Genomic DNA, 72089 nt, shown 5'->3' with positions numbered 1-72089 from the left:
GATCACTATTCCAAGGTTCGTCCACCTTAAGGGAAAAGTTGATCATCCACTAGGAAAAAAACGGTAACAATTCGTATTGTACAGTGGTACTAGGCACCAGTAAAATTGTAGTACCAGAATGCCGAGCGTTTCGAGGAGACTACAGTCTGTGATTAGCACTACAGTGCTAAGTGGAACTACCTGTCGATGTACTGTAAGTGGTAGTTCCGTGTTTGGTTCATGTATGTGGATAGGTTCGAGAATATGCTTTCTGGGGAGCAATAAGAGGAACTGTTGCAGAGAAGTTGTGCATGATGTTCCATAATAACGGGTGAAAAAATTCTCATATAGGTAAAGGAAATGCTGAGCTTAAGATACGGTAAGCTGTCGAAGATGGTTTCTTAAGGATCATTTATTAAGACAGAAAGAGTTTTGCCATGTCTTTCTTTGTTTGCAAGCGATTAGTAAAAGACAATTATTATTGATTGGTCGAGCATTATAATGCAGGTGCAAATTAGCAGTATCATCCACAATATAAGATATTGTGAAACACTAAAGAGCTGGTCACGGGGCCGTTGAGAGATCTGGGAGCTGTTAAACAACAGATGGAGAGATGCCGTGATGGAATGACTAAGTACAAAGAGACAATAGCAGTTGTTATGGTACTTTTAAAATGTTATGAGTTAGTTTCAGTCTGTTGAGAGCGAAAATGGAAAACGTAGTCTTTTAGTTGTAAACGTACACTTGGGATAATGGTGAAGTACAAAGGATGGCGTGCTGAAAAGCAGCATCGTAGAATTTTTCTTCTGTTCCCAAAGTCGATTGAGGTACTACATGTCACATTTATTACTCACTTTACTTTCCCGCTTCGCTAACGCATGTGCAACACTACGTGACCCGAATATCAGTGGGTAAGGTGGTGGTGTGTAACGTATGTTGGTGCATGAGAATTATCGTGCTGTAATCCATCAGAAAAGTGGAAGAGCGAATTCTGGAGCGCCCTGTCCTTCAGCATGACAATGTCAGGCCACCTACAAATACTTCGACTAATGCAATAATGCAACTGCTTTGGTTCACTATAAGTGATCCGGACTTGGCCCCATCCGAGTTTCGTCTTGCTCCGAAACTTACAGAACACCTTAGAGTAAATTTTCTGTCCGAACTGGACGCACACTGAGACCTGTACGGACAGAATTCCAACTAGAGGAAACTATTATGTTGAGGTCAAGCAGTGGTGAGGATGTGGCTGCGTCAACAAAGTCAAACATTCTACAAATGAGTTCCTAGCCACGATGACTATGTTGAGAAATAAATATGTAGACATGGAGACTGAAGATACAGAATGCTAATAAAGTTTGCTTCGTTTAAAAAGCTTTAAGAGATTTCACATGGAAAAAATTGGAGGTATGACTTTTCACCTTGCCCTCGTATAAACATGGAACCAAAGGCGTAAACCTACAGAAGAGGTCCACAGCCTCTGAAACTTCTCCTTCAAGCTACCTAGTCTTTAAGAACAAATACTTTTAAATATTCAGCCATGTTCTCCATGGATGCTGAATTCTGTTGCAGACCAGTCTATGGTAGAGATCCTGCGGCTTGGTCATGCAGAGAGGTGAGCCAATGTAGCGCCACAACCATTTTTGTTGTGATGCACAGAAACCAACAGTTCAGCCGCAGCTGTTGGAGACAGCTGGCGGATGCTAAAGTGACGCCTTGACACAGTATTGGGGCTGTTTAGACAGAACGATGTGGACTAGTTCAAGCACTGAAATAATGGAACAGAGCTCCTGCATGGTGAACCAACTCGCCCACAGCTTTGTTGTTCTGAGCATTTCTGGAAGCCGAGATTTGGAACAACAAAAGAGCTATGAACGAACATTTCAGCAGAGGTGTCAACAGTCCAGCAGCGGCTATCTAAATGGGAGGTTGATGCCGAACTACTGGATGATCTGGGCCAGCGTATAACCGCTACAACTTAAGGTTCGGGCGGTGCCAAATCCTTCTCCTTGGTACTTCTCTACCAGTGGAATGCCTCCTGGCCCACCCCAGCAGCGACCAGACTCCAGACCTGGATGGTAGCAAAACGATACCAGGACGGTACAGCATTCCAGTGCGACGCACTCTCACTTGCTAGGGCGAGTGTCACCACAGGAGGCTGGAGTTCCCTGCTAGCACCGTGGCAGTCAAGAGCTGTTTACCCTGCCGCTATATAAGCTCTGGAATCAGCATTCCGCGTCGCCAACGTAACTGCACCGTAGCCATCAGCTTAACTTCACCATCTACATCTACATCTGCATCCATACTCCGCAAGCCATCTGACGGTGTGTGACGGAGGGTACCTTGAGTACCTCTATCGGTTCTCCCTTCTATTCCAGTCTCGTATTGTTCGTGGAAAGAAAGATTGTCGGTATGCCTCTGTGTGGGCTCTAATCTCTCTGATTTTATCCTCACGGTCTCTTCGCGAGGTATACGTAGGAGGGAGCAATATACTTCTTGACCCCTCGGTGAAGGTATGTTCTCGAAACTTTGACAAAAGCCCGTTCCGAGCTACTGAGCGTCTCTCTTGCAGTGTCTTCCACTGGAGTTTATCTATCATCTCCGTAACGCTTTCGCGATTACTAAATTATCCTGTAATGAAGCGCGCTGCTCTCCGTTGGATCTTCTCTATCTCTTCTATCAACCCTATGTGGTACGAATCCCACACCAGCGAGCAGTATTCAAGCAGTGGGCGAACAAGTGTTCTGTAACCTACTTCCTTAGTTTTCGGACTGTATTTCCTTAGGATTCTTCCAATGAATCTGTCTGAGAGTCTGCTTTACCGACGATTAATTTTGTATGGTCATTCCATTTTAAATCATTCCTAATGCCTATTCCCAGATAATTTATGGAATTAACTGCTTCCAGCTGCTGATCTGCTATATTGTAGCTAAATGATAAAGTATCTTTCTTTCTATGTATTCGCCGCACATTACACTTGTCCACGTTGAGATTCAATTGCCATTCCCCACACCATGCGTCAATTTGTTGCAGATCCTCCTGCATTTAAGTACAATTTCCATTATTACAACCTCTCGATATACTACAGCAGCATCCGCAAAAAGCCTCAGCGAACTTCCGATGTTATCCACAAGGTCATTTATATATATTGTGAATAGCAACGGTCCTACGACACTCCCCTGCGGAGCACCTGAAATCATTCTTATTTCGAAAGACTTCTCTCCATTGAGAATGACATACTGGGTTCTGTTATCTAGGAACTCCTTAATCCAATCAAACAATTCGTCTGATAGTCCATATACCCTTACTTTGTTCATTAAGCGACTGTGAGGAATTGAATCAAACGCCTTGCGGAAGTCGGGAAACACGGCATCTACCTAGGAATCCGTGTATATGGCCCTCTGAGTCTCGTGGACGAATAGCGCGAGCAGGGTTTCACACGATCGTCTTTTTCGAAACCGATGTTGCTTCCTACAGAGTAGATTTCTAGTTTCCAGAAAAGTCATTATACTGGAACATAATACGTGTTCCAAAATTCTACAACTGATCGACGTTAGAAATATAGGTCTATAGTTCTGCACATCTGCTCGACGTCCCTTCTTGATAACGGGGATGACCTGTGCCCTTTCCCAATCATTTGGAACGCTACACTCTTCTAGAGACCTACGGTAAACCGCTGCAGGAAGGGGGGGCAAGTTCCTTCGTTTACTCTGCATAAAATCGAACTGGTATCCCATCAGATCCAGCGGACGTTCCTCTTTTGAGCGATTTTGATTGTTTTTGCATCCCTCTGTCATCTATTTCGGTATCTACCATTTTGTCATCTGTGCGACAATGTAGAGAAGGATAAGACCAAAATTTCTTAGGATTTTCTGTCAAGTCAGTACATAGAACTTTTACTTTCGAATTCGTTGAATGCCTCTCACATAGCCCTCCTCACACTACATTTCGCTTCGCGTAATTTCTGTTTGACTGCAAGGCTTTGGCTAAGTTTATGTTTGCTGTGAAATTCCTTTTGCTTCCGTAGCAGTTTTCTAACTCGGTTGTTGTACGACGGTGGCTCTTTTCCATCTCTTACGATCTTGCTTGGCACATACTCATCTAACGCATTATGTACGACGGTTTTGAACTTTGTCCACTGATCCTCAACACAATCTGTACTTGAGACCAAACTTTTGTGTTGAGCCAACAGGTACTCTGAAATCTGCTTTTTGTCACTTTTTCTAAACAGAAAAATCGTCCTACACTTTTTAATATTCCTATTTACGGCTGAAATCATCGATGCCGTAACCGCTTTATGATCGCTGATTCCCTGTCCAGCGTTAACTGTTTCAAATAGTTCGGGTCTGCTTGTCACCAGAAGGTCTAATATGTTATCGCCACGAGTAGGTTCTCTGTTTAACTGCTCAAGGTAGTTTTCAGATATTTCACTTAGAAAAATTTCACAGGATTCTTTGTCCCTAACACCCATTACAAACGTTTGAGTCTCCCAGTGTATATCTGGTAAATTAAAATCTCCACCCAGACGTAAAACATGGTCTGGAAATCTACTCGAAATATTTTCCAAATTTTCCTTCAGGTGAAACTTCCTGGCAGATTAAAACTGTGTGCCGGACCGAGACACGTACTCGGGACCTTTGCCTTTCGCGGGCAAGTGCTCCACCAACTGAGCTACCCAAGCACGACTCACGCCCCGTCCCCACAGCCTCACTTCTGCCAGTACCTCGTCTCCTACCTTCCAAACTTTACAGAAGGTGCTCTACCACAACAGCTGCTGAGCCAGGGGGCCTATAGAGACATCCAATTACCATGTTTGAGCCTGCTTTAACCGTGACCCAGATTATTTCACATTTCGGATCTCCGTCAGTTTCCTTCGATACTGGTTCAAATGGCTCTGAGCACTATGAGACTCAACTTCTGAGGTCATCAGTCCCCTGGAACTTAGAACCACTTAAACCTAACTAACATAAGGACATCACACACATCCATGCCCGATGCAGGATTCAAACCTGCGACTGTAGCGGTCTCGCGGTTGCAGACTGTAGTGCCTAGAAACGCACGGCCACTCCGGCCGTCCCTTCGATACTATTGCGCTTTTTATCGCTATAAACACGCCTCCCCCTTCACTGTCCAGCCTGTCTCTGCGGTATACATTCCAATCTGAGTTTACAGTTTCAGTGCTGTTTATATCTGGTTTCAGGCAACTTTCCGTCCCTAGTACTATGTGGGCATTGTGACCATTTATTAATGAGGGACGCTCCTGCAGTTTGCTATTAATATTGTCATTGCCTGTAGCTCTTTTTTCTACTACTACCTTGCCGCGTCTCAGGAGGCGTCTTGTCGGGCCTAGGGAGGCAATTCTCTAACCTAAAAAACCCACGTGTGCACTCCACACGTACTCCGCTACCCTTGCAGCCGCTTTCTGCGTGTAGTGCACGTCTGAACTACTCAGGGGGACCCTACATTTCTCCACGCGATAGCGGAGGTAGAGAAATTTGAACCCCAGATCCCCGCAGAATCGTCTGAGCCTCTGGTTTAAGCCTTCCCCTCGGCTCCAAACCAGAGGACCGCGATCCGTTCTCGGAACGACACTACAAATAGTTAGTTCAGATTCCACCCCGCGAGCGAGGCTTTCCGCCTTCACCAACTCCCCCAACCGCCTGTATGAACTGAGGACGAGCTCTGAACCCATACGGCAGGAGTCATTGGTGCTGACATGAGCAACAATTTGCAGTCGGGTGCACCCAGTGCTCTCTATCGCCGCCGGCAGGGCCTCCTCCACATCTCGGATGAGACCCCCCGGCAATAAGACAGAGTGAACACTGGCCTTCTTCCCCGACCTTTCCGCTATTTCCCTAAGGGGCCCCATCACCCGCCTAACGTTGGAGCTCCAAATCACTAATAAACCCCTCCCCCTGTGTGCCTGCTCGGACCTTGCTGAAGGAGCGGCCACATGTCCACTCACAGGCCGAGCGCGCGACGCCACACGGCCAGCCTCCATATTGCCCCTCCGCCTGGTGCGTCAAGAACGCCGTTGAACCCGCCGCTCCCCTTGGGGAAAGGGTGGCCCAACCGTGCCCGATGCCCGCGAAGATGTCTCGACAGCAGGGACAGTGGGTGAAGCATGTAACAGCTGGGGTGTACCATGCGACGCACCAGACTCCCCACTGCCGCTACACTCCAAGGCAGCAGCATGAAGACGGCTGACCAAGGCCATCACAACGCTCAGCTGTTCGCGAACAGTGGCCAGCTCCTCCTGTGTCCGTACACAGCAGTCACACATCCAATCCATCCTAAGAAGTCAACAATTTACTGTATAGAGTTAAGTAATCAACTTTTAACTTGACTGTTAATTCACTGATGGCGGCTGATAGATGACTAAACTGTGGTTACTAGACACTTCTTGTTGGAAACAATGAAAATAAGCACTAACTGTCTCTGGACTACATTCAAAACAAACACGAAATCTATGGAACACTATTACTAGTACTCGAAAATTAAAGCTTCCTAAAAGCAAAAACACACTTAAAACAGTGATAAGTAAGAAAAACACAGTTAACACTGAAATTTACGTAGCTTGCTGCACAGGAGATGTGAAGCAGACGGCCGTTACGACGACACATGCCAACCTCACCACTGCCGCAATGGGGTGTGGCTGCTGTCTCCATCATGACACTATCAGTGTAGTCGAATGTTTTCTAATACAATATTATGACTTTTGGTACTATGTACCTAACCTATCAACTGCCTACTCCCATGAGCTCACCAGACCACCATGACCGCTTCTGAACTTTCCTCACGGTCATTCTCAGCTTAACCTCTGGGTTAGATTGTTAGTAATTATATGTAAGCATGTGTATTTATTACTATTATAAAACTACTAAGTTACAGTAGTAGTGCCATATGTGCTTTGTGCTGTTACAGAAGATACGTTTACGTTTACGTTTACGTTGATAGATAACACAAACAAGTTAATGCACTACTTTATTTTGCTGCAAAGGTAGAATTTTCGTTCAGGAGCAGATATGTGTGAGGAACCACGTCCATCACTGTTCTTTGACATAAGCGTACCGCATTTGGAGCATTTCGAAGTTAACACTTGCCTATCACGAAAGTATGCAATTTAAATGACGTGCATTGTAGATCTCAGAAAAATGCGCACTTTTTAGCATGGTTAGTTGTGCCGTAGCGTCGGAAAATATGACATTGGTGGGTAAACATCTACATCTACATGATTACTCTGCAATTCACAGTTAAGTGCATGGCAGAGGGTTCATCGAACCACAATCATACTATCTCTCTACCATTCCACTCCCGAACAGCGCGCGGGAAAAACGAACACCTAAACATTTCTGTTCGAGCTCGTATTTCTCTTATTTTATTTTGATGATCATTCCTACCTACGTAGGTTGAGCTCAACAAAATATTTTCGCATTCGGAAGAGAAAGTTGGTGACTGAAATTTCGTAAATAGATCTCGCCGCGACGAAAAACGTCTTTGCTTTAATGACTTCCATCCCAACTCGCGTATCATATCTGCCACACTCTCTCCCCTATTACATGACAATACAAAACGATCTGCCCTCTTTTGCACCCTTTTGATGTCCTCCGTCAATTCCACCTGGTATGGATCCCACACCGCGCAGCAATATTATAACAGAGGACGAACGAGTGTAGTGTAAGCTGTCTCTTTGGTGGACTTGTTGCATCTTCTAAGTGTCCTGCCAAAGAAACGCAAACTTTGGCTCGCCTTCCCCACAATATTATCTATGTGGTCTTTCCAACTGAAGTTGTTCGTAATTTTAACACCCAGGTACTTAGTTGAATTGACAGCCTTGAGAGTTGTACTATTTATCGAGTAATCGAATTCCAATGGATTTCTTTTGGAACTCATGTGGATCACCTCACACTTTTCGTTATTTAGCGTCACCTGCCACTGCCACACCATTCAGCAATCTTTTCTAAATCGCTTTGCAACTGATACTGGTCTTCGGTCACCCAGGTCATTTATATAGATCAGGAACAGCAGAGGTCCCAGGACGCTTCCCTGGTGAACACCTGATATCACTTCAGTTTTACTCGATGATTTACTACGAACTGCGACCTTCCTGACAGGAAATCACAAATCCAGTCGCACAACTGAGACGATACCCCATAGGCCCGCTGCTTGATTAGAAGTCGCTTGTGAGGAACGGTGTCAAAAGCTTTCCGGAAATCTAGAAATACGGAATCAACTTGCGATCCCCTGTCGATAGCGGTCATTACTTCGTGCAACATAATCATTGGTAGGTGAAAAGTCAACATCAATAAAGAAAGCAATAGTGGACCGCCAGTAGCGTTAATTATGTTTGTCTTGTGTAAATCATGATGAATTCTCTTCTTTCTCCTGTTATAAAACAACAATGGACACAGTTCAGAAGTGGTAATTGCATTGTGCACTTAATTGCAGAGTGCACTCATTTCTTAGGTATGAGTTTGTCTTAATATGTAAGGTACCAAGTACCTGTTATTTTCTGATTGACACGGTACTTTAGTTAACATGTTTTGTGCAGTTAAGGAACTATAACACAAACAAATTGAGTGTGCAGATGTTTAGTTTGGGGCGCCATTGGGCCTTGCTTCAAGTGCGACACAAGGGTTGAAGTATGCTCGCTTTCCAGTGCAACTTAACGTGTAAGTCTGAAAAGCACTGCCACAGGTACTTTTCATAAATCATACAGTTGTTTTACACCTGGAAATACTGGAACAGCTGTATTGTCAATGCCTTGATCTATATTTGATAAATAATAAACGTCATTTGGATACTTGTAATCATGGCCAACATGGTGATGCGCTGTCTTCCTTACGGGGTTCTGGTCATTCAGATGGTTTTGAATATGTCTGCAGTTTTACACAGTTCAGGTCATTCATTTAGAAACTTTTGAACATGGGGCCATTATACACAGTTCAGGTGGTTCAGATAATTTTGAACATGACGCCAGTTATCTAGTTCATGTCGTTTGAATGCTTTTAAAAATGCTCTAGTTGGCCGCTGTAGGGTGACATACTGAATTACTGTTGTCTCGTTTTAATTTCGATTAAAATACTTTGATAGGTATATATATGTATGTATGTGTGTGTATGTGTGTGTGCACATGTGCATGTGTGTTGTGTGTGTTGTCTTAGAAGTTCTCTATCTAAGAAAGGGGTGTGATTTGGAGAAGTAAAAGACATGATAAAATCATCAAGTCGCTCCTACTCCTGTATGTAGGTAACCCAGACGTGTGACATCACGGATATGATACGTCCAAACAGCGCATTGCAGTCGCCATAGGTACACTATTATGATGAATAAGGTACATATGCATGAAGAACTGGTAACGGATAACAGTGGTTGTAATTCGCAGAATGTGTATTATTGGTAACGAGGTGTAAAAAATTGATTGTTGGTATGCTATGGTGACGAGGTGGCATATATTTGCAAGGAAACGGGACTCTCGGACTTCTCATTGAGAGGGCATCATCTGCCTCAGGAAATAGAGTATGAGATGAATTAAACTTGTAATTTAATCGAAATGAGTGTCAAGAAAATAGCTATCCACCAGTTTCATTCGCAGAAATGAGCAGTTTTATTCCATTTAGCTGAACTTCGGTTTAGTTTGCATAAACATCTGCCAGAGAGACCATGCTGTTGAATAAGAATTGCTATTGGCAGCGCGTTTATGGGATACTGAGACGGAAACGTCAGAAGCATAATGAGCTGCAGATATTTGTTAGTAGTAAAATGTGGTTATTTTTGTTCACTTAAAAGATGGTCAATTGTGGTTCAGAATAAGTGCAGCCAATCTGGTCATTTGGACTTTGTGTTTTTACCAGGGCGATTGTTAAAACTGCAAACTTGCGGGTATTTCACAGAAATGTAGGTGAATGCAGTTTTTATATGTAATACTAACACAATATGTGGGTCAGTTCTTAAGATCTATGATTGATTTCAGCTCTGAAAGAGTAAAATTGTGACCTTCCCGTAACACGTAATGAGACTTATGTGTTGGCTTCAAACCTCAATATTGCTGAGACAGGCAGGCACGATCTACATGTGTTTTTGGTATAAGCCTATAATGGTGCACTAAAACTAAATGTACCTCCGAGGAGCTTGCTTTGCAAACCATCCACTGTGTCATCAACTTCCATATGGAGTTATTTGCTTGTCATATAGAGGGACACACCATACGATGAAAACGCAAGAGGCAAGACTGCTGATCAGGTGTTTTACACTTGTGATTCACCATTATCTTACAGATGCATTTATATCTTCTTGCGTTTATTTTATAATAACTGCATGTGTTTTGCAATTATGTTTACTCCTCAGTGGTATTTCAAACTCTTATACGTACTTCAAAATTTTATACTTCTCTTTCTTACGGGATTTTGCTTCAGAGAGAGCCTCTGGTTGCATCTGCGTTTCCAGTAGGCACCTCCGTTTCCTTAGAGAATGATGAAAGGAGAATGGTATTACTTAAGTTTGTAAGAATATATACAGGTACATGCCCTTTACTGCTCTGTTATGTCATTGTGACAGAAATGCAATGTAATTTTCATTTTTTGGCCTTTTTCTAATGTAAAACTGTTTGTAATATTGTCTGTTTATTCCAGTGAGTAATATACCTGTAGGTAATTCATAACCCAATATTCCAGTTCTTATGTATTTCTTTATTTAACGATCAAACGTTAGTGCACTTTGTGAAATTTCAAACAGTTTACAGAATAGATCTTCTATCTACTTTAGATGGCCACAGTACACGTGTGGAGTCCGTAGGCAGTCACCAGACATTCGTTGAAGTTCCAGCCGTGTAGTCTACCAGCTTCGCCTGTTGTAATGTCTATGAGAGGTGTGAGCTAGTGTTTTTCCACGTTATTTTATATGTTACTTCAATTAATACCACTATAAGCGACGAAGAAAGTAGCTAAATAAAAAAATGAATATATTTTTCAATAACTGACTGTAAGAGAACTTACCTGTACTTGTGGCGAGTAATCACAAGTGTTTGTTATTCACAATCCCTAACGTCCGGGGTGTCCTTATGTCGTTCCTTACTCGGATTAATTCATAGTCCAGTAGCTCTGTTACTCTGCACTTCAATGACAAATTAAGAGTGTGGAAATGGGAGTGACAGACTGAATATTAAAATCTGTCTTCAGCATCTTGTTATGATGGCTTCGATGATACATTGCATCGGACTACCACTTCAGCTTGCACTTTTAATCTGTACCAAAGATTTGAAACATTTACATACTGTTCTGTGTGTGAAAAAAGAGTGCAAAATGTTGGTAACATCCTTTTGTTCAATACTATATTTGAAACACGAACGTCATCACTGTGGCCGATAACGCTCTCTATATTGGATATCATTCTCTCTAATTCTTCACAACAAAGTAATAAAGGAGTAAGCGTAGAAGTAAAGCTTACTAGCATAGTAGAAGAATCTATTCTTACGATATCATCACTGATTGATGTGAATCAATGCCCAGTCAATTTAAATGATGGATACACCGACCTTTAAAGTAGTACGTATGATTTAGTAACAGCATCCTTGCAGCTTGTATAGGTAGTAGATACAAAAGAGGTTTTACATGCTACCACAACTAAAGGTCTGCTCAGGTGAGGTCCAGGGAACGTGGAGGTCAAGGAATTTGTCCACCTCTTCTCATTAAACTGTCACGGAAACTTTTTTATACCTAGATCAAAACTACAATGTATAACTTATTGTTTGTTTTTACTTTTAGATGACATGTTTCGATCTTCTAAGAGATCGTCTTCAGATCTTACATTCCTTTATATGCACAGGGACCGTTGGTTTGGAGCCAATACTTCTTACAATTATCAAGGAATGTAAGCTCTGAGGACCATCCCTTAGAAGATCAACTTAAATAAGTCAAGACTGTGTGTATTGAAATAAGTTACAAGATTGTAAAGACCGTTGTTTTTCCTGGAAGAATGATCAAAAAGATTTTAAAATATCAAAATGATTGACAGTTAAGCATGGAAGGGGAGGGGACAAGTTGTTGTCAGTAGGCCGCTGCGTTGAAGTATAATATGCACCGTTTACAGCAGCTGTGATGTTAAGTACGCTCATACGTTTCTGTTAACTTTCATTGGTGAGTTCAGTTTGCACTATCCTAAAAGCCTTGCTACTTTCATACACCATTTCATAGCAAGCTTTTTAAATGCTGAAAAGAAACACACAGCTCAGCGCTACAAAGCGTAGAAGTACAATTCATAACAATTATGTTACACACCGTAATTTTACGCACCTGATAACCGCCACATACGGTACCAGAGTGATATGACAACTGTGCACAGGACATAAGGTGTGACCGAACTCCTGCTATGATTGTTTGATGCTATGGCAGTTGTCCTGTATAAAAATAGCTGATGGTCACTTTGTTCTTCTGATTGAGAGATAGAAACGGACGGACTTTAACACAGAATTGAAGCGTGTTTCTACACTACATGAGACACATGTTTCGATGCTCTGATTTACGCACATCTTCTACGAGATTAGGTATTCTCTAAGAAACCACTGCTCTGTTGAGGATATATGGAAGTACACGAGGACCGAAGAGTCTCCAAAAATGGTGGCCTAAAAATTGACATCAGTCTTTGTTGATAACTTTTTCCAACACTTGCATGATGAATCAGGCACAGGTTCCCTAATTAGTGTACTATTAAGAGTTATAGAAATTTCTGTTACTGCTGGTTCATGATACACGAGTCTGTGTTGCAGGGTGCCTACCAAACGGCTTCCAGGGGCAACAACAGAAAGATTTTCAATATTTGATATAATTGTTGAGTGACTTTAAGTATGTAAAATCGTGAAATTATCTACTCATTAAGGTGTACACTCAAATATTAGTGTTAGAAACTGTGCATACATGTCACGAGGGAGGGTCAAGTCATGGTGCGCAGATTTTATTCACCCAGTTTTTCTGAATGAGAGCCCTTAGTGACTCATAACAAACCTTATGATTTCAAACCGATTCCTAAGTTTTGCTCGCTTATATGCCTAATGTGAAATATATAACGCATTGACGGGTCTGTAAAGTAATTGACGTTTGAAGTTTCACTGATGTATTTGGGGTGGGACGTATTGTAATTCAGTTCTAACCAGAAAATAAATTGTTTCCAGACCCACGTCCAAATAAAATATTTTAGATTTCAGTGTGGGAGAAGTATTAGGCCAAAGTTTGAGCACGGTTCTCAGTTACATCCAGTATATAAACAAAAATACTAGAATGTACAAAAAGATTAGAGAGAAGAATGTGGAACGAATTGTGGTGAAATACGTGTGTGAATGAATAGTTGCATAAATGATGTAAATTATTTTCTGTCATGATAGTCGCAGCTTCATGGTCAGGAGATTACACTGCTGACACCTGACTCTTATTTCAGCTCAGCTCAGCTCAGCTAGCTCAGCTCAGCTCAGATATGTTTTATTTAAACAGATACGTTTTGCAGCGGTAGCAGGTCCCATTTTTTCATCCGGCGTCATCTCTGTCATTCCACTGCATCTGCACTTTCATTAAAGATTTTCTGTTTTAGGTGACATGACTGGAGATAAAACAGCAATTTATTGTAAATTATCACTTAATACAACAGTCAAGATCGCACATATATATTAAAAATTATAACCGGTTTCCGCCACTGTGCTAGCCATATTGAGATCACGGAACCATATGGCTGAAGTTTACCGCCGCTTCAGCAATATGGTGCCGTGAAGACGGCCAGCATAAAGGGCGAAACCGGTTATCATTTTTAAATAAATTATTATGAGCGATTTTTGACTGTTTCATTAAGTTATAAGTATATTAGAGCTAAAAAAACGATTGCGTAAATGTCTTTCTCTTATATTTTAGCTTATATCGCAAATATCACATACCTTGACTGGAGAGAGGCTCTGGTAAGGTTACCTCATCTATCATTCCGACGACTGAAACAAAGTTATAATGTATTGGAACCCTAATTAGACTGGGTCCTCTTCTGTTCAAGATGACCTTACGAATGCTATTCGAAATGTTGTGAACAAGTAGGAAAATAGTCTGAAAAGGCCAGAGGAAAACGTCATTCTGTAAATACAGTTTCATTTTTATTTCCAACTATACTTTTCACAGACGAAAACAGGATATTTACTTCTATTTCCATCGAGTGCTCATCACACATTCATATTACAGTAACGATTCGGGAATTTATTGTAGCAATAAATAAAATAAATGATTCATTTGACGAAAACACTGATTGAAATTATAGAAAACACCATATAAAGAGTTTATCTCTATTTTACACTAATATATACAAGTAACATTCTTTGGTTTTTTTGTAGGAGAAATCTGAGTGTAGGCAAGATGAATCGGCATTGACGAATAATCTCTTCGTGTTTCGTGAAAGACAGGAGGTATTACACACGAGGACCCAAAACTTGAATGCCTCAGTAGAAAGAGTTACGATAGCAAAATACGGGAAATCACGTTCATAGTATTGCTTATGATACATATAACTCGTTAATTTTACATGTACTTAAACGTCATTCTCATACGCTTTTAAGAATCACCCAGAATCCCACCCACGCCCCAGTATCCTGTTGGTCAGTTTACGTAATTAATCATCTAAGCAATACGTCCCGAAGGTTTTCTTCCATTCGAAAAGGACGCTCGTCGCTTTAAAATAATGCGTATTTCTAGTAGAAGAGAGACAGAGTTAGCTTACGACAGTTATGTCACAGGATGTGGGTCTGGAAGAGTACTCACAACACAACGGGAACACCTCAACTCATCGTTCATTTCACATCACTAAATACACGATTCCGTAGCTTTCATTGCAAAACAGTTACGGCTCTACCTTCTTCCGCTAATACAATATATGTGACGAATCGTACACATAATTCATCTTAAATATGCATGTAAATGGGTGAAACAGACGGGGCGAAAATTAAATTAAAGCTTTCGTGTTTAGCATCCACATTAATAATTCGCAATTACTCGTGTCTGTATTTTTCTTTAATTTTCTCCCTTCAGGAGAACAATTTACAATTCTCACTTATCCGTTTATCATGGTATGTCATCACTCTTGTTCCCAATCAAATTTGCATTTCTCACACCTAACACGAATAACTTTCGACGATAACTAAAAGCAGTAATAAATTATGTGTGACAAAAACGAAAAGAAACAGGTTTTTCATACGTTATTAAAATGCAGCACATGAAAACCGCTTTTTTGAAACTGAATATGTATTTACCTGGCTCGTACAACCAGACTGCAATAGTTCAGAACATTTAGAAGGTTCATTCCAAATAACAGTAATGTATCAGTCTTAGTTCGTCATTCCTTCACGAATCCTAGAGTATAGCTTTTTGCCGGAAAGAAAATATTTTAATGTGATTGATAACGTTACGATTATATAATTTCTTGGTACTTCGCAACGTTTTGATGTAAGGGAAGCTACACACGGAATGAAAATTAGCTACAGAAGAATTTGTTGTTGGCGTGACGTAAATAAGCTGCAGCCAAAGATGTGCGCTTCAGTGAGGTCCAGAAGTGTCAAGCACGTTTACGATTTCGTTGACACTGACGTCACAAAAGGACGAGCTACCCCGTCCACAGCGGTAGGTTAAGTACGCAGTACAGTTCGGAGACTTTTACAAAAAAATGTACTAAATAATTTTCGTTGATTGTCCTGCAATTTGCTTTCAGATTTATCTACTTCAGTGAGTAAACATGTAGGATTTATGGTTCAGGGATCACTTGTAGCTACAGCCTTCTACACACTTGCGGTGTTACGTCAGCCTAGAGAAAAATTATTGATATTTGAGTACAGGCAATATTTTCTTTTCTTTTCGCTTTACAGCTGTATCGAAAATGTTCTTTGGTAGTATCAGACACAATCTTTTCCTTCAGCTAAGGCATCGTCCATTATGAGACAAAATGTCCTTTGCATGAAATTTAGAGCTCTTCTTACAGAAACTAGATATTGGTGTACCATTTCCTTTTGGCTTATTGCTTAAGCTGTTCAAGAACTAATGACCCACTGTTTCTTCGAGCGATTACTTGCTGCCCCCCTCCTAACTAGAGACCTGCATCCCATGTTCCCTTCAACGTGCGTAGCTTCTCGCGACCTGATGGGAGCCTGCATTTCACGTAGTCTTCCGTAAACAGAAAAATGACGATTTATCTCGCGACTGTTCATGTACCAGAGCTCAGAAACTAACACTAACAGTAAGTGTAGGTACGACTTAGGAGAGTCGAGATGAACGATCAACCATAATTTTTGTAGTACTGGACGTTAAAACTGTAGACACACCACAAATCAGATGAAACCATTTATGTGACAGCACAGTTCCTTCTAAAAATTTATCACGACACTACCCAAGACTTTACAAGCACACCTGGTGGCTTTGAACGTTTCTCTGACCGCGTGGCACGTACTAGTCTTTGTAGTCAGTGTATGGGTTGGGCAGCAGGTCTGTTCCGAATCGCGGATTGTCCTATAGTGCAGTCAGTCTATTGAGGCAGTTTGGGCGTCCTCTTCGGGACCGGCCGGCCGTGGCGCCGGCGCATGCGCTTCTCGGGCTCAGAAGCGGTGCTCCTCGTATCACAGGAAAGACTCGTCGGCCAGCGCCGTGGTGGCGTCGCGCTCCTCGTCGTCGTCGTCATCATCGTCGTCGTCGTCGACGACGAGGCCCCCTGCCGACTGGGGCGGGCCTTCTCCGGCCGCCGACAGCCGCTCGTCGTCCTCGCGGTAGTCTAACGACGGCGCCGCCCCCGACGCTGCCGACTGCGGGCGGCCCCCGATGCCGCCCCCGCCGAGACCGCCGCCCCCGCCGCCGCTGCAGCCGGCACCCGTGGCAGCCGCCGCCGTGTTGATGACGTAGTACTGGTGGTGGTCCGGGTCGCCGTACTGCGAGTGGTAGAACTCCTCGCGCATCATGTGGTTGAGTGAGCTGCAGCGGAAGTACAGGATCTGCTGGAAGGGCTTGCGGAAGTCGCGGTTCAGCGTCGCATAGATGATGGGGTTGAAAAGCGAGTTGGCGTATCCCAGCCAGAGGAACAGCGACGACAGCGAGGGCGGGATGTCGGTGAACGGCCGCACCAGCGCCAGCACGAAGAAGGGCAGCCAGCAGAAGGTGAAGGCGCTCATGATGATGCCCAGCGTCGTCGACGCCTGAAACACAGGCAACAGTACTGCAGGACACCGCTCTAAACACAGGCCTGCATTGAGACCTTCGCTTTCACAAACATCTGGACAAACAAAGAACAAATACACTTAAAAACCGAAACGACGCACTCGTAAGAAAGTATATGAACAGCCGGAAACCTGTAGATGTGATGAGCGTGCACCGGCAAACCAATAATTACAGTTTCAGAAAAATTCGATGGTTTATTCAATAGGAAGAGCTTCACGAACTGAGCAAGTCAACAACGCGTACTACTGTTGGTAGGAGGGAACACAAGGAAGCATATTTTGTAAGTAGGCTGTCTAGGTTTTTATGTTGGTAACGCCATGTAGCGCTCTATATGAAAATCACTGACCGTGCTGTGTGCAGTATGTGGCTGGTTTGCATTGTTGTAATTTGCTATTGCAGTGTTGGGCTGTTGGCTGTTAACAGCGCGTAGCGTTGCGCAGTTGGAGGTGAGCTGCCAGCAGTGGTGGATGTGGGGAAGTGAAATGGCGGATTTTTGAGAGCGGATGATCTGGACGTGTATCTATCGGAATCAGTACATTTGTAAGAATGGATGTCGTGAACTGCTATATATATAATGACTTTTGAACACTATTAAGGTAAATAAATTGTTTGTTCTCTATCAAAATCTATCATTTGCTAACTGTGCCTATCAGTAGTTTGTGCCTTCAGTAGTTTGAATCTTTTATTTAGCTGGCAGTAGTGGCGCTCGCTGTATTGCAGCAGTTCGAGTAACGAAGATTTTTGTGAGGTAAGTGATTTGTGAAAGGTATAGGTTAATGTTAGTCAGGGCCATTCTTTTCTAGGGATTATTGAAAGTCAGATTGCGTTGCGCTAAAGAACATTGTGTGTCAGTTTAGTGTTGATCAGCATAGGTAAAGAGCGAAATGTCTGAGTACGTTCAGTTTTGCTCAGCTGTTTGAAAATCAAATAATGTAAGAGGTTTATCAGCACAGTAATTCATTAATTTTTCTAAGGGGACGTTACAAATTGAGCAAGTCAACAACCCGTACTCATATGGCGCGCGCCGCTGACCTGTGATCTTGTTCAGAGCGCGCACTGTAATCGATTATAGTTCGCTGTCCTGGAGCGGGTGGCGCTCCAGTGGCCATTTGCTGTGACGTTGATGGCGTATGTTTGCGGTGGCCGGCGGAAAGCGAGAGGGTAGTTGGTTTTCCGGGGACTGGACGGAACGTGAAGTTCGCTCTGCCTGACCTGCTAGTGACTAGCGCTAGGGTTGTTGTGCCTCGCAACATGAGCAGAGTGGTCTGGGGCGGAAGCGACTCGCCACTGTGGTGGCCATGCGCTGGTGATTAATTGGAGTCGGCGTTCTTGTTCTTTCTGGCTGTCTGATGCGGAGGTCCGGTGGGGTCCTGTGATACTCTGGCCCGGAGACAACTAGTTGCTGAATTTTGGAGTCGTCTGCCACGTTAGAGTGTGGGCTCGGTTGGCTCTTCAGATTTTCCCATGGAAGCTCCAGCAGCGCTTTCTGAACTTTTCTGACGTGGGTCGGTGTTGTTGGAACCTTTTGCTGTGTGTGTGGCTCGTTACATTTGTTGGTACTAATTTATTTGCTCAACTGGAGTCCTGCCCGGAGTTGCGTTCATGTATGGTATTTGGCTGTCGATGTGGTAGGTAAAGTCTGATTAAGAAGGGCGGTTTTATACATAGTGAATTACCGCTGCTTGGTATGTGTGGTCTTCTGGGACCTGGGACAACACAATCTAGTCAATTTGGTTGTGTAAAAGCATTTAGTGGTACGTTCTGTATTTTTTATTGTGTTATTGTTAACTTGGTGGAATAGTCGCGTATGGTGTCGTTAAGGCACTTATGAGACTGTGGTTTGACTTTTCATGTGCGCTTGGCTTTTATTGTTTCGTTTTAGGAAGCGAGAATTGTTTGAGATTTGTGTGTTGGCTTCAGGTACTTAAGAGTACCCGAGTTAATGGCGCTATGGTTACCATGTGCTATCGGGATGTTATACTGTATTTTGAATTTTGTGTTGATATTATCTGTCGTGTGTTACAGAACATAAGCAAGGTGCGTAAGTGATGGACAGTTGTGGGAGGCATGTCGGGGAGCTCTCAGCGGTTTATTTCGGGGACCGTTTCTAGTGGGAAGGCTCCGAAGTGTTGAGAGCTCGCTCTTCTGTGATCGTGTTGGGAGTTGCCCGCGCCCTTTGGTTGTATCAAATTATTTTGTTATTATATTTATTGGTTGTGTGTTGCGCTTCTTTCATTTTATGGTGCCAAGCGCCATTATCTTAGTTTTTTACATAAATTATTTTAAACTGTAATGCCAAGTTAACTTATTATTGGAATTTGTCTTCCGGAGAAACTCTAAAAGCACTATTGTAAAAGGTTCCTGATTTTATGGTGGCAAGCTGCCGTTATTGTTTTTTGAAGCTCACTCTTTAACCATTTGTTAAGTTTTGTAAGTTATATGAATGTGTTATTTAAAGGATTTTAGTATTGGTAATTTAATAAATTGTGTACAGAGTCTGCTGTTTTGATATTAATGGGTGGAACTCCTTGGATAGTTGTCCTATACGAATGCATATCTCAGCGTACTGCTGTTGGTACTAGGGAAGACAAGGAAGCATATTTGAGTGACAACAATTTTTTTTCATCTGCGAACAGATTAGAGCTGGAAAAACTAATATAGATCTAAGCAGCTATCGACTGTAGTTAGCAGAGTAGAAATGCTGTGACGATGAAATTTTCTCGTATCATTGAATTATCTCTTTAATATAGGTACACTCTCACTACGTCACAGTATCAGTGGTTTGGACGGTATTACACAGTCAATGGGAAAATTTTAATTATTCTGAAAAGAGTATTAACAAGAAATGGAACATAAGTATCTAAATCCAACTGCCACAATGACTTTAAAATAACATGAATGTGGAACTGACTAGGATGGTGGAAAAAGAAATGGACATCGATAGTCTCGTGACAGACTACGAAATTATTATAGACACAGCATACAACAAGGCCAGGCAACGGCTTTGCAGCAGGGGATACACCGGTTCCCGTGAGATCACTGAAGTTAAGCACTGTCGGGCGTGGTCGGCACTTGGATGGGTAACCATCCAGGCCGCCATGCGCTGTTGCCATTTCTCGGGGTGCACTTAGCCTCGTGATGCCAATTGAGGAGCTAATAGACCGAATAGTAGCGGCTTCGGTCAAGAATACCATCATAACGACCGGGAGAGCGGTGCGCTGACCCCACGCCCCTCCTATCCGCATCCTCCACATGGGGACGCCACGGCGGTCGGATGGCCCCGGTAGGCCACTCGTGGCCTGAAGACGGAGTGCTTTTTATGCAACAAGGCCGAACCAGTACGAACTGAGACTGAAAGGCATTCAATCTTTTGCTGAACAACCGATGCACTGATAAGGCGAGAGCATCAGATAACGAAGAACGACCAAACTCTACGTTGAGAGTCGTGTCTTAAGCAGAGGAAAGAATATACACAGACAGTTTGTAAAGAAAAGCCACAAGCAAGGAAGAAATATTGTAGATGCTTGTCTGGTAACAATCTAGGGAATGCAATGTATCGCTTACCATCAGAGAAATTAAGGAAGGCTTACTTCCTGAAGTCTCTACAAAACCTAGACGGTACGATGACATTAAACTTAGAGCATACATTGAACTAGATGTTAGTGTATATTAGTGAGCCGTGGTAAAAATTGCTGTTTTGAACAGCGCGCTGCAGCGCATAGTGTGAAGCAGTCACCCTCCGTTTCTGGCGGAGGCGCCACTGTGGCAATCGCAGCTTTGGTGTCTCCCTCTGGTGGGAAAGGGGAAAGGTTGCCTGTTCACGTGCATTTAAGGAGCGCTATGAGCTCGCTAGAGGGTCATTCAGTCAGCCTGGGTGAGTCTGGAGTCAGTGTGGGGTTAGTCTCTCGTACCCAACTTGGTAGTCTGTCTCTCGTTCGAATTTGTGGCGCAGTGAGAGAACTCAGCGAGTGGTCGCCCGGTCGACGGCTTAGTTCCTGCATCTGAGTCTGCGCGCTAGGCCGTCAGTCTGCTCGAGTTGTTCAGGCAACAGTCATTGTTGGTTGGATCGATCGGTTGGTCGGTCGCGCACTGAGACACAAGATAACTTGTCTGCCTTGAGCGTCGGCGCATGTGAGGTCGCCACGTGAGTCCAGTGGGCCGCGCCGTATAGGGGGGTAGTGGCTTCGCGGCCGACACGAGAGTAACAGGAGTCCACCCACGACATCGGTCTGGCCGGTGCGAGCTGCGACGCCGTGAGACGGGAGATCGGTGCGCCTTCCTGCGTCGGTTGAAGCGGCTGGCAGCGGACCGTTCGGGAGAGCGTTTTGGAGGTGCTGCACCAGGTCTTCGCTAGAAATCGCAGTTTATTAGAAGTTAAGTGACTGGTGATACGTTGTTTCATTTACTTGTTAAATTCTACTTGCTTTCTTGGTGAGGTCACTAGCCGCTTGGTTTTGGGGTCGTCCCACCATTCTTCTCCGTTTGGTCACCCGCGGGATGTGATTATTTACGTACTGGGTGGTCCGTTTTTCCCTTGTGGAGTAGGGGCAGGTTAGAGTAACCTGAGGTTCGGGTTGTTCGGCAATCTCCCTATCAATCTGCCGTACGTTAATAGCTTTCTCTGCCATGTTTGTCGGATTCGGTGTGTTAAAGGATTTATTGCTTGAAGTGTCACGGCCTAATTCAAAATGGCTCTAGGCACAATGGGACTTAACGTCTATGGTCATCAGTCCCCTAGAACTTAGAACTACTTAAACCTAACTAACCTAAGGACATCACACAACACCCAGTCATCACGAGGCCGAGAAAATCCCTGACCCTGCCGGGAATCGAACCCGGGAACCCGGGCGCGGGATGCGAGAACGCTACCGCACGACCACGAGCTACGGACAACGGCCTAATTCCTGAAAGAGGCTTTTATCTTGCCTATCATCTTGAGAGGCGGTATATGCGTACTGTAGAGCATGTTTGGCCAACCTTGTATAATTTTATGTAAGATTGCATTTCATGGGTTTTTAATTAAATGGTCATTTTAGTATATAAAGTTGCCACCCTTCCACCGTAAGACTTTTCTTAGAAGTTAAAATCAAGTTGCATCTTCAGTGGCAATTTAATCTTTAATTTTAGTGTTTTGTACCATTTCCATCCCTCCTACGGGGTGCATAGTTTGTGTGGTTGTATGAATTGTTAAAAGTTTTACTTTAAGGTAATCTGTTATGTTGCAGATTTGCACCTGTGTTGTCTTTGAGAGGTTGTTGTGACCGGTCGTGACTACGGCCGTGTCAAAAGGGAGCGGCAAGGTTCTCAGCCGGAAAGCTCATTCATTCAAAAATTTCTTTCTTTCTGCCTCTGAATATATTGTAACTTGATATTTAGAGGATGCTTTCTGCTTATAATTTGAAATCTGTTTCTAAAAAAAAGGCTTTTAGGAATAAAATTCCCATTTCTTAAAAGTAATTTTATTTTGATTTCATCAGTTACTCCCTGGCAAATGCTTCCACGCTCACATAGTGTGTTTAAATGTGTTAATGATCTTCATGAATCGCTAGTAAATAAAGTAAATTCTTAAGAAAAGGTTTTGAAAGTAAATTCACGTTGTAATTAGCACATAAAGATGAAGACGATAACAAATTCCATAAGAAACTTAATCATTTTACTGCAGCATCTGGAAGACCAGAAGACGATAATGGTTTCACACAACTGGCAATTCGTGAAATACCAGAACATATGGATCCCAAGAAGGCGTTCATAGCATAATTCGAATGTTCAGCATCCTTCCGCAGCTTGTTACAACAGCCTAGAATCGTTTCCTTTAAACCGGATGCACATCAAAACTATGAAACTGACCTAAAATAGTGCAGACAGTCAAGCCGAGAACAGAACGCAGCACACAAATCACCAAGTTGCGCCCAATTACACAGGGCGAAGATCCTGGAAAAGCCTTAACACAAAGAATAACATATTTCATCTACTCCAGAGATTCTCTACGTAATAATCTATACTGTTTCATGCCAGAAAGAGACACAACTGATGCGCTAAAAGTAGTCAAAATTATGGTTGGTAGCGGCCTCAAAGACATAATGTGTGTCATCATGGCGAGTCTTGATATACAAGGAGCCTTGGACGCCATTCGGTAGCCTAGTATTTCGGAAACGTTACACGAATTTCAATATCCTACGAGGCTATGTTACTTGACATGCAGCTACTTTCACCACAGAACGGCATCGTTACCTGCCAATAACCTGTGAAAAGAGAGGACAGCTAATAAACCATGTCTACAAGTGATTTGGTGCAATGAAGGTCTGTGCAACGTGTTGTATAATTAGTTAGCTTGCCTTAATCCAGGCATTCTCTCATAGCCGCTTGTGCGGACGATCTAATTCTTTTAACTAAAGAAAGCGGACCTGAAACTAAGAGCATCTACACTCCTGGAAATTGAAATAAGAACACCGTGAATTCATTGTCCCAGGAAGGGGAAACTTTATTGACACATTCCTGGGGTCAGATACATCACATGATCACACTGACAGAACCACAGGCACATAGACACAGGCAACAGAGCATGCACAATGTCGGCACTAGTACAGTGTATATCCACCTTTCGCAGCAATGCAGGCTGCTATTCTCCCATGGAGACGATCGTAGAGATGCTGGATGTAGTCCTGTGGAACGGCTTGCCATGCCATTTCCACCTAGCGCCTCAGTTGGACCAGCGTTCGTGCTGGACGTGCAGACCGCGTGAGACGACGCTTCATCCAGTCCCAAACATGCTCAATGGGGGACAGATCCGGAGATCTTGCCGGCCATGGTAGTTGACTTACACCTTGTAGAGCACGTTGGGTGGCACGGGATACATGCGGACGTGCATTGTCCTGTTGGAACAGCAAGTTCCCTTGCCGGTCTAGGAATGGTAGAACGATGGGTTCTATGACGGTTTGGATGTACCGTGCACTATTCAGTGTCCCCTCGACGATCACCAGTGGTGTACAGCCAGTGTAGGAGATCGCTCCCCACACCATGATGCCGGGTGTTGGCACTGTGTGCCTCGGTCGTATTAAGTCCTGATTGTGGCGCTCACCTGCACGGCGCCAAACACGCATACGACCATCATTGGCACCAAGGCAGAAGCGACTCTCATCGCTGAAGACGACACGTCTCCATTCGTCCCTCCATTCAAGACTGTCGCGACACCACTGGAGGCGGGCTGCACGATGTTGGGGCGTGAGCGGAAGACGGCCTAACGGCGTGCGGGACCGTAGCCCAGTTTCATGGAGACGGTTGCGAATGGTCCTCGCCGATACCCCAGGAGCAACAGTGTCCCTAATTTGCTGGGAAGTGGCGGTGCGGTCCCCTACGGCACTGCGTAGGATCCTACAGTCTTGGCGTGCATCCGTGCGTCGCTGCGGCCCGGTCCCAGGTCGACGGGCACGTGCACCTTCCGCCGACCACTGGCGACAACATCGATGTACTGTGGAGACCTCACGCCCCACGTGTTGAGCAATTCGGCGGTACGTCCACCCGGCCTCCCGCATGCCCACTACACGCCCTCGCTCAAAGTCCGTCAACTGCACATACGGTTCACGTCCACGCTGTCGCGGTATGCTACCAGTGTTAAAGACTGCGATGGAGCTCCGTATGCCACGGCAAACTGGCTGACACTGACGGCGGCGGTGCACAAATGCTGCGCAGCTAGCGCCATTCGACGGCCAACACCGCGGTTCCTGGTGTGTCCGCTGTGCCGTGCGTGTGATCATTGCTTGTACAGCCCTCTCGCAGTGTCCGGAGCAAGTATGGTGGGTCTGACACACCGGTGTCAATGTGTTCTTTTTTCCATTTCCAGGAGTGTATAACACAGGCATTGCAACAAATCGCAACTTGGGTCGAAGACTGCAAACTCCGATTCAACGGACAGAAATCAAAATTGCGTAGAAAAGATGATTATGGCAAACATGACCGGTATGGATAGAAGCACTAGAGCTACAATATGACCGCATCAGATTTGATAGAACACAACAGTTAAGCAGTTTAAAGATAGTGATAGCATACAGGACGACGTGCTATGAGGAGCTGTGTGTCTTAGCAGGCCTCACGCCCATAACAAGATGCGAGAAACAGCCGAATGGTATGACATAGACAACTATAGAATGGCCACATACATTACAGACATCTCCCTGGGGTATAGACGCTGGCCACATGCAGCGGATTTATCCTGAATAAATGAGTTCAGGGATGGCAATGTTTATCATCACAAGCTTAGTCATCAACGACGGCTCAACGTCCATACTGAATGCTCAGACAGCCAAGCTTAGCAATTTGCCATTCTAAATGCACTGAGTCACGATTTGCAGTACTCATCACCGACAACAGCATAATATCAGATTCATTGCTAAATTCGAAGAATCAAGGCTTCGTAATTTGATAAATACGATAAAAACTCAGGAATATGCAGAATTACACCTGGCAGATATATTTCGGATAAGTTAAAGTCCTTCCAGGAGTACGGGGCAATGAAGTAGCTCATAATCTAGCTGAGAGAGCAGACCTATAACGAAGAAACACAGTTGCAGCCCACTGTCTGTAAGTGCAACAAAGAAAAAACTAAGACAAAAGTTCGAAGACAAATGGGCGATTGAGTGGCAACGACCTATAAACTGGGGGAACAAAAATCTGCAGTTATCTACAATCCCCAAATGTTTAACAGTTAAGCTGCTATTATCACCGAATTTTACAGCCATATTAACAGGCCATGGTGAACTGAAATCCTATTATGAACGCTTCAAAGTAACTGAAGACGCACTGTGCACATGTAAGGAAGAAGACAAAATTTTGGCCACCGGTTTTGGACTGCAGTAATTGGACGGCAAAGAAGGAGACTCTCAGGAAGCAAACAAGCAAACAGTTGAAAAAGGAGGCCGATCTCCTATTAATAAATCAGACATAGTTTATAAATTAAAAACAGATTTTTTCAACTTCGGCAATTCGATAAGATTCTCAACTGTATAACAATACCTGACGTCAATTATAGCTTCATAGCTATTCTGGAAAACATGAATGTATGCCAGAAGCCTAACAGATTTTTAATAACTCAAAGTCATTGGCTTCCCTACAGTACTAAAGTGGTGATGCCTTGATACCTCAGAACTGGTCCTACCAACCGATCTCTTCTTTTAGTCAAGTTGTGCCACAAATTTCTTTTCTCCCCAGTTCTATTCACTACATCCTCATCAGTTATGTGATCTACCCATCTAATCTTCAGCATTTTTCTGTAGTACCACATTTCGAAAGCTTCAATTCTCTTTTTGTCTAAACTATTTATCGTCCAAGTTTCACTTCCATACATGGCTGCATTCCATACAAATACTTTCACAAAAGACTACCTGACACTTAAATCTCTACTCTATGTTAACAGTTTTCTCTTCTTCAGAAACGCTTTCCTTGTCACAGCCATACATTTTATATTCTCTCTACTTCAACCATCATCAATTATTTTGCTTCCTAAATAACAAAACTCATCTACTACTTTAACTCTCCATTTCCTTATGTAATCCCCTCAGAAACACCTGATTTAATTTGACTACATTCCATTATCCTCGTTTTGCTTTTGCTGGTGTTCATCTTATATCCTCCTTTTAAGACACTGTCCATACCGTTCAACTGCTCTTCCAGGTCCTTTGCTGTCTCAGCCAGAATTACAATGTCATCGGCAAACGCCAAAGTTTTTAATTCTTCTCCATCGATTTTAATTCCTACTGCAAATTTTTCTTTTGTTTCCTTTACTGCTTGCTCAATGTACAAATTGAATAACACTGGGATAGGCTACACTCTGTCTCACTTCCTGCCCAACCACTACTTCCCTTTCATGATCCTGGACTCTTATAACTGCCGTCTGATATCTGTACAAATTGTAAATTGCCTTTCGCTCCCTGTATTTGATCCCTGCCACCTTCAGAATTTGAAAGAGTGTGTTATTGATGACATAAAATTCGTAAAATTGCGTGGACTCCCCAAATGACCGGTCTGAAAGTTGAAACGTAGACTTCGCTCCACAGCCCTGCCTCCCATTACTGCCTTTTCTGTCCACGGCTCCTGAAGAAGAATGGTCTCCATTTGCTGCTCAGACATTCAGACACCTCATTTAAGTGTCCTCAGGAGAGTTCAAGCAGTCATAAAAGCGAAGGGTGGCCACACACCGTATTGAGGTCCACGATAAGAGTCCGACTACTTTTGATGAGATACTGACATACTTCTTCATTCATATGTTCGTCTACAATAAAGTCAGAATTCATGCGAGCACAATGTTCTATGGAGCTTTTACTGTATAAGGAACATTTAACTGCGGATAGCTTCAGTCTGTCGGCTCACCCGGATGGTGGCGGAAAGGTACGGACCAAAATATCAGTTGAAGAAATGAAGTTTCACCGCCCGCACGCCCGAAATCTAATCTGTTGGCTCGACTTTCATCACATCCTTCTCTGTTGAAAACCATGGCATATTCTAAATTGTACGATCACCTCGGCTACTACTTCGTCAGACTTAGTGTTGCACGCCCTGAAGACGGACAGTTGCAGTAGTAAATGAAATGCACATTTTACAGATGCAGAAGAATCTCGCGGAGATCGACTCTAACCGCCAAGCATACGAAATTAACAAGATTAAAAAGCTCAGTGAGCAACGTTGTAGCGTCACAAGTTGTTCCGACCGAACGTTAGTTTTAGGATAGCTTGCTGCATATAACTTCGGGGGCTGACATCTAGTGGCCTATCCCGGGAGAGACACATGCACCTGGCACTGCCCGCCGTGTGAAAGCTATTCAATGTCTCTTACTGAACGCGTATATTCACCACATTTAAGAACCTAAAAAAACGATATTAGTTATTATTCAGTCATTTTCAAAATCGGTACACCACCTTTTCTTATTCAGAAGATTGTATAAAAGTTTCAACACTGTAACTATCATAATTTCGGAGACAGAAAAAGTTACTTAAAAAGTCAAAAACCGATACTTCGGGAATTAAATTCAGTTAGAAACTATAATAGTTTATATTTTGGTACCACTTAAAACACATAAACAGAACTCTCAGTGTGCAGGAGTAATTAATTGAGATTTTCATATTAAAATTTTAATTATTTTTCGTTTTCGTAATATAAAAATCAGACAAAATTATTGTATGTGTCTAGCATTGTTGTGGGAGTAAATGTCAGTAAATGAGAGTGTGTATGTGGGATATTCGTCAAATTTTAATGTTGCGTTACATGCCGTCTTAAGTAACCTGCAAGAGTCACACAAGCCTGTCGTGGGAAAATGATGCTAGGGGATTTACTCACTTTACTTATGACGTAAGTCTAGGTGTGACTGCTATTGTAACAGAGCAGCCATAGAGTCAGCTAGAGTGTAATCTGTATGTAAAGAATATTTCCAGAATTGTTGTCCTTTCGTTTTCGTTTATTAAACATTAATTTAATATTTGCATGTCAGATTGGCGTAAATGGGTCTGTGTGTAAGGATTGGTCCAGGCAAGTTTTGGTGGGAGTATGATCTTGAGCGAGCATTCTTACTAACAGCGAATATGGTCAGCCAATCAGAACTAAGACGGTTCCTGCTCGTTACCGGATAGTTGTACTGGGAGTGAGGCTGGGAGTCGCTCGCTAGCTTTGAACGCGGACGGTGATGTTGCTAGTGTCAGTCAAAATAATGTGTAAGATGATGAATTACTTAGTGTTTGAGTTACTGGTGAGTTAAGTCGATAGCAGTTGTTGTTGAGGACTGCTTGGGAAAATTTCGGAGATTTTGACTAAATCTGTTGGACAGATAATCGCGTGGGAAAGGCCTTCATAGTATCCGCGTGGCATTTTTCAGTATTCAACAACTGATGATATTTAGCCGAGCAGTTTCTGTTTTAGAAATCCACAACAAGGACCGAATGTAATAACTCATATTAGTGGCGAAATTAATGGCTGTGAAATCGTTGCTTAATTCGGGTCGGGTTTGGACATATTTCTGGCTGCCGTGCGTGTGAAATGTGTGTATGAACTGTGAACTGGAGGGAACTAATAGTTTAAATGTGGACTGAACTGTACCTTTCCTTTGGCTATCAAGGACAAAACAAACATTTTTGTGTGCAAATTTCGGACATTATTTTCCAGAAGTCAATCCATTTTCTTACCGCTCGATAAAATTTTTAATACTGTATTTCCTCAGAAATTTCTTTCATAACTAGAGTTGCGTGGCGTCAGTAATTGCAGATATTAGGTGGTGTTTTTCATCAACGCTGCTTTCACTTCATCTTGTAAGTATCTACGTTGCCGAGTAAAGGGACACTGAGCAGACGCCGTTCTGAGGTAGGTGAACTTTAATTTGCAGGTTGCTTCACTCAGCCCAAGCGGAATATTAAAACCCCGCCCCGCCACAACCTGTGTCACTGTCGTGCAGCCAGGAGACGAAAAACTAAATATTTCAGTATATGGTCTGAAAACATAACGTTAGGGGTGTTTACCTTGTTTACATAAATTCGAGAGAAAATAGCATACTGTGGTAATAGACTACTTCTTCGAATCGTAATCACCTTTCACTGCAGTGTAGGGAAATGAGCAACACATTTGCTGTAGAATCTTAGACCATATTCCGATCTTACATGCATTGAGGTACTTCGAACAGTATTAACACTGACAGACCTATAATCACCAATTCTAAAACTTAGGCCGAAGCTAAACTCACACTTTTCACATTTGACACTCTTAAACTCTCAGATCAAATCGATCACGTGGGTGCAGTATATCTTGACTTCGAAAATTATTTCACTCAGTAGGCCTACACTTGTTAATAATTGTACGTTAAGTCCTGTTATCAAACGAATTTTGTGACTTTTTGTGAGGATTTTTCGGTAGGGCCAACGTAGCACATTATATTGTACGGGGAGTCATCGACTGTTATAGAAGTAATTTCAGGTGCTCCTTAGGAAGCTTGTTGGGACCCTTGCTATTAAAATAGGTAGTCAAAAGAAATTTTTCACTTTTAGGGGGAATTCCTTGATAGGGACGACGCAGAATGTTATCGTGTAAGGAAAGTCATCGCCAGATCTAGAAATAATTTGAGACGAGCGCCAGGTTGTTGGCTCTCATGTCGTTAAAATTGTATAATAGTGACGTGGCAAAGAACGTGAAATATAATCTGAGACTTGCAAGTGGAATGAAATACTGTATTAGGAAAAGACTGCACATGTACTCATACGGATTTTAAGGTAGCTAAGGCGCTTAAAACTATCAAAAATTTTAAATTATGGCCTTCACAAAACGAAAAACTGCAATTGGAACCAGTCAGTCTGCAAAAATACGTTGATGTAGCAATTTCTAGAGTCATGAATGGTCACGTAGCCCCAGTTGTGGGTGAAACATGTGGTAGACTTGAGGTGTTTCGTTGAATGCAAGGAAAATACAATCAATTCGCAAAGCTGATTGCGAAGAAAACTGTCAAGTCACCCATCATACAATATAGCTAACACTTGGGGGAACCAAAGCAAATAGGGCTAACACGAAGAAGAGTAACACGTACAGTCACATGTTTCTTTGTCTCTCTACCATGGACTATATAGATGTGGGCAATATACAGATGTAGCTGTAAACGTCTGACTCTGAAGTGACTTATTTACAACAATTACCGAAAATAAAAGAATTAAGTCTCATCAGCAAGGTATTTATTACCTGCGGAGTAACACAGGACATTAATGTGTCACATATCCAATTCTTATGTTTCATGAGAACTAGTCTATGTCAGATTTTTCAGTGGTACTTACTGAATGTATATGAAGTGAAGCCCAGGACCAAAAATGTTCATGGCAATAGTAGTCTCACCACACACATCTTTATTTGCTTGAATGCGTTGACGAATTAATATTCTACTGCTCGAAAACATCTAAATTTCAGTTGATACAAACATGAAATTCTGACGAATAGCAATTCTTTTTTGAGCCATAATGTAAACTGTGAGAAATCCTTGCTATCAAAAATGGTTCAAATGGCTCTGAGCGCTATGGGACTTAACATCTGAGGTCATCAGTCCCCTAGAACTTAGAACTACTTAAACCTAACTAACCGAAGGACATCACACACACCCATGCCTGAGGCAGGATTCGAACCTGCGACCGTAGCAGTCGCGCGGTTCCGGACTGCAGCGCCTAGAACCGCGTGGCCACCGCGGTCGGCCCTTGCTATCAAATAAGGACATTTGTACATCGTGACTGAATGACAACTACAATGCTAGGCATATTAAAGTAGGACCACAAAACATTTTCTTCCACGTTACCACTTACATTATTTTTAGTACTCACAAGGAAGACCGTCCAAAACCTAGGCTAATCTTTGGATAGACAAATGTGGAATTTGATCCAAAGAATCTCCTTCTCAGAATAAATACTACGAAATTAATGACAAACATCGTCTGAGCCACAGCATTCATCTTATTTTTTGTGCTAAAACTGCTATCGACGATCGTAATTTCAGAGGATATTTAAAGGATTTTCTCCTTACGTTTTCAAATCTAATTCTCTTTACGTAAATTTTATCTAATGAAGTACGCAACACAACTGTCTGTTTTGCGGATTACCAACAAATGGCCTCTCACCAGATCTAGCGAACGGAATTAAATTCTGAGATGAAAACGGATTCACAATACAGTAGATCCCTGCACTTCAGAGCACGCTTCAAGTTAAGGCGATTAAGGCGACGGTATTACCACAGATCGTAACACGGAGTGAAGTCTAGTGCTTGTAAGACCTTCATAAGCAGCTTCAAGCTTTCTGGCTTAGTAAACGACTGTAGGGCAGTAGACACTACTTCATTAACGTGTTCCATAAAAGCAACGCAGAGATTGCACTCAGCGCCCCGGTTAACTGTATTTGCAGCTTGCAGTAACCCTGGAAGAAGTACATTAAACGTTAAGGCGTTGGGTCGACCTCCTCTGCGGTGCCCCTTTCTTGCTAGGCATTACTGTGGCTGGATAGCGGGAGGAAAGCGGAACTTTGTACGGGAAACATGCGTCATAGATATGTTCTTATCACAGTACTGCACCAGTAAACACCCGTTTCCTGAACGAATTGAACTCTCATGTTCAACAGTCAAGCGTCTGATTACTTTACTTAGGTTCAGCATGAAAGCCAGACAAAGTTTAGAAGGCGTCGGAAACTATTTTTAAAGTTTGTTTGGAGTTGTTAAGTGCTCTTATTCTCTAACACTGAATATATTCAGCGTGATCTGCGCACCGCGGGATACGCTGCCTCAAGTGATACACAGAGTTTCTAGCTGTAATACACACCTTACTTTGCGTAAGACTATACCTCTTAATGAGTAGATTATGATAACAAGTCATATTTTTAACTACGTTACATAAATATAAGAAAATATTGAAAATAAATGTTTTGTTGCACCTGAAAGCTGTTGGATAGGCAACCTGCAACTGGGAATTTGCACCATGACCATAAGTGGGATAGTTGTTTAATATTATAAATGGAGCTGTCATAGTTGAATAGGAAAGTCTGGGATTTCTGCCAGTACATAGTTATGAAGTAAGTGCTACCTCAAACATCTTATGCACGTCAAAAGGGGTATGATTCAAATGGTTCAAATGGCTCTGACCACTACGGGACTTAACTGCTGAGGTCATCAGTCCCCTAGAACTTAGAACTTCTTAAACCTAACTAACCTAAGGACATCACACACATCCATTCCCGAGGCAGGATTCGAACCTGCGACTGTAGCGGTCGCGCGGTTTCAGACTGTAACGCCTAGAACCGCTCGGCCACTTCGGCCGGCGAAAGGGGTATGAGTGCAGATATTTCTGTTGGTGACTAGGGATGCTGTACTGAACAACATTACACCAGTACCTACGTCATTTGTGGATTAAGAATTACAAGCCATATGTTTTTTGGTTAGGTAGTACCTCCAAGTACATGTGGCACAAGGAAGCCAATAATATTAATTTTTCCCATGGCAGCAGGTGAGAGACTGAGGTGTGGAAGCATGAATGCAAAACCGGTAGCCTATACGGACAGGCGTCGTTCGCCTCGCGGCCAGTATCGGCATGCAGGAAACACCGAGGTGTCATGTTTGTGAAGTGTTTCTGCGAAGAGAGTTCGGCGTAGAGAGAAAAACAACCAACGCACTGAGGTGTGCGCATATTAACGTACCATATAGAAAAACATGTTTTCTTACATCCGTTACAACCTGTATAATCTACTTTGCATGTTGAAGGCTTTTCTGTTCTTATGCTCATTCAGTGAGAGGTTAACTTACAATTCTTCGATGCTGCAGCATACATCCCTCTAACCTGTTTCTTCCTGTGGTAAAGGTTTTCCATAAACTTGTTCCGCTGCGCGGGATTAGCCGAGCGGTCTCAGGCGCTGCAGTCATGGACTGTGCGGCTGGTCCCGCCGGAGGTTCGAGTCCTCCCTCGGGCATGGGTGTGCGTGTTTGTCCTTAGGATAATTTAGGTTAAGTAGCGTGTAAGCTTAGGGACTGATGACCTTAGCAGTTAAGTCCGATGAGATTTCACACACATATGAACATACATGAAACTTGTTCCTTCAGGTATTCTTGTTGATACTTCTTCATTTTGTTCCTTATCTGTGCGCTTCATTATCTTTAGATTCTTCGATACTACAATATTTCATGCACATCCAGTTTCTTCTTCGCTTTTTGATTCCGCAAAACGCTGTGCTATTGACCCATACTTTCAGGAAACATTTTCCTCAAATTCATAGCAAGTTCCACGGGAGTGGAAGAAGGCCCAGGTCATTGAAATCTATAAAAAGAGTAGAAAATCGGATGCACATAATTACCGGCCAAAATCACTGACATCGAATAGTTGTAGTATCATGGAACATATTTTGTGTGCAGACATAATGACCTTTTAGACTCTGAGAGGCTCATCTGCTGAAATCAGCACTGTTTTATGAAAAAGTGGTCATGCGAGACACAGATGGCCCTCTTTGTGCACGATTTACAACAGGCTCTAGATACCGGCTCCCAGGCTGATGCCATATTGCTCGACTTTCGAAAGGCGTTTCACTCTGTTCCGCACTGTCGTTTGCTCTAAAAAGTGCACGCTTACCGCCTATCCGAAGACATATGCGGTTGGATAGTAAGTTTCCTAACAAACAGGGAGCAGTATGTCGTCAAGAAGGGGGTGTCTTCAACAGAAACAAGCGTAACTTCAGGTGTATCCCAGGGCAGCATAATAGGTCCGCTGCATTTTATGATTTACATAAACGGTCTGGTTGATCTGACAGCGCGATTAGACTGTTTGCAGATTATGCTGTAGCCTACAGGAAAGTAGTATCACACGAAAGTTGTGAACAAATTAATGAGCATTTGTAGAAAATAAAAGCGTGGTGTTCAAAAAAATGGTTCGAATGGCTCTGAGCACTATGGGACTTAACATCTATGGTCATCAGTCCCCTAGAACTTAGAACTACTTAAACCTAACTAACCTAAGGAGAGCACACACATCCATGCCCGAGGCAGGATTGGAACCTGCGACCGTAGCGGTCACGCGTTCCAGACTGAAGCGCCTAGAACCGCACGGCCACACCGGCCGGCAATGCGTGGTGTAATGACTGGCAGCTATCTCTCAATATTAGTAACTCTAACCTACTGCGTATAACAAGGCGAAAATCCCCATTAATGTACGAGTACAAAATAAACGACCAGTCTTTGGAAGCGGTAACATCCGTCAAGTATCTGGGTGTGACTATTCGAAATGATCTCAAATGGAATGATCAGATTACACAAGTAACGGGTAAGGCAAACTCTATATTGCGGTTTATTGGTAGATTCCTGAAGCAATGCAGTCCTTCAACAAAGGAAATAGCTTAGAATACGTTAATTCACCCAGTCTTAGAGTATTGTTCGTCTGTATGGGAACCTTACCAGTTGGGTCTGATTCAAGAGATCGAGAAGGTACAAAGAAGAGTGGCAAGATTCGTGACTGGTACATTTAGCCATCGGGAGAGCGTTACAGATCTCATAGAAAGTTTGAAGTGAGACACACTTCCAGATAGACGGCGCGCTAAACGGAAGGGGCTGCTCACTACATTCCGAAATCCTATCTTCACCGAGGATGCAGAGCATATATTATCACCACCAGCTTTCAAATCGCGCAACGATCACCATTCAAAGATAAGGGAAATTATAACTCGTACTGAGGCGTTCGGACCGTGGTTTTCCCCCGTGGGACCCGCTAGTGGAACATAGAGGGGGAGGGGGGGGGGGATATGACTTTGGGGCGAATAGTGCCCTCCGCCACACACTGATTGGTGGCTAGCGGAGTATATATGTAGATGTAGAAGAGACTTAGCCATTCTGTTACTGTACTTGAACTTCATGAACTACGTTCGAGTCTACGCTGCGTCCTCATGATCGTCGGAAAGATGCCTTTGTTTGGAGGATGTACATACTGTTCAGGAGATACTACAGTGCATAAGGAATCGGCTGAGATAACTAGGATTTATTTTCTGTGATGAAGTTCACCTATCGTGGTGAGGTTATTTTGGCACTGCTAGTGAAGAATTTCCGTGAACAGGTGTCGGGTAGTATGCTCATATGCGTTGAATTAGGGCTCGTAAGTTGCACTAATGCTCAGCCGTTTGAAGGTGGTTATGGCATCTCTCATACATTATTTGGCTTAATTTAGTGACAGTTTTTCCGTCAGCTGTAAACTTATGTTACGCACTTTCAGATCTTCCGTTGTAGGTTTAAATATCCCTGCGGGGCTCGAAACAAGCCCGACGATACTGACAGGATTCAGATAGATTATATAATGGTAAGACAGAGATTTAGGCACCGGGTTTTAAATTGTAAGACATTTCCAGGGGCACATGTGGACTCTGACCACAATCTATTGGTTATGAACTCAAGATTAAAACTGAAAAAACGGCAAAAAGGTTTGAATTTAAGAAGATGGGACCTGGATAAACTGACTAAACCAAAGGTTGTACAGAGTTTCAGGGACGGCATACGGGAACAATTAACAGGAATGGGGGACAGAAATACAGTAGAAGAAGATGGGGTAGCTTTGAGGGATGAAGTAGTGAAGGCAGCAGAGGATGAAGTAGGTAAAAAGACAATGGCTAGTAGAACACCTTGGGTAACAGAAGAAATATTGAATTTAATTGATGAAAGGAGAGAATATAAAAATGCAGTAACTGAAGCAGGCAAAAAGGAATACAAACGTCTCAAAAATGAGATCGATAGGAAGTGCAAAATGGCTAAGCAGGGACGGCTAGAGGACAAATGTAAGGTTGTAGAGGCTTATCTCACTAGGGGTAAGATAGATACTGCCTACAGGGAAATTAAAGAAACCTTTGGAGAAAAGAGAACCATTTGTACGAATATCAAGAGCTCAGATGGAAACCCAGTTCTAAGCAAAGAAGGGAAAGCATAAAGGTGGAAGGAGAATATAGAGGAACTATAAAAGGGCGATGGTCTTGAGGACAATATTATGGAAATGGAAGAGGATGTAGATGAAGATGAAATGGGAGATATGTTACTGCGTGAAGAATTTGATAGAGCACTGAAAGACGTAAGCCGAAACAAGGCCCCGGGAGTAGACATCATTCCATTAGAACTACGGATAGCCTTGGGAGAGCCAGTCCTGACAAAACTCTACCATCTGGTGAGCAAGATGTATGAGACAGGCGAAATACCCTCAGACTTCAAGAAGAATATAATAATTCCAATCCCAAAGAAAGCATGCGTTGACAGATGTGAAAATTACCTATCAGTTTAATAAGTCACAGCTACAAAATACTAACGCGAATTCTGTACAGACGAATGGAAAAACTGGTAGAAGCCGACCTCGGGGAAGATCAGTTTGGATTCCGTAGAAATATGGGAACACGTGAGGCAATACTGGCCCTACGACTTATATTAGAAGCTAGATTAAGAAAAGGCAAACCCACGTTTCTAGCATTTGTAGACTTGGTGAACGCTTTTGACAATGTTGACTGGAATAATTTCTTTCAAATTCTCAAGGTGGCAGGGGTAAAATACAGGGAGCGAGAGGCTATTTACAATTTGTACAGAAATCAGAAGGCAGTTATAAGAGTCGAGGGACATGAAAGGGAAGCAGTAGTTGGGAAGGGAGTGAGACAGGGTTGCAGCCTTTCCCCGATGTTATTCAATCTGTATATTGAGCAAGCAGTGAAGGAAACAAAAGAAAAAGTCGGAGTAGGTATTAAAATCCATGGAGAAGAAATAAAAACTTTGAGGTTTGCCGATGACATTGTAATTCTGTCAGAGACAGCAAAGGACTTGGAAGAGCAGTTGAACGGAATTGATAGTGTCTTGAAAGGAGGAAATAAGATGAACATCAACAAAAGCAAAACGTGGACAATGGAATGACATCGAATTAAATCGGGTGATGCTGAGGGAAGTAGATTAGGAAATGGACACTTAAAGTAGTAGAGGAGTTTTGCTATTTGGGCAGTAAAGTAACTGATGTTGGTCGAAGTAGGGAGGATATAAAATGTGGACTGGCAATGGGAAGGAAAGCGTTTCTGAAGAAGAGAAATTTGTTAACATCGAGTATAGATTTGAGTGTCAAGAAGTCATTTCTAAAAGTATTTGTATGGAGTGAGGCCGTGTATGGAAGTGAAACATGGACGATAAATAGTTTGGACAAGAAGAGAATAGAAGCTTATGAAATGTGGTGCTACAGAAGAATGCTGATGATTAGATGGGTAGATCACATAACTAATGAGGAGGTATTGAATAGAACTGGGGAGAAGAGGAGTTTGTGGCACAACTTGACAAGAAGAAGGGATCGGTTGGTAGGACATGTTCTGAGGCATCAAGGGATCATCAATTTAGTATTGGAGGGGCGTGGAGGGTAAAAATCGTAGACGGAGACCAAGAGATGAATACGCTAAGCAGATTCAAAAAGATGTAGGTTGCAGTAGGTAGTGGGAGATGAAGAAGCTTGCACAGGATAGAGTAACACGGAGATCTGCATCAAACCAGTCTCTGGACTGAAGACCACAACAACAACAACAACGGTGCTCTAACGTTATCCGCTTATATTTACTGACAATATATTGCTTTTCAATTCATTATCCTTGTCATTTATTTTGGTTTCGACTGCTTGAGTGGGCCACGTGCTTCGCCCCCATCTTACTATATTACAAGAGCTAACTTTACGCCATACAAGTGCTGTGATAAACAAGCACTCAGCGGCAGACGTGCCACTAAACAACGTTAGTAATAAAACAATGATTGTCTTTATGCTTTCAGATTTCTGGTGCTGAGAACGGTAGGTCGAAATGTGCTCCATTCACACTACTGTTGGTGAAGTATTGGGTCGCGTAAACTAATTTACGATTACCATGTTACATATATCGGTTAGTCAGACCTTAAAATTTCATTCAGTTATTGTCGACTTTGTATATGAAGTTCATGCTTACGCAAGCGGGAAGCAAACCCATCGCACAGCTGTGTTCTATACGCAAAAGTCTAATTCATATAAAATTCAATCAGTTAGCTTTGCGAAGTAATATATTCACTGTGTAATAAGCAAATATCCGTTGCACCAAATTTATGAAAGTATATCTGTTGCGTGACTATTTCCTATTCAATTCATGAGTCAGATCGCGATTAAAATTTCTTTCTGGGTTATTATAATTACGCATCCTGCATATCATGAAAGTATCAAGGCTAATTATCACTACTTTGGGAGTAGTCTATGCTTTTTTAACATACGCTCCTTTCAAACATAATTACAACAAACAGTTACAAGTATGTTGATTAGGGCTGATATCGATGGTATGTAAACTTGATATTCATAAATCTAAAAGAATTAGTATCAACTGGCCTTTAAGAATGGCTTTTTGAAACTCTCTGAGAGCCTACAGGTAGCGACCATACAGACCCGCCTGCTAACAAGGACCACAGCGGCTCTTACAGTCTCGATACAAAAGACCAGATTCATGATGAATGAGAAATATGGACCCAAATTCCTTGAAACAGAAAAACGGAAATTTACGACGCTAAAGAATTTCAAGCACCATAGACGAATTTCAAGACCATATATGAAAATGATCCCGAGAACGTGATAGGCAATCAGATATTAAAAACGGAGAGATAATATCGGGTAGCTAAAATCTTTTACTACTAAATTGTATATTCTAGTGTGCGAAACCAAGACATTATAATACTGTTGTGAAAGCAGAATGTTAGTACAGCAGTGAATGCCATTCATTGAACTACAAGGTAGAGAAGTTGTAGATCATAGAAAGCAGAATCATTCGAAATATCCAGGGTATTATCCCACGTGGGACTAGCAGGAAATTATCTAGCAACAAAGGAATCTATTAGCATGTGGGGATCATCTCGTAGACTATATGGAAAAGGAGGATGATATTTGTTGGGCACCTGTACAAACTGGGCAAAAGTGGACTACCCCAACAAACGGAAGTGGGAATGCCAAACCATCTAAGAGCCATTTTTTCACAAAACACGTTTTCAGTGCTACTTGGTTTTCGGTATTCTTTTGCATGTCCCAAGATTTGTTCCAAGTACGATATCATGGCTAAAATGATTCTAGCATTGGTTACTAGGTAGCATGGTCGTTGTACGAGGCACTGCTACCCTCTGGAGTCCCAAGAGCAATGCGTCAAAGTCTCCTCTAATTATCCATGCGTAGTTTGTGCGCATGTTTGTTTTTGATTGTGTCAGTAAAATATCTTTTTATTGGACGGAGATAATTTGGGTCTCAAAAACATTAAAATAACTTGGAGAAGAAAGGTAAGCAAGGCTCTTGTTCCGTAAGATTTACACATGATCAATGAGTTTGCCAAAGGTATGAAATTATTACCTGTAATTTCTTAGTACACTACTGATTTTTTGATTTTAAATAAGCTGCTCTTGTCTGTCCAGGCGTGTAAGATCTCCTGACGCAGTACGATCAAAGTTTCGCTTACTCATCCACCTCAAATATCTCTTAAAAGTTCTCAGTCTGCATCATAAGAACGGAAAAACATAAGTGCATTCCAAGGAATTAAGGCCGTGGCTGATTTATGCCTTGCAGTATTTCATCTGAAAGTCCACCCATGTTCATCGGTTGCAAAGTAAAAAGACCTGTTGACGAAGCTGCCATTTCTTCCTCAAGAGCAAAGGTACTTTACCACTAAACTTTACAACAGCTGATCCCATTAAAGGTATTATGTAAGAAATGGAGTTCGATAGTGGGTGTCTTTTTCCTTGAACTTAAATTCGTTAGTCTCTTGCAAGTGTCATAGTCATAAAAATGATTTTTAATGATTAATAATTCAAACATTACTGCTGTATTTCTGTATTATATTGTTACAAATAAACAGTAGTGTCTCCGTATTAAAGGCACATTCAACAAAACTTCGTTCTTCGCACTTGGAACCAGTCTGTTTCTTGGTGTGGAACCCAGAACGTTATTCACAAATTGTTTCCTAGTTTGTCTCGTTATTTCTCGCAAAGGTGGGGCGTGGGACATAGTTGTGAGGTATCTACATATACACCCATACTCTGCAAACCACCGTGAGGTGGCAGAGGGTACGTCCCATTGTAGCAGTTATTAAGGTTTCTTCCTTTAACATTCACACGTGGAGCATGGGAAGAAAGACTATTTGAGTGCCTCTATGCGTGCAGTAATTATTCTGATCTTATCCTTACGATCCCTGTGTGAGCAATATGTAGGGGGTTGTAGTATATCCCTAGAGTAACATTTAAAGCCGGTTCTTGAAACTCTAATAGACTTTCTCGTGACAGTGTACATCTGTCTTCAAGTGCCTGCCATTTCAATTCCTTCAGTATGTCTGTGACACTCTCCAATGGATTAGACATACCTGTGACTATTTGTGCTGCCCTTCCCCGTATACGTTCAATATCCCATTTTAGTCCCATCTGGTATGGGTCTCACACACTTGAGCAATATTCTAGGACAGGTGGCACAAGTGATTTTTAAGCAGTCTCTTTTGATGGCTGCACTTCCCCAGTATTCTACCAATAAACCTACCAATAAGTCTGCCACCTGCTTTGCCCACGGTTGAACCTATGTGATCGTTGCATTTCATATACATACAACGTGTTTCACATAGGTATTTATATGAGTAGGCCAACAGTCACACATTTATGTTATATTCATACGATACTACGTTTTTCGTTTTACATTTCTAAACATTTAGAGCAAGTTGCCAATCTGCGGACTATATAAAAATTTTATGAAGATTTTATTTAATATTTATGCAGCTTCTCTCAGATAGTATTTCATCACAGACAACTGCATAATTTGCAAAAACCCTGATTTTCCTATTAATATTGTCTGCAAGGTCATTAATACACAACAAGAACAGCAAGGGTCCTAAGCCACATCACTTCCCTTGGCCACATACGAGGTTGTTTCTAGATCTGACGATGACCCTCCGTCCAAGATAATATGCTGTGCCCTTCCTACCAAAAAGTCCCCAATCCAGTCCAAATCTCTCTTGATACCCCACATAAGCGCATTTTTGACAATAAGCGTAGGTGCGGTGCTGAGTGAAATGATTTTCGGAAATCAAGAAACATTGCATCTGCCTGGTTGCCTTGATCCAAAGCTTTCAGTACGACATGTGAGAAAAGTGCGAGCTAGGTTTCACATGATCGATGTTGAAACACGTATGTAACGCAGCAGCGATGACGAGGCATTGTAGCATCTGTGACCAGAGAGTATGCGCTTGACCGCGCGAGTGTTGCGAGCGGTTCTCAGTCAGTAGTAGTCTGTCGTTGCGAGTCTGTCAGTTCAGTCGTTGCGAGTCTGTAGCTCTGTCTAGTTGAGAGCAGTACTCAGTCTGTAGTCGTCATGCAGAGCGGTCGGTCAGTAGTAGCAGCCCAGTGTGGTTGTGTGATGTAGGCGGTCGGCAACAATGGTCAAGATGAGGAATAAGGTATACTGTTAATTAATATAATCATTAGATAATGAAAAATTTTATTTATTGTAATTATTCTCCAACAAGTCTCCCAATAATAATTTTTTATTTCAAAAGCATTTTCTCAAAAGTTTAATTTTTTTGAACTAAAGATCTCGTTGCACTTCCCATTTCATTCCACTTCTTTTTGAAGAAAAATTTCACTAGAATTACAAAAAAAAGGAGAATATTATTATTTGCAATGTAGTTCCTCCAAGTGGTGCGCAACAACAAGAGCAGATATGTGACATCCATTTATTCTGAGGTAAGACTTTAATTCTGATTGTTTTTACACAGGGCCAAAGACCGATATTTCGGTTTAATTGAATTTTCTTGTCACTGAATGGACTTTAATTTTTTGAAGGATTTATAATTGAGTCAGATTGCGAATTTCACATTTGTTGCCATTGTCAGTACATTTGATTGTGGGCAGGTTACGCATAGAGCCATGTCCATCAGCATTTCTAATTAGTATCGTTATTTACTTTTAAAATTTTTGTGGGGAGGTTACACTTGGCTCCCATTTCTATTAAGTATTGACAATTTTTTCTTTAAAAAAAAATTGCGGTGGGGAGGTTACACTTGGCGACACCCAGTCCAGGATCGTATTTCGTTGAGAGTCTTTTGAGCGACAGTCAGATATCTGCTCTTATTTGCTTAGATATAATTAGGATTTAGCGCAACGCTTTTAATAATATTGTGACTTTCTTTCTACAGGTCAACGGCAATTTGTTGCTCTGTTGTATTTGTGTGTTGCTTTTGCATTGTGGTGATTTATTTTGTGAAAAATTTTGACTTTTGTAAAAATGCCGCGAAAGACTGTGAATAGTGTATCGCGAGGTATTACGAACGAAATTACCGGCTCAAACAACTTTATCGATAGGACATGTGACACGCAGTGTAATGATGACAATCTTGCGTCCACTAACAATCAGGGCATTCCAACCACTAATGATGACTTTCACCTTAATGATGAACAAACGAACTCAATTGTCTCGTCTATTAACTTGACGACAATTGATGACGCAGAGCGGTCTATAGTAATGAGCGCTGCCGAGCTTAACACACCCGATTCAGAAAATCCAAGTAATGTACAGACAAATTTGTCTAATGAAAATGAACAGGATACACAAAGTACGACGGATTTATTTAATTCCGAAATAGTGAGTGACAGTGTAGGTCCGACTGATAATCCTTTTTGTAAGTTACGGAATGACCAAATGGTCACACAGAACGTGACAATTGCATGTACTCCATCACAGAGCACTGAGAATGCAACTGCTACTTGTGATGTGAATCAATTTATGGCAATAATGCTACAGTTTAAGAACGACCTTACTGCAAATTTCAAACAACTATTTAGTGAACAGAACAAGAAACTAGACAAACTTATTGAACGGATCGGACAACAGAGTGAAAGTTTCGACAACCATTACAAACAGCTTAGCGAAACAATTGATAAAAGTTTCGAACTCACAAACGAAAAACAAGACGATCTTAAAGAACAGAACAAACAAGTTAGTGAGCAGATTACAGCTGTTACCGTGCAATGTCGGGACAATAAAGTACATTTACGTGTAGATACTAAGACTTGTGCTAATAACAGTAATGAAGAAGTTGGCACTGTTGCACAAGAATTAAGTAGCACACTTGTAGACACAACAGAATCACATAAAGACGAGATTATTTCAGTCACCAACACGTCACAGAACCCGCCACTTTGCGAACATTTGTCAGACTTACGCAGCGCGTATAATGTGAGCAATTTACAGAGACTACGAGAATTAAAATCCGAAAAGCCACGCGACTTAAAATCTGAAAAGCTATGCAACTGGAAATCCGGAATGACACAGACGAACAGATTCACACACAAACCTGAACGTGTTTTCAAATTCAATGACGAGAACGTAGATTACGAGCAATTTTTATCCGCCAGAAAGTGTAAAGAATTTAATAATGACAGAACACAGGTACACGCTTTGAGCTGTATACGACAATTTGTTTTTGTGCTTTCACCGCTATTACCTGTAATGCAGAAACTAGCTTTGAACCTGATGCAACAATTTGCTATTGTATTTTCATCAGCATTACGTATTATGCAGAAACTGGAATTAGCAAGAATACAGCGATTTACCTTTGGAATTTTACCGCTATTGCTTGCAACGCAAAAGCTAAAATTTATTTGCAGTGCGTAAATGACCTCAGGGGATTCATTACGCTTTAATGAATATGTGCCGTAGCGAGCATAGGGCCCCGAGCTGTAGTAGTGCTGTTTCATCTTTAGTTTTCTGCACTGCTGCCTTCTCTTCTACTATCCTTTATATCTATCAAAACTGCTTTTTAACTATTGCTCTATATAGAATTAAGAAATATTGTACTGAAAACCCGATATGACAAATCTTTTACCGAATGTGACAATTTTCAGCAGGCACTCCCGTAATGACAACTACCGCCGTAATTTTAATTACAGATAAAATCGTAATCATCAGTATGTATAAAATTTTGAGCAGTCGGAACCATATTTTTGTAACAATAGATGTTTTTCACCACAATAGCATGAAAGTCAACCGCTTAGCATACGTAACCAACAATGCAGTCTACAAGGTCAACCAAACTTTAATGTTTCGCCGCGTGCACGCATAGTCCCTGGTCCAACAAATAGTAACGTACGTCAGCAAGGAAATAACTACGTACAGACAACACACTATTTCAACTCGCATCGCTATGCGCCGTATAGAAATTACTATCATGACAGACGTAAAAATGATGAGCACAATTTTCAGCGTACATTTAATAACAGTCGATCTTTTCAGCAGCAAGAACATTAGCAACAACACATTATCATGAATGATCCAGACAATAGGTGTCATCCATAGCGTAACACGTCAGTATGAAATAACAGAACAGTTCATACAGTGGATATGCCACAACATTCTCCCGTAAATAATAACACGTACGATAGAATTTAACCAGATACAGCACAGATTGCATACTACAGTAACGCAAACATTACTTTTGACACGCAGAATTTTGTTCACGAGAATGTTATTTGAAACATGCTTTATTGAATGCTCTACTTTTATCGCACCCAGATCTCACCAGAAATTTTTCCATTGCCACTGACAGCTCTAACACCGCTTTAGGTGTACATATTTTTCAGGAAATAGAAGAAGATGGTTCTACAGTAATTAAAAACATCGCATTTGCAAGTCGCATTTTGTCACCTGCTGAACGAAATTATTCCGTCACAGAACTTGAAACATTATGTGTTGTATGGGCTTTCACGAGATTTAGGCACTTTCTTTACGGCAGACATACCACCGTCTACACAGACCATAGAGCGATACAATTTTTACTTTCAGCTAAATTCACTCACGACAGGTTAAGCAGATGGAAACTATATTTACAGGAATTTAATTTTACAATAGTTCACATTCCCGGTACGCAAAATGTTATAGCAGACGCACTATCGCGTTCTCTCAGTAACAATCAGCAAGACGTAGCAACCAACTTCTGTAAAACAAATTTCAGTGTCATGTACATTCAGCAGGTTGCATTTGAAAATTTTATTTCATCGTCATTACAGGACATAGCACAAGAACAAAATAAGGACAATGTGTGGAAAAAAATTAAACACCTTTGGCAAGATAGGAAAAATGTTACGATTAGGAACCACTACACTGTACGCAATGACATTCTGTTTCGCCGCTCTCATCCTGACAGCAACATTTGGTTATTATGCATTCCTGACGAACTGGTTAACAAACTAATTTGGTACACTCATTTAAGTTACGCACATTACGGAGCACGAAAATGTTTTCTTATACTGAGACAGAACTGTTATTTTACCAACATGGAAAAACGTATACGACGAGTTTTAGCGTCTTGTAAAATTTGCCAGAAAGCTAAATCAGACACCACTTCACATATTCCTCCTTTATATCCCATTATACCTGTGAAATTAAGACACATGGCCGCAGTAGATATTTTTGGTCCGATTCCGAGAACTAACAGAGGATTTTGCTACATTTTTGTCGCTGTTGAGCTCACTTCAAAATTTGTTACTTTCACTCCGTTACGCAAGGCTACTGCTAAAACTGTTTCGAAAGCATTTGTAAAACATTTTCTATTTCATGTAGGGCATGTAATGAAAGTAATTTCTGATAATGGATCTCAATTTCGTAGTAGTGTATGGACACGCATGTTACGAGCTAGAAACATTTCTCCGATCTATATATCCAAGTACCACGCTTCTTCGAACCCTTGTGAAAGATTAATGAAGGAAATTGGTAAGCTGTGCAGAATATACTGCCACAAAAGACATATTGATTGGGATACACACATACTCTCATTCCAAGATGTAATTAATTCCATTCCAAATGAATCCACTATGCTATCTCCGACTGTTATACTGAAAAACGTTGAACCACCGAACAAAATTAAAGAATTAATAGAATTCCCCAAAAATCGTCGCCTACGACACCACGAAATAATTGACATTGCGCTGAACAACATCAAACGTGCCGCAGAGCGCCGGAGAAGACAGCAAAAACAGGTTTGTACACGCCGCGACTTTCACGTTGGACGGAAGATATTAGTACGTACACACTATTTATCCAGCAAATTAAAAGGTAAGTGCAGTAAATTTGAACTTCTATACGCAGGTCCGTATCGGATTCGCAGCATCCCTCACCCCAATGTTGTACACGTCGAAACTTTGAGAACCAGAAAATCGAAAGGCAATCACCATATCTCAAACATTAAACCGTTTATTGAGTGAAACCACTGTATGATTCAACACACTATGATGCCATTTACTAATGCAATTAATTCACCTGACTAATTATTGATGATTATCGTATTTTTTTTTCTTGGCAAGTGCCCGGCAAGGTAAGGTTAGCAGGTCGCTCTTCTTGTCGTTACACATCAGACCGTGCATATTTTTCCAGATGAATATACACATTTACGACTATTTCTGCAATTATATTTATGTGACTACTTAATGATGATTATCGTATTTTTTTTTCTTGGCAAGTGCCCGGCAAGGTAAGGTTAGCAGGTCGCTTTTCTTGTCGTTACACATCAGACCGTGCACATTTTCCATTTTTTTGTGTATATGACTGTACTCCAGTTTTGTTTGTATGCACTATGAAATAGTTAAGATATAACACACACCAGTCGACTTTGACATTTTTTTTTTTTTGCCTTATGAGATCTCAACATCGTGACTGTTTCACATTTTTTTGCTACTGCATTGTATTATTCTGTGTACATTTTTCGCATCCGAACACTGTCAATGTCTTGGACATATTACGTTTTCTGTCATGTTATGCTGTATGGTTAATTGTGTCACCATAAACCAGTCATTATTTAGTGGGTATAGGATTTAAATGCAAGACATTAATCTTTGTTCATCAATTTCAGAAAGGAATGATGATTCTAAGAAATAAATTTAACATAAATGGGAATTTCACCTACGGAATAAACGAAAGGAGATGCAATAACTTTATGAGGAAGAGTAAATGGATCAGGATTAACAAACATTAACAAGAATATACTATACTCATCACAGAATAGCAGTCTTAACTAATTTTTCTTTCAGATTACAAGGTGATTGATGCAGGCTGTCAGACTGAACTACACATCTTAGTTTTAGTGATGAAATATGCTAGAGATAAGGAATAGTTAGGTAATGAGTAATGAAGTGATTTTTTGCAGATGATAGTGAATACTGATGAATAATGATGAAGGAAATGGTATTATGAATAATGAAGTTTTTCTCTACAGGTGATGATAATGGTGAAGTTATGATGATATGGATAATGAAGTTTTTTTTTCTTTATGCCACGTAGTTATTTAAGTATTTGTTGCGGTTTGCTTTGACAGCAGGTGTTACATTGCATAGTAGGATGACGGAAAGTTTTGGAAAGGACAGCTATGGAACACATTTTATACACATTTCACTACTTGTTAATTCGAAGTTCACTACTTTTCAGCATAGTGTGCGTTTCTTCTTTCAGGTCAATAATCCGTTTTTGTATTTTTTCCAGGAGAAGTTTTTCATGACACTTACTAAACCTGTTACTTATTATACCTGTTCTAGTACTTGCATTTTTATATTTTTTACCCATTTGTGTTTATCATTTATAAATGTGATCACATGTACTGCCTTGTTACATAATCTTGCTACAGCTGACTCATGACGAATGACGTTACCTATCCTCATTTGCAGCAATAGGTCAAAAGCAAAAAGTATTATGCCTCAGCAATTAATTATCGATCCCAACGCAATGCATTGCTACCAAAAAATGTATTACTAGTCCCACATAATGTCACTAGTTTATGATAATTCTGAATAATACTGATCAACTCTGAATAGCACGTCACTCGAGTAATGACCTCTTAATGAGACTATATTCAAAATAATGCTTTGTCACTAGCTAATAACTGCCACTGTTTATTGTAATGCCTGTGATTACTAATGATTTGACTGTAATTAACTGATTTTTAATAATGACTTTGTAATGATCTGAATAATACTGAATGATGAACTATGTTTTATTCTATTCAATACTTGCTGGCCACTGAGTGCCAATAATTAATGTCAATCAACGAAATTGTTATTAATTATGCCATTAATTAACTCTTGTTTTCAATGTTCATACTTTGTAATTGGAAATAAATGTGACTGTTTCATAATGCTTTGTAATTAGGAAAAGACTAATGATTCTTAATAGATTGGAATGACACATAATTAATTAACTATGGTACTGTTTAATAATGCTTTGTAATTAATTAAGGCTAATAATTCTTAGTATATTGAAATGACAAATGATTAATTAATTAACTGTAATTAGACAAATGATTAATTAACGACAAATGATTAATTAACTGTAATTATACAAATGATTAATTAACTGTAATTAGACAAATGATTAATTAACGACAAATGATTAATTAACTGTAATTATACAAATGATTAATTAACTGTAATTAGACAAATGATTAATTAAAGACAAATGATTAATTAACTGTAATTAGGAGAAGGTTAATGATTCTTGATTATACTCTGTAACTGAAAAGAATGCGATTATTTCATAATATTTTGTAACCAGGAAAAGAAGGCTACTGATTCTATGTAAAACAATTAATGAACATTTTTCTGTAATACTACATACTTGGTACAGAAATGTTCAATAACTGGGCTATGAATGCCACGAACTATCAATGAAGACTGTAATTGTCAATATTATGTGACTTGATGTCCTTCACCTCATAAGCTGACTACCCTGAATTACTGCAATGTCCATTTGTCCTGTTTATCCCAGTGATCATGGAGCACTATATTTGGTTTTGCACTAATTCTACGTTGGTGTGCCTTGTAAGAGTGTGGTGTTGACACGACATGCTGTCCACCACCATGAGCGATGAAGACATTATTATGGTCCCACTGTTTGGTGTACCTAATGTACTGCCAAAATGAAAACATGGAACATTACTACGACAGTTCAGTGTCTTGGCTACACTGATAAATTCTGATGGGAAAAGAACTTCAAGTTGTGTCACTTGGTGTTGTACTACTGTGGAAAGATATGGACTTTCAGAGCAGCTGTGTGCAATCTAAAGTGCTACAACCATGATGCAATCCTTCCCTTTCCTATCCTGATTCTTGTCACATAAAAAAAAAAAAAAAATTTTTTTTTGGTAACATCATTTATGTTCATAGGTTATACATTTTTCGATTCGCTAAACTCCAGTGTGAGTACACTTATGTCACTGGTCGACATGATGTTTGCCATTATGTTTATTTGTTGTGAAAATACTAAAGACATTTTTCAGTGCATGTGCACTTTGGACATGAATTTTTTTTTTTGCCATTATGTTTATTTGTTGTGAAAATGCTAAAGACATTTTTCAGTGCATGTACACTTGTCAACATAATATTTTTTGCCAGTCTGTTTATTTGTTCTGAATATGCTAAAGAATTTTTTCAGTGCCTGTGCACTTTGTTATCTGTCAAATAATTTGTATATACTTTTCTGATTTGCTACTATGTTTTGTACTCACATTTTGTCTTTGTCTGATATATTTTGTACTTAGTGCGTGTGCACAACATTTACTTTATGTACTACATCTAATTATTCTTGCCAGTCTGTTTATTTGTTCTGCATATGCTAAAGAATTTTTTCAGTGCCTGTGCACTTTATCTGTCAAAAAGTTTGTATATACTTTTTTCTGATTTGCTACTATGTTTAGTATTCACATTTTGTCCTTGTCTGATATATTTTGTACTTAGCGCGTGTGCACAACATTTAAATATTCTGTAAGTTGTAGGATTTTGTTAATTAAAGAAAAATTTTGCCGCGCTTGGCAAGTCCAAATGACTCACCATCGCTGCCAAATTTTTGCCCCCCGAGTGGAGGGTTATGAAACACGTATGTAACGCAGCAGCGATGGCGAGGCATTGTAGCATCTGTGACCAGAGAGTATGCGCTTGACCGCGCGAGTGTTGCGAGCGGTTCTCAGTCAGTAGTAGTCTGTCGTTGCGAGTCTGTCAGTTCAGTCGTTGCGAGTCTGTAGCTCTGTCTAGTTGAGAGCAGTACTCAGTCTGTAGTCGTCATGCAGAGCGGTCGGTCAGTAGTAGCAGCCCAGTGTGGTTGTGTGATGTAGGCGGTCGGCAACAATGGTCAAGATGAGGAATAAGGTATACTGTTAATTAATATAATCATTAGATAATGAAAAATTTTATTTATTGTAATTATTCTCCAACAAGTCTCCCAATAATAATTTTTTATTTCAAAAGCATTTTCTCAAAAGTTTAATTTTTTTGAACTAAAGATCTCGTTGCACTTCCCATTTCATTCCACTTCTTTTTGAAGAAAAATTTCACTAGAATTACAAAAAAAAGGAGAATATTATTATTTGCAATGTAGTTCCTCCAAGTGGTGCGCAACAACAAGAGCAGATATGTGACATCCATTTATTCTGAGGTAAGACTTTAATTCTGATTGTTTTTACACAGGGCCAAAGACCGATATTTCGGTTTAATTGAATTTTCTTGTCACTGAATGGACTTTAATTTTTTGAAGGATTTATAATTGAGTCAGATTGCGAATTTCACATTTGTTGCCATTGTCAGTACATTTGATTGTGGGCAGGTTACGCATAGAGCCATGTCCATCAGCATTTCTAATTAGTATCGTTATTTACTTTTAAAATTTTTGTGGGGAGGTTACACTTGGCTCCCATTTCTATTAAGTATTGTCAATTTTTTCTTTAAAAAAAAATTGCGGTGGGGAGGTTACAATGTTTTCGAACAATCTGGCGGCATTGATAAGGTCATTCTGTTTAAGATACGTCATTATGTTTGCTCTCATATGGGTTCTAAGATTGTACAACAAATCTATTTCAAGGATATTGGACGGTAGTTTTGTGGAACACTTGTAAACTCCATTTTGTAGACGGATGTGACCTGTGCCTTTTCCCAAGAAGTGCGCTCAGTTCTTTGCTCGAGGGATCTACGATAGATTACAGTGAGAAGAGAGCCTTAACTCAGCAGAAGGTTCAGGATAGAATTTGTCAGGTGTTCCATTGGGGTCTGGAACTTTGTTCATTGTTAACGAATTCAGCTATTTCTCAACACCACTGACACTAATATTTATCTCATTCGTCTTTTCAGTGATACGAAGATTAAACTGGGCAGTCATCTGGGTTTTCCTTTGTAAAGGAATATTTGTAAACGAGGTTAAGTATTTCAGCTTTTGCTTTGCTTTCCTGAATTTCAGTTCGTGTCTCATTCGCTAGGGACTGGACACTAATTTTGGTACCACTTACAGCCTTTACATACGACCAGAATTTCTTTTCATTTTGTGAAATGTCGTATGACAATATTCTCCTACGACAGTCATTGAAGGCACCACGCATTTCTCTCTTGACAGCCAAATGTGTTTCATTCAGCGTCTCTCTACCTATAGCCCTACGCTTTGTTTTACACCTGTTATGCAGTAATCGCTGTTTCTTTGGAAGTTTCTGTACAGTGACCGTATACCATGGAGGTTCCCTCCAAATATAGACTGTTCTACTGAGCACATACCTATTCAGTGCGTGGTCAACCATTCGTTTAAACTTGAGCCAGAGTTCCTTTGCACTCTCCTGACTTATGCTGTAAGTTTCAAGTCCCTCTCTGAGAGGTGACATAACTAATTAAATCTAGTGCACTGAATATACATATCTCTCTACGTGTTTCAGTCATCCTTTGCTTTTTGGTAATCATCGTTGCAACAACCACGTCATAGTCACTGAAACCAGTTTCGATGTGGGCATCCTCAAAGAAATCAAATCAATTTTTTGCCATTAGATCCAATGATGTTGTTGTTGTTGTTGTTGTGGCCTGCAGCCCTGAGACTGGTTTCATGCAGCTCTCCATGCCACTCTATCCTGTGGAAGCTTCTTCATCTCCCAATACGTACTGCAGCCTACACCCTTCTGAATATGTTTAGTGTATTCATCTCTTGGTCTCCCTCTATGATTTTTACCCTCCGCGCTGCCCTCAAATACTAAATTGGTGATCTTTTGATGCCTCAGAACATGTCCTACCAACCGATCCCTTCTTCTTGTCAAGTAGTGCCACAAACTCCTCTTCTCCCCAAACCTATTCAATACTTCCTCATTAGTTACGTCATCTACCCATCTACCCATCTAATCTTCAGCATTTTTCTGTAGCACCACATTTCAAAGGCTTCTATTCTCTTCTTGTCCAAACTATTTATCGCCCATGTTTCACTTCCATACATGGCTACACTCCAAACAAATACTTTCAGAAACGACTTCCTGACATTTAAATGTATACTCGATGTTAACAAATTTCTCTTCTTCAGAAGCGCTTTCCTTTCCATTGCCAGTCTATATTTTATATCCTCTCTACTTCGACCATCATCAGTTACTTTGCTCCCCAAATAGCAAAACTCCTTTACTACTTTAAGTGTCCATTTCCTAAACTACTTCCCTCAGCATCACCCGATTTCATTCGATGTCATTCCATTGTCCTCGTTTTGCTTTTGTTGATGTTCATCTTATATCCTCCCTTCAAGACACTGTCCATTCCGTTCAACTGCTCTTCCAAGTCCTTTGCTGTCTCTGACAGAATTACAATGTCATCGGCGAACCTTAAAGTTTTATTTCTTCTCCATGGATTTTAATACCTACTCCGAACTTTTCTTTTGTTTCCTTTACTGCTTGTTAAATATACAGATTGAATAACATCGGGGAGAGGCTACAACCCTGTCTCACTCCCTTCCCAACCACTGATTCCCTTTCATGTCCCTCGACTCTTATAACTGCCTTCTGGTTTCTGTACAAATTGTAAATAGCCTTTCGCTCCCTGTATTTTACCCCTGCCACCTTGAGAATTTGAAAGAAATTATTCCAGTCAACATTGTCAAAAGCGTTCACCAAGTCTACAAATGCTAGAAACGTGGGTTTGCCTTTTCTTAATCTAGCTTCTAATATAAGTCGTAGGGCCAGTATTGCCTCACGTGTTCCCATATTTCTACGGAATCCAAACTGATCTTCCCCGAGGTCGGCTTCTACCAGTTTTTCTATTCGTCTGTACAGAATTCGCGTTAGTATTTTGTAGCTGTGACTTATTAAACTGTTAGGTAATTTTCACATCTGTCAACGCATGCTTTCTTTGGGTTTGGAATTATTATATTCTTCTTGAAGTCTGAGGGTATTTCGCCTGTCTCATACATCTTGCTCACCAGATGGTAGAGTTTTGTCGGGACTGGCTCTCCCAAGGCTATCCGTAGTTCTAATGGAATGATATCTACTCCCGGGGCCTTGTTTCGGCTTACGTCTTTCAGTGCTCTATCAAATTCTTCACGCAGTAACATATCTCCCATTTCATCTCCATCTACATCCTCTTCCATTTCCATAATATTGTCCTCAAGACCATCGCCCTTTTATAGTTCCTCTATATACTCCTTCCACCTTTATGCTTTCCCTTCTTTGCTTAGAACTGGGTTTCCATCTGAGCTCTTGATATTCGTACAAGTGGTTCACTTTTCTCCAAAGGTTTCTTTAATTTCCCTGTAGGCAGTATCTATCTTACGCCTAGTGAGATAAGGCTCTACATCCATACATTGGTCCTCTAGCCATGCCTGCTTAGCCATTTTGCACTTCCTATCGATCTCATTTTTGAGACGTTTGTATTCGTTTTTGCCTGCTTCACTTACTGCATTTTTATATTTTCTCCTTTCATCAATTAAATTCAGTATTACTTCTGTCACCCAAGGATTTCTACTAGCCCTCGTCTTTTTACCTACTTGATCCTCTGCTGCCTTCACCACTTCATCCCTCGAAGCTACCCACTCTTTTTCTATTGTATTTCATTCCCCCATTCCTGTCAATTGTTCCTTTATGCTCTTCCTGAAACTCACTACAACCTCTGGTTCTTTCAGTTTATCCAGGTCCCATCTTCTTAAATTCCCACCTTTTTGCAGTATTTTTCAGTTTTAATCTTGAGTTCATAACCAATAGATTGTGGTCAGAGTCCACATGTGCCCCTGGAAATGTGTTATAATTTAAAACCTGGTTCCTATATCTCTGTCTTACCATTATATAATCTATCTGAAACCTGTAAGTAACTCCAGGCTTCTTCCATGTATACAACTTCTATGATTCTTGAACCAAGTGTTAGCTATGATTAAGTTGTGCTCTGTGCAAAATTCTACCACGCGGCTTCCTCTTTCATTTCTTACCCCCAATCCATATTCACCTACTACGTTTCCTTCTCTTCCTTTTGCTACTATCGAATGCCAGTCACCCATGACTATTAAATTTTCGTCTCTCTTCACTATCTGAATAATTTCTTTTATCTCATCATACATTTCTTCAATTTCTTCGTCATCTGGCATATAGACTTGTACTACTGTTGTAGGCGTGGGCTTCGTGTCTATCTTGGCCACAATAATGCGTTCACTATGTTGTTTGTAGTAGCTTACACGAACTCCGTTTTTTATTCATTATTAAACGTACTCCTGCATACCCCTATTTGATTTTGTATTTATAACCCTGTATTCACCTGACCAAGAGTCTTGTTCTTCCTGCCACCGAACTTAGCTAATTCCTACCATATCTAACTTTAACCTATTCATTTCCCTTTTTAAGTTTTCTAACTTACCTGCCCGATTAAGGGATCTGACATTCCACGCTCCGATCGGTAGGACGCCAGTTTTCTTTCTCCTGATAACAATGTCCTCCTGAGTAGTCCCCGCCCGGAGATCCGAATGGGGGACTATTTTACCTCCGGAATGTTTTACCCAAGAGGACGCCATCATCATTGATCTATACAGTAAAGCTGCATGCCCTCAGGAAAAATTACAGCCGTAGTTTCCCCTTGCTTTCAGCCGTTCGCAGTACCAGCACAGCAAGGACGTTTTGGTTAATGTTACAAGGCCAGATCAGTCAATCATCCAGGCTCTTGCCCCTGTAACTACTGAAAAGGCTGCTGCCCCTATTCAGGACCCATACGTTTGTCTGGCCTCTCAACAGATACCCCTCCGTTGTGGTTGCACCTACGGTACGGCTATTTGTGTCGCTGAGGCAAGGTCTATGGTTCATGGGGAGATCCAATATATTTCCGAAAAGATTAGGTTTCTTAATTATCTGTTGTAGGTCGTTATCTGACAAGGCATTTAGTAAAGTTTCATTGGCTGTCTTATCACACCCACTACTAACAAAACTAATTTTCCAAATTAATTCTAGGAGTATTGAAGTCTCCACCGATGATTACAGTATGACTGGGGAACTCATGTACAAGTAAAACGAGGTTTTCTCTGTAGTTTTCGGTTACATCAGGAGATGAATCTGGTAGGCGATAGAAGGATCCAGTTATCATTTTATGCCCGCCCCTGATACTGAGTCTGGCCTAAACAATCTCACATGCAGCTGCAGTTACTATCGCGGCGGATTTGAGTTTTTCTTCTGCTGCAACAAATACACCACCTCCATTTCCCATTTGCCTATCCTTTCGAAATACACTTAAATTCCTCCCCAAAAATCTCACTGTCATCAGTTTCGGTTTTCAACCAGCTTTCTGTACCTAATATTATGTAAGCTTCGCTACTTTTCATGAGCGTTTCAAACTCTGGAACTTTGTTGCGAATGCATGGGGAGTTAACCAGTAGGATTGTAGTACTCTCGCCTATGGGACGCATTTCTTTCATCTTATACTGATACTTCTGGGTTTGCTACAGCTATCGTGATCTGGATTGCATGAAGAGTCTTCTATCTAAAAACACCTTGTGTACACCTCACACACAATCAGCAGGCTCTGATATATAGTGCACACCAGACTTATTTAGGGGAACCCTACAGTTCTCATCCATATGGCGGAAGTCCACGGAGTCGCAGCCTAGCTTTTCACAGAACTTTCGAAGTCTCTGGTCCAATCCTTACACTCGACTCACAACCAAAGGGCCACGATCAGTTCTGGAAAAAATGCTGCAAATTGTGTGCTTCGTTGAAACTCCACCCACAAGACTGGTCTTCTCAACCTCCTCTGCCAGTAGCTGGAATGACCCAAGAACGGAGCCCAGACGAAAGGCAACATTTGTTCCAACGTGCGACACAATCTGCAATTGGTTGCATCCTGTTGCCTCAATGGCTGCCGGAATAGCTTCTTCAGCATGTTGAATGAGGCCCGCAGGCATACACACTGAGTGCGCCTGGTGTCCTTTCCTGACCCTTGCTGCAATTCCCCTTAAGGGGTACCATCATTCGCCGTATGTTTGAACTGCGGACGCTTAATAGAACCCTACCCTTTTGCATTTGCCTCCTTCTGACACCGGACAAAACAGGTTTCCCCACAAAAGGCGAAGTTAGTCCCACTGGGTTAGTTTCAATTTCAGAGAAAGACAGCACCTCAAACTGGTCGACTAGGGGAATCGGTACAGCACCCCGACCCCCCTGTACAGGACGTCTAGATCTATCACTGATGCGCCACTCGCGGTCAAATGGACGGGTAATGACAGGTCCTGTACTTTCTGCAGAGGAGACAGGATACACAGGAGAGGATAGCACTTGAGTTGCCTATCGTACAGGTGTGACAGGTACACAACTCTCGGGAGGTCTTCCAACACACCGATTTGCAGCAACTGTCAGTCGTTTGACAGGAATCAGGGCAATTTCCAGCTGCTTACAAAGACAACCAACTTTTCCCGTATTTGAGAACAGGATTCACAGTGGAGCTGCATTTGCCTGCTTCAATGTATTACAGGGTATCAGAAAACCTTCCCGGTTTTTTAGATAAATGTAAGTTAAATACAAAAGGAGATACATTGTATTTTTATTCCCCTTACAAATTTGAGGTTTGGCACTTAGAACGTTTGACATTACACTCTCAAAAGGAAGTCGGAAGGACCTTCAAAGGTGTAATACCCGGGAAGCACACGTCGGAGAATGGGACGTGTTTCAAAACAAAATACAAAGTTTATAAGGGTTTCAAGTCGAAAGAAGGACTACAAAGGCCAGAAGATCATAGCCGGAATAACAAAGGCAACAGCATAGCGATGTGATGAAGAAGATTTGGAAACAGATTAAACTCCGTACAAAGAGAACAAACTGAAATTGTAGCGTGATCCTAAAGTGGTCAATTAGCCAATTAAAATGTGTCTTAGTGGAAAAAAGATAATATAAAGAAATGGCGAAAAAATTGGTCAGATATTTCGTCTTCCTCCGTGAAATATTTACTCCGTTCTTTCGACTGTATGTCGCCACCTGGATCTCTCCTTGAATATGTGTCTGTGCTTTGTGTGACCTAATCCGTAGCCGAGACAATCTATAGCTAGCGCATACACGAAACCTACCTTTCTCTCTTTGGCGAGGGCGAAACGCAGCCTGCGCTGCTGCGTCTGTCGCGGGGGCGGAGACGACTGCGACGAGAAGCCGGCGGACGGCGGCGGCAGCAATCCGGCGGTGGTTGTGGCGCCGCCCCCCGTGGGAGTGACCGGCAGCGGGAGCGCCGGGGGCGGCTTGCGTCTCCGCGACCGGAAGGCGCCCAGCCCCACGACGCCGCCTCCGCCTCCGCCGCCCCCGGCCCGGGCCCCCGGCGACGACGACGCCGCCTTCTTCTTGGACCGCGAGCGCGGCGTCAGCATGGGGCACTGCGACTCGTTTGAGCGCCGCGGCAGGCTGGACGTGGCGAAGCAGCGGGTGCTCGAGCCGGTCTGGCCGCTGCACTGCGAACACAAACATAGCGACCTCAACCTCCAGAGCTGGACACCGCACCGCACCACAACACACTTGTCAGTGTACACGCATTAAGGGGACATGCTTCTGAAAATGACCAAAAATTTGAAAAAAAATATCTTGGTCTATAGAAAAGAGCATTTGATGCTGATTTCAAAAATGCATAGTTTATGGGCATTGTCATTTTCCGTTCGTTCTAAAATTGAGGTTGCCCGTAATGTTGCACAGGGGCCACGCCCATCTGTCAGTTCGAAGTGCGTCAGAAAACGTGATGCATTATTTTGTCCTTCCGTTTTTTCCGTCGTTAGTTACGGATTGTTAACACAGGTGTATTACAGAAGGCACTGACTCCCGGAACCAAAGTACAGGCATGTCTAGAAGGCTATGGTTCGAATGTAAACAAAGATCTGAGAATATATGATTTCGGAATTTCATACACGTGTGGTTTTGTAGTCACTGTGTATTGTTTTGTTTCTGTGTGTGTGTGTTTCCTGTGCTACAAATGCCGAGAGTAAAGAAATTTAGCCCCAGACGAAAGTTTCGCGGCAATCAGCTCCAAACACAACCGAATAATACACATCAGTTGCTTCAAAAGTCGCCCACGAAAACTGTGACTACAGGCAGTGCTTCTTAGACGTTAACTTTCGCTTTCTAGATATAATAATAACTAACCTAGCAGCAGTAACGACGGAAATGTTATTGTGAACCTAAACATGCTGTCAAGACTTTTCAAGAGTGCTGTCAAATGTAAGTACTACAATTGTGAAGATTGTATTGACGTTTCTGAGGACATTTCAGCAAGGAAGGGTCTTTCGAGTCGGTTAGCGATTGCCTGTAGCTCGTGTAAGATGCACAGTGATACTATCACATGGCAGATACTGTAGCAGCCTTTGATGGATCTTGGCAGAAGAGAGGTCATATTTCTTTGAGTTGGGTTGTATCTGCCACATTTATTGAAACTGGTAAGATACTATATTATGAATGTCTAAGAAAGCACTGACAGGGTTGTTCAGGTAAATTTTTGGGCATCCATATTTGTGTAAAGAGTTTGATGGCCCAAGTGGAAACATGGAAACGAAAGGAGTTCTAAACATTTTTAGAAGATCCGAAGTTAGTCGTGGTGTGAAGTATGTAGGCTGCCTTGGGGATGGAGACTCTAAAGGACACATTACTGTTGTTAATGACAGACCATATGGGGACATTCTGATAGAACAGCCTGAATGTATTAGGCATGTACAAAAAAGAATGGGAGCTGAGCTGAGAAAATTATGTGAAGACTTCAGCGGAAAAAACAGTCAGACGGAAAACACATAGGTGGTCCAGGTCGTCTTACAAAAAGTGAAACTGATTCCTTGACTCAATATTATGGACTAGCAATAAGGAGAAATGTAGGAGATTTGTAGAACATGAGACGAGCTGTTTGGGCAACATGGTATCACAGAATATATGAAACCCCACAGCATGGTTTGTGTCCAAAAGAGGAAGATTCGTCGTGCAAGTACTGGTTGAGCAATGCTACAGGCATACGATATACCCACAAGCATTCCTTACCACTTGCTGTAATAGAGGCAATTAGACCTGTATATAGGGATCTGGCAAATAGAAATCTACTTAGTACATGTATGCATGGGATCTCTCAGAATGCAAATGAAAGCTTCAAAAGCTGTATATGGGAGTGAATACCTAAAACTGCATTTGTTGGGCTGACAGTACTGTATATTGGTGTAATGGATGCCATAACAACATTCAATGATGGTACAATTTCAAGGATCAATGTTATGAAGAAATTGAACATCCAGACAAGAACGAATAGGGCTTCAGCTGTAACTGCTATTGATAGGCGGCGTTTAACCGAAGCAGAGACAGCTACAGAAGCTGTTACATAGGAGTGAAAGGTAAAGAAAACAATAAGGAGATAGAGAATGGAAGATAAGGAAACAGGAGGAAAACTGGAGTATGCAGCCGGTGTGTTCTAAACGAGCATAATATCTCTGTAAATTTTCTTTTGCGATTTACCGAAAACTTGAATTTTCATCATTCAGGTACACTTTTCTCCTAAATTACTGAAGTTAAACTTACATAAATTGGTACATATATTTAGAATGATCCCTTATACCTCCATTGCCTACTATTTCCTGAACAATTTATAATATGATGATGAAATCGGTGATATCTGAGCTACATTTTTAAATATTTATGTTGTAGTAAAATAAATTACTAGTCTTTGTCACAGATCAGCATCAGGGAAGGAAATTGGAGGCATAAAACACTTATGTTAATGCTGTCTGTACTCTGACTCCTTTTACAAGGTGTACTGTCAGTGATTCCAAAGAAAGTGGTACTGCAGTGAAATAGTGTTAGATTATTATACTATTATAAATATTGCTGTCAATACCAAAATATAATAAATATCTCAATAATTGTTTGGGAAATACTTTGACTAATGATCATAATAGTGTATAAGAATTTTGAGCAATCACCATTTATAGATCAGTTGCACTATGAGGGTGAAGATAATGCTTAAAATGCAGCCCGTTCAAGGGCATGTCCCCTTAATGTCTATATATTCAAACAACAGGTACACTCCAGGGAACAGGACATTAAATCATTGATAATAGCCTAATGAGGGTGACACATTTATGAATGACAATGAAATGACAGAAATCACCTAACATGAAAGAATACAGCAGTCCCACCAAAATACTGTACAACATCATACACATTTATAAATGAAAAGTACAAAACTGTAGACAATCTACAGCATTAATTTACTTCGTCAACAGGTTATCTTCCATATAATCTAAGAATAAATTAATTTAGCTAATCTGGATATAAAATCATCGCTAGGAGTTATCCACATTCCTTTGTTGTACAAAATGTGCTTATTTTCTGCATGTCAATCGTTGGATTTATGACCTCATTCGGGCAATGCTACCGATTTTCAGCTTTGTTAAACAACAAAACTAATGACAACTCGGTTCTGCTCTTGTGTTTACAATATTACAAAATTGCATGGTGTCACTTTGTCCTCTCCATGAATATGTGTCTGTGTTTTGTGTGTACCTAATCCGTCGCTGAGACATGTTTTTTATTTGCTTATACTAAAAAATATCTATAACTCACCATTTCTCGTAGTTACTGAGTAATAAGTCTCAAAAGAACTGTCAGTTCCCTGTCATATATTAATTCCCTATATCCATGCTGCCTTCTCTATTAAAATTTTAAGAAATTTCATTTGTCTGAATCTCCTGTAGTGTAATTAAAGGCCTTCTACGATTTTAAATATAATGTACATATAAAAAATTTCAAAGCATTAAACATGAAACATTAATGAGGATTTTATAGAAACATGCACCTCCCTCTGCGATGAATTAAAGGAAAGAATAGAGGACAAGTTTTTAAGCATTGTCTTTCATTTTCCTTTAAAACACATATTTGTAACTCTCTCCTTAATTTTATCGTTCAAAGATATGAAGGTGGACGACGTTGCACAAAACAGGTTGAAATGGGCCCACACCTTTGTATTTCCTTTGCTATAATGGAAAGCGATAAGAGTGTGTCTAACGTTGCTGTTATACAGGATTATTCAGCTGCCCCTACCTATAGGTTTTCTGCAACATGCAACTCCTTCAACAACTGCATGCAAGGTTTTCACATTCTGTCGCTCGCTGCATGGGAACTATTTGTCCTACAGCAAAAGCGAATGGGACTTTTTTTGTAGGAAATTTAATATGGTTGAATTTTATACTGGGACACATTTTCGCTGGAAGCAACCGTTTTCGCGTTTGAAGAACACTTTTGTACGTTTTTCTTGAATAATTCGAAAACTATGGCTTGTAGCGAAAATGTATCCCAGCACAAAAATTTCCTGCAAAAAGATCCTGTTCATTTATTCTGTAGGAATAATAGTTTGCATGTAGTGAGAGAAAGAATACAAAAATTGTATGCTTAGCATTTCAATGCGTTACACGTTGCATAAAAAGGTATGGACAGCTAAATCTCTCTGTATGTGTAACGATTATGATGCTTGGTTTGTGGGGCGTTCAATTGCATGGTCATCAGCGGCTGTACGAAGTCCGAATTTATTTCTTTTTTTTTTTTTTTACACAGTCCAATTTTTTACACAATCCAATCGAAACACTGTCACGAATGATGAGGTTGAAATGATGAGGGCAACACAAACACCCTGTCCCCAGGCAGAGGAAATCCCCAACCCGACCAGGAATCGAACCAGGGACCCTGTGATCCTGAAGCAGCAGCGCCTGCCACTAGACAACAATCTGCAAACTGTATGTGTGATGACTGCTATTTCGGAAATCTCTGAAAGTACAGACATTAGGCACATAACAGTAATATCTACACTATGACGGCGATTCATAATAAATATTCAGTGTGGATGCACCCAAAGTCCGGCCTCTTGTGGAAATCCAGTGAAAGAGCCACCAGCAATGGGATCGTGGACAGAGGGCACTATGGAAACAGTGTGCACCAAGTTGAGATTTGAGTTGGATGGGAGTCGTGCTCGTGTAGCCGACGCAGTCACGACAGCTACTCGTGTCATGTGAGAAACCAGGATTCGAGTTCTGTTCCCACACAAATTTTCGCTTGTCGCCCTTGAATTATTGTTTCAATGTCCACATTCGAGTGAGATCAGTAATTCACTTTCCACTTGTGTCTAACGTGCATCTCGATACACTTCTTGTTCTTACGATATTTCTTGGCTGTCGCTAAACATATGTTTTATATGTTACTTTGTGAATCTACCTTGTTGTTTGGGGACTTATATTCGATTTCATTTATTATTTTCTTTCATTTTATATACTTTAAATGTGAAAATATCATACACATTCTCATTTGTCATGTGAAAGCTTTAATTGGCTCAGGTGGACTATCTTGCATACTATACCAAGTATCAACAGCTGATATTATTCTCAACAAACACAAATTATTAAAAGATCTGATATAAAAACCTATATTCAATATCCTTAAAAAATTATATTTTTCAAAATGTCCTCATGATTTAAACAACAGTTTCTATGTAAATATCATTCCAGTTAAATTATATCGGTTGGATAAAATACGGTTGTAATTCGTACCAGACTTTCTTGTCAGGGGTTCACCATATTACATGCCCTCCACAACATCTCTCTGCATCTCGATCACCTTCCTCCACAGAGATGGAGCACAACACAGCGAGCAATAACATCTATATCGACATCGACTTTTAACTACTGACTTCATCAACAAACGATTTAGGTGCTGTTGTTCTGTAAGCTATGTCCCGAAAAGTAAAGAAATAATTTCTGTGTCTGTTTCTCTTGGACCTAAATGTCAGAGAATCTTATTTTTGTTAATTTAATCAATAATATTAGTAATTAGACAATGTGACAGGGTTGTTAAGAAGATCATGAAATAATAAGAAAACAGCGACCGATGGACAAACATTAGCTTATGTTGTATAAATAAATTAATTCTGAAGAACAGTCACAGTTATCTCCTAATCTTTTATACCAAGCGTCGGAAGAACCTGTTACTGTGCATATTTCTTTTAACAGTTTTCATGTTTTCTGTCATCCCTTACATCCTGAGTGCCAGTTATTTGGATTAGCATTTGTATAAACAGTATCCTAAAATTCGCTACAAAGGATGCTTGGCAAATAGGTTGAAAGAAACGTGAATGGCTTAAAAACAAACAGCTTGTTATTTAGTTTGCATACATAACAAAAAGTACTGTTTTAACATGAATAGATGTCGTTTCTCGGACGCGTAAGTACACAGGTTATCTACCTTTGTGATGTCAGAATGGTTTATTCCCTTTTATTTTTTCACTACACCGATGAGCTCAATCACTATTTATCATTTGTCTCTGAATACTGGCATTCAATTAGTTGTCGAATTCTGCAAAGGATGTGCCCAAGTCAGGGATTTGTGTGTCATGCTTCTTTGTTTTTAAATATACGTACAGTTAATTAATTCTTTAAATGCTACCGTTGAGAAATCGGGATGACAATAAACTTCTGTTTCACTGAAAATTAAGGAACAGTTGCATAAAATATTTTATGAAAAAATGGAGGTAGAAATGGAAATCGGCAGGAGCCTTGCTTTGTGTCCTCTACACAACTGACGATACATAAAAATAGATATGAAACTGAGCGCAGTCATAGATGGTGTAGATATTGCGTTGGTTGTGTGGGTCATCCAAACCGTACTGTGCAACGCCAAGAAAAGGTCGCTTTTCTGAAACCCCGCAATTGTCTCCCTTCGCGACGCAGGAGTTCGAAATTTGGACCAAATGTGGCTACAACATTCCTCTATAATGATACAGAAGTGTGACTCCCTTTGCCCTCACGGTATGTCGACGCCCCATATATTAAGGTTTAAACGCAAAAAAAGGCTAGACTCAGATGCTGATGTGATGTGTAACGTAGGTTAATGATGTCACATTGGCAATATACTTTCACCACAATTCTGCCCAACGCCACAGTGGACCTGTCATACAAAGAGAAGGTACACAAATCCACCTCTTACCCACATCTCATCCCTCCTTTTCACGCGTCTGCGATTGAGGTCAGAAAGCTGAGTTACAATGTTGAAATCATGTGGGTTCCTTACAGGAGCCCGAGGGAAACGTTTCATACTCATTGCTGCACAGAATAGAAACGGAAAGAACTTAGCAGGTGGCACAAAAGACTTCAATGAGGCAAGCCTTTTCCTTGGGGCTTTAATTCCACACATTTCCATCTCGAAAACGTCAGTTTGCTGAGCCATGAGAAAGAGGACAATATTCATAACAATGTTCGACACCGTTGACACCAGCTGGACGATTCAACTCTTCTCTAAGGACGTCGAGGGTCTGTAACGCCAATGAACGTTATCTGACCCCTTTGGTGTGTACTGCAACATAATTATTTCGCTGTTACATCCAGTGGAATCACAAGGCAGGCATATGAATATGGTGAACGTGATCAGAAGCAGCAAAGAGTATTTATGCCTTCTCAGCCCTCCTGTTTCATACCCTGCTGCTGCGTTATCATGAGGGGGGGAGAGGGTTGCAGTTTTGTTACGCACATTAAAACTGGGGTGGCCGAGCGGTTCTAGGCGCTTCAGTCTGGAACCGCGTGACCGTTACGGTCGCAGGTTCAAATCCTGCCTCGGGCATGGATGTGTGTGATGTCCTTAGGTTAGTTATGTTTAAGTACTTCTAGGTTCTAGGGGACTGATTACCTCAGAAGTCAAGTCCCATAGTGCTCAGAGCCGTTTGAACCACATTAAAGCTGTACTTCTGCAGAGGCTTAGACAACCATTCAACTGAGTGTCGCTCCATTTGTGCTAAGCGCCTGAGGGCAGGCAACCCCTTTAACACGCCTTCGATTACGCACGTCTACAAGCATGCGTTAGCAGCAGCAGAGCGCCCATCAGCTGAGTGATTGTCGACGTCTCTGCACAGGTATATTTTGAAAGTGCTCAACAGAGAAGCGCATGTGGCACCAAGATCGCTGCCCGACTGGAGGTCTTAGAGGGACACTTTACCTATTTATTCAGTTACGTGTTGTAAGTGTACTGCCATATCGCTGGTTTAGTTGTGGAGTTTCTTCGCGGGCAGCCGCGTGCGGGAGTCGAACGTTGGGCACGGAACTGTTATGATGTGTGGTGCGCAGTCTGCATGTAAGAAGCATTGTTAGTATTCAGGCTGAAGTGTAGCTACAAGTGCTATTACAGTAAAGTGATTAAATATGGAAGTAACTCAGAGGAAAATGCATCAACATGTAATTAAAAATGAGCAATGCCACCGATAACGTATTTTGTGTATCCTCTCGTTGTGTGTCGCACAGTATCAATCATTCGCGCCGTGTTCGGTCTCCTAGAATGAACTGATGTGAATCAGTAGAAATTAGTTACCATAAAAGAGTGCAGTCAAGTGCCAGTGTCTTGTAGCGAGCGTGAGGACGTGCGTTCGATCATCGCGTTTCCGCATTATCAACAATCAGCCCCGCTGCGACGGTTAAGCGCACGCTCGTACAAGTGGGAACTGAGAACTGAAAAATTAACTTTACGAACAGTGTTATATCATTACTAGTGACAAGGAGGACTATTACCAGGTATCTGTATGTGTGACGAGCGTAAGAACTTTCGTTCGATCATTCAGCTTCCGCATCATCAACAATCACCCGCGTCGTGTCGGTTACGCGTACTCTCGTCCGAATGATATTTTGGACTGTTAATCATCAAGATTGTTTATTGGGATAAACATTTACGATTTAGAGTGTAAACAGTGCAACCTGTGGTTTCCATATCGTCTCAGAATACACATGTTCATACCAGACATAGGACAGTGGCTCCCCTAAACCCGCTTGCATATTTCGATAGATAATTTCAGGCAAGCCAACAGCAGTGTGAAGCAGGACAATACGACCGTCACGGGATTATCAGGTACGTGTTGTGGACAGAGCGCACGGTCACGAAACGAGAAACCAGTTTAAGGTACCACCCCACCCAGTTGTACCCCCGGGCGTGTTACAGTGTCGATGTGCACATCTCCGTATTCACGCCACAAGAGGTCATGAAGTAAGAGGATTGAGAAAGCATAAGTACCGTTTGCTGCTTAGGATCATGTACAAAGCTCGTCGAGTGGTTTTCGGTGGTCCCTAATTGTTCCCCACGTATACAACCTGGGAAAAAAATTACTCTTGCACTACGTTCCAAAGGAATTCAATTACTTTCGTTAGGGTTCCAGCCCCAAGTTGTCCTTAGAAAAGGGTTGCCCCTGGTAGGGGGGTTTCAGCAGTGCGGAACATTATCAAGTATCTTGGCCTGTGGCTCTTCGCACAGTTGAACTACCGTTTCCGACCACGAAGCATGTGGAAATCAACTCCCCAAGGGAATGGGTGATTTCATTGACAAGTCTTCTGGGCCACGACGTGTCTGAAGTACCTTCTTCTGCCACCAGTGAGAAAACGCGTGATTTCTACGCTGGGCGTCACTGTTCTGACAGCCATCACAGAGCCGTCAAACGGAGGGATCAATGGTGGTTAAAAAGGGATGTGAGGACACGGCGGACGGGACCTAGTATGACGTGATTGGGTAGCTAAGTTGGTAGAGCAGTTGCCCGCGAAAGGCAAAGGTCCCGAGTTCGAGTCTCGGCCGGGCACACAGTTTTAATCTGCCAGGAAGTTTCCTAGTATGACTTGTTCACGGTGGCGTTAGGCAGAATTATACTAAAATTTAGTGCCAACATCTGAGGTCATCAGTCCCCTAGAATTTAGAACTACTTAAACCTAACTAACCTAAGGACATCAAACACATCCATGGCCGAGGCAGGATTCGAACCTGCGACCGTAACAGTAGCGCGGTTCCGGACTGAAGCACCTAAACCGCTCGTCCACCATGGCCGGCTGGATTCCTCCGACTCGACCGCCACAGCTAGGCGATCGTCAGCGAAGTCAGGTGGGGAAGCGGGATCGCATGATAAAACAGTGTGAGAGACGGTATACTGATAATTTTTACTTTATAAACCGTCTGACTACAACCGAATGAAACACAATTTTCGTGTCATTCTCCTTTCGCCTTTGTTTTCTGCAAGGCATCTTCAGTGGCCTGGAATATCTACATATTTTTACAGTTTAGTTTACATCTTAGTCAATGTACCTATACGTTATAAACAGTTCTGGTGGTTGTTTTTTGCTGTTATGTAGTAATTGTTTGAACTTTACTTACAGGTTGCTTGCACGATTTTCTACACATTACGCTCACGTTGAATTTTTGGTGTTGTTTCATTTTTGGTGTTGTTCCCCTTCTTATAAATGGAGCGTAATGTGCAGAAAATCGTCCACGCATCCTGTAAGTACAGTTCAAAATATTACTGCATAATAGCAAAAACCAACCACCAGATCTGTTTATAGCCTATAGGTACATTGACTAAAATATAAACTAAATAGCAAAAATATGTACATATTCCAGGCCACTGAAGATGCCATGCAGAAAAAGGCGAAACGCATATGGCACGAAAATTGTTTTTCATTTAGTTGTAGTCAGACAGTCCATAAAGTAAAAATTATCAGTATAACATAACATTACACGCAACTGAAGAAGACAGGACTACAAAAATTACAGATGTGTGACAAACACTGATCCACGATACGATCACCGGCTGACACTAAAATCAAAGTGAAGTTAGAGATAACGCAAGGAGACTGGTGGTTCCTTTATCATTTAAACATACTAAGAAAATTTATTTTCTAACCCGGGAAATCCACTCTGTTGTTCTCATTTCTATCGCTTTAGATAGAGATAATATTCTTTTATCTCTAAGCGGCTCGACTATTTCAATGGTTAACACATTTGAATTGTACTTCATATGGTTTCTGAGCGTTAACTTACGTTTTAACGTCATCGTTTGTAATCTGACGGAGTGTAGATAGCAGATCCAACTCCAATGTCGTGGCTATCGCCACCATGATATCAATACCTGCTGTAGAAAGAAAACGTTTTATTTCGAAATAAAAACCAAAACTAAAACAATGCTGAGGTGACCTACCACGATCCTACGCATGTTCATCGTTCCAGTACTGGTATATTCCGATACTACTTTTACTATTATCAAAAACTTTCTCGTAGTTGGTCACCGGGATTGTACCATCCCTAATAAAGCTTAGAAAAGTTCCCAGAATTAGATTTTCACTCTGCAGCGGAGTGTGCGCTGATATGAAACTTCCTGGCAGATTATTGGAAGGTAGGAGACGAGGTACTGGCAGAAGTAAAGCGGTGAGGACGGGGCGTGAGTCGTGCTTGGGTAGCTCAGTTGGTAGACCACTTGCCCGCTAAAGGCAAAGGTCCCGAGTTCGAGTCTCGGTCCGGCACACAGTTTTAATCTGCCAGGAAGTTTCTTAGAGAGGTTATTTATGTCTATAGCACATACACATCTGTAATAGTTGCCTTAGAAAGGACCTTCCACAATTTGTGCCTCGTTTACAAATGATGGGATTTATTATGTTACTCAGGGCCTCATGTATCTTGAATAAATTACTTCAATCTGTTACTGCTGCGTCTTTCTCCTATGCTACAGTGTAGCAATGACATATTTATTTTCGAATAAGGACAGGTGATGGCTACTGCTAATTAAAATACCACTATTATTTCGATTAGCGTTTGCATACAGCCTTGAAGTCAGCCCATGCCTTGCGTCATGCAGGCTCTTAATATTCCACCAGCCGCTTGTGGACATAAAGAAGATAAAAGAACGTAATAGATCCTCGTCACCAGCTAATGTTAGTAAAGATATGGTTTAAAGACTTCATTCATCACGCTTGACACCACTCTCTGTCTTAATGATCTCTGCAAGTGTGTGCCGGTTTACGGTATACAGGAATATGTAGTTACATTATTATGAACGACTTTAACATTTTCATTACACACTGCCTCAAACTCAATGTAAGATGCTGTCAATGTCAAAAGTGTTTCGTCACTTAGATGTTTGCCTCTGGACATCTTTTCGAACTAAGCAGTGTGTAATAGGCTAGATAAAAATTCAAAACGAACAATTTTTAAATAATATCTAATGATTCAATTACACACATAGAGTATTCTAATACGTAGTTTGGCTAGGAATAGATAACAGGAAGAATGTAAGCAGAATCACATGACATACACGAAATCTTGTCACACTCACACAGACTTCATGATTTTGAAGCTTATATCCTGAAATTATTTAAAGATAGTACGAAGTTCCACATATTTATTTATGCTACAGTATTTGGTAATTACGTTGTTAGAACGCAATATCAAATTCTGCAACGGATATATTTTTAAGTATCCAAAACACATCATACTGGTATCTCTTATGCAGTATATGAAACCTGCGAAGCACCCACGATTCAGTGCGTTTCAAACATATTCCAGTCACAACAATAAAGAAACCAATCATAAAATTATTCACAGAAACCGAAGGTTTTTAACATTTTCAGAACGTAAGTCATCACCACCACTTATCAAACACCTTAGCGGCACACATGCTAAGTGTGAAATTTGAATACATATCCATCATTACAACCCGCTCAGAAATTTCCCTGCTGTAACCTAGGCTTCGTAATATCGTAATATATGTTTAGAGATCAACATCAGCTTCCAGATCCTGTATAACACTGGCCAATCTTTCCCTATTTACTACATATGTGTCCCCATTGTTATCGCCGGCCGGTGTGGCCGTGTGGTTCTAGGCGCTTCAGTCTGGAGCCGCGTGACCGCTACGGTCGCAGGTTCGAATCCTGCCTCGGGCATCGATGTGTGTGATGTCCTTAGGTTAGTTAGGTTTAAGTAGTTCTAAGTTCTAGGGGACTGATGAGCACAGATGTTAAGTCCCATAGTGCTCAGAGCCATTAGAACCCATTGTTATCGTTTTACGAGGGTTGTCCAGAAAATTAGTTCCGATCGGTCTTGAAATGGAAAGCACAGTGAAAACCAGAAACGTTTTATTTGCAACATTTAGGTACACCTTCCACCTACTTCTCTACATAGTCGCCGCTCCAACGTCGAATTTTGTCGTAGTGTTGTACCAGCTTTCCAATATCCTCGTCATAGAAAGCAGCCGCCTGTGCTTTTGGCCAGTTGTCTGCACTGGCCTGCAGCTCGTTTTCAGTAGAATAATTTTGTTTTCGTAGCTAGTAGTTTTTGTAAGAAAGATTAAACTCAGGGGGAGCCAATTACGGACTGTATTGCGAGTGATCAAACACATCTCATCAGAAACGCTGCAGGAGCGTCTTCATTGCCCCTGCAGTGTGCGGCCGAGGATTGGCAAGCCCGACAGTTGTGTTATGTGGGCTGCATGACACAGGCGAAATCTCTAACCAGGCCCTCATACTTGGCGGGTGACGCTATCACCTACGCATCTTTACGTGCTCTCTGTTCAATCAAAACTGAAATAGAGCGACGCGACACGATCGACTGGTGTACCAGAGATACTGCCCAACAAATTTGTGCAAAGCTTTAAAGGAATTTCATAGTGGTTTCCATTTCGCGACATATCGGAACTTACTTTCTGGATAACCCTCGTATATCGCCCAGAACAATGTGCAGTTTTATATGCGTGAAGACGTAAATCAATTACTAACAATAGTAGATATCTAGTATCAATACAATTTCGTTACCAGGCGTCAATGTGGTGTTGTTGTCAAAAGTCGAGGCACCCTACCAGACAATTTGACACCACACCGACAGTTCTGCCCACGTACAGAATGAGAAATGCCAGTCAATTTTGCTTGATGCACTAGACAATCTGAGCAATTATCTTAGATTCTTTGCAAATGATGGTGTCGTTTACAGCCTACAATAGTCATCAGAGGATCAAAATTAATCGTAAAATGATTCAGACAAGATACCTTATTCCTATTTTATGAAAAATCTTAGTTTACCCTGAACAATAAAACTGTGAGATCCTCCAAATGAGTATAAAATGCCCGTTAAACTTCATTTATACGACAAATTACACAAATTGAAAAGTTGACGGTTCAACTAAGTATCTAGTGATTACATTTACGAACAAATAAAATTGGAACCAACAGATACAAATTGTTGTGTAGAAGCCGAAACAACGACTGTGCTTTCCTGCAGAACAGTCAGAAAATGCATAAATCTGCTAAAATGACTGCCTACACTACGCGCGGTATCGGATCCTCACTAGGAAGGATTGGCGGAAGAT

The 72089-nt window shown here is 41.4% G+C and overlaps 1 protein-coding gene across 1 annotated transcript; it reads right to left on the bottom strand.

Moving 5' to 3' along the window:
• Nucleotides 1–14109: 14109 nt before the first annotated feature.
• LOC124789063 (beta-1 adrenergic receptor-like) lies at nt 14110–58308 on the bottom strand. Its single transcript, XM_047256355.1, has 3 exons — nt 58262–58308; nt 58018–58189; nt 14110–17167 (listed from the first exon to the last, which is right to left on the bottom strand). Exons 1-3 carry the CDS (start codon nt 58306–58308, stop codon nt 16598–16600), a joined length of 789 nt encoding a protein of 262 aa, XP_047112311.1. The 3' UTR covers nt 14110–16597.
• Nucleotides 58309–72089: the final 13781 nt, after the last annotated feature.

Source organism: Schistocerca piceifrons, chromosome 3 (assembly GCF_021461385.2).
Source record: "Schistocerca piceifrons isolate TAMUIC-IGC-003096 chromosome 3, iqSchPice1.1, whole genome shotgun sequence".
In the NCBI taxonomy this organism is placed as follows: domain Eukaryota; kingdom Metazoa; phylum Arthropoda; class Insecta; order Orthoptera; family Acrididae; genus Schistocerca; species Schistocerca piceifrons.
The sequence above is the reverse complement of the archived record's forward strand: the minus strand, read 5'-3'. Positions and strand labels throughout refer to the sequence as shown.

Coding starts and splice junctions, on each gene's coding strand:
- LOC124789063 (XM_047256355.1), bottom strand. CDS start 58,308: ATGCTGACGCCGCGCTCGCGGTCCAAGAAGAAGGCGGCGTCGTCGTC. Junction 58,190..58,261: donor AAGAAGGCGGCGTCGTCGTC/GCCGGGGGCCCG, acceptor CCGGTCGCGGAG/ACGCAAGCCGCCCCCGGCGC. Junction 17,168..58,017: donor CCCTCGCCAAAGAGAGAAAG/GTAGGTTTCGTG, acceptor CCTGTGTTTCAG/GCGTCGACGACGCTGGGCAT.